We start from the raw sequence: 72,089 nt of genomic DNA on the forward strand, positions 1-72,089 counted from the left end.
GTGAAAGAGGACAGTGAAAAAGTTGGCTTAAAATTCAACATTCAGAAAACTAAGATTATGGCATCTGGTCCCATCAGTTCATGGCAAATAGATGGGGAAACAACTGAAATAGTGAGAAACTTTATTTTCTTGGGCTCAAAAATCACTGCAGATGGTGACTGCAGCCATGAAATTAAAAAATGCTTGCTCCTTGGAAGAAAAGCTATGATTACCATATTAAAAATATGACAGCATATTCAAAAGCAGAGACATTACTTTGCCAACAAAGGTCCATATAGTTAAAGCTATGGTTTTTCCAGAGTTGGACCATAAAGAAGGCTGAGTGCCAAAGAATTGATGTTTTTGAACTGTGGTGTTGGAGAAGACTCTTGAGAGTTCCTTGGACTGCAAGAAGATCCAACCAGTCCATCCTTAAGGAAATCAGTCCTGAATATTCATTGGAAGGACTGATGCTGAAGCTGGAGCACCAATACTTTGGCCACCTGATGTGAAGAGCCGACTCGTGAGAAAAGACCCTGATGATGGGAAAGAGTGAAGGCAGGAGAAGAAGGGGATGACAAAGAATAGATGGTTGGATGGCATCACCAACTCAATGGACATGCGCTTGAGCAAGCTCTGTGAGTTTGTAAAGGACAGGGAAGCCTGGTTTGCTGCAGTCCATGGGGTCACAAAGAGTTGGACGCGACTGAGAGACTGAACAACAACATAGAGGAAAATAAAGGTGTAGAGAAAATTCATCTCAAATGATGCAGATTCATTATTTATCCTCCTTATAATTTCCTGTAAAAAGTTCCTAAGCAGCAAAAGAATGAAAATAAAACCCTGATCACATTATGAAAATTTTTCTCCTACCTGTTTTTGGCTTGAGTTCAAACAACTTAAGATAATAGTAACTGGTAGTCCTATTGGGCAAGTCATTCTTCAGAATCAGTATATTCAGTGGAAAAGAAATGCACAATGAGCCAGATCTACAGAATGGCCTCTAACAGTCATAATCAGATTACCTTAATGTTGCTAATTCTGCTGAGTATTCACTTGATGAATGGGATGAACCCTTTTCCTTTTAAATATATCAAAAGGATATTTGAGAAAAAAATTTTTGGAAGAGATTTTATTCAAAGTTTTTAAGGTTTCTGAATTGAAGTATATGAAAAGAAACTGAATAGACTATATGAAAACATTAAGAGCATGTTAAATGTTAAAATAAATAGCACAAAGTTTGAAAATACTATAAAATTTAATATATTTCAAATAAATATATTTACATTTTGTAACCTTCAGTAGGATCCATTATTATTATGTAAAAAACAATGATATGTATATCTTTTAAGCATGTAAAAATTACATAGTTGTTGACTAAGGCAAGTCACTTATCACACATTAAAGAAAGCATTAAAAAATTCATTTTATAATCTTATACAAATGTTTTATATTTACCAAAGCAAACCACAATCCATAGGGCACAAATATTGGCCAACTAATTCTAACTTTTATGTTATACATAAAATTGTTGTTTTATACCACTAAGATATCTTAGAAAATCAACTTTATAGAGCTTAGCTTTTCTCAGGCACCTGACTTGTGCGAGGAGAGAGGGAAGTCCAGTGAAGTTACAAGGAATCACAATGTTAACTTTTCCAGAATGAAAAAATAAACACATCTCATTTGCTCACAATACATTTACAAGTCAAATGGCCTCTAAACCAAATGTATATGGAGAGGTTTTGAAGAATAAATTGGATATCCCAGGGGAGGATCAGCTGCTTGTACTGTAAGGTTTCTTAAAAGTAGTGGATGAGCTTGTATACTATAACGTTCCTCATCATCGTTTGTGGCATAAAGCAATTCCCATGAAAGATTGGCCCACTGACCTCTAACAGCTTCAGCATTTAACTTCCCAACATGGATCAATAATTCTTGAAGGGTAAGTACTCTCCCAGTGTAAACTCCCTGTAAAGAAGGAAGGAGGTTGAAGGGAAAGAAAAAGAAGAGAGATTATATTCAGGCCTTTATTAATAAACTTAGAGAAAAACTCCATTGTAGTTAAGCAAACTTAAACAGAAAGCAGTATATTAAAATGTACACAAGTTGCTTGTCTTCAAAATCAAGAATCACTTCTATCTGGTTGCTCTCCAACTAAGCGTGAAATAATAAAATTTCCTGACAGACATTGTACTCACTTCTTTTTACTTTCTTCTCTATTCCCTCACTCCATGTGGCCTCAGCAAAACGTAAGTCATAAATATTAGTCAGTGAACAGTCATCCAATTATTGAGATATAATTCATATTCCAAATAATTTAATGGCTTTTTAGTTATTCAGATATGTATAACTATCTCCACAATTTCTGGATATTTTTATGACCTCAAAAAGAAACTCGGTACTTTTTAGCTATCACCCTCCTATCCCTAATTCTCCCAGTCACAGGCAACCACTAATGGTTGAGTAGTATTTACGTGTGTGTGTGTGTGTGTGTACATCTTTATCCATTCAGCTGTCAGTGGATATTTAGGTTGCTTCCATATCTTGGCTATTGGTAAAGAGTGCGGCTATGAACACTAGGGTGCATGGATCTTGATTAGAGTTTTTGTCTTCTTTCAGATATTTGTCCAGGACTGGGATTACTGGATCATATGGTAACTATTTTTAGCTCTTTAAGGAACTTTTGTATTGCTCTCCATAATGGCTGTACCTATTCCTCCCCACCAACAGTATAAGAGGATTCCTTGAACTCTCCACACTCTCTCCAGCATTTACTGTTTGTGGATTTTTTTGATATTAGCTATTTGACTGGTCTGAGGTGATACTCATTGAAGTTTTGATTTCGACTGAACATACTGTTCAGTATCAGTGTTGATACTGAACATTTTTCATGTTCCTTGATACCATGAGTATGATGTTAGCTGTGGGTGTCATATGTGGCCTTTATTATGTTGAGGTATGTTCCCTCTATACCCCTACCTTCTGGAAAGTATTTATCATAAATGGGTGGTGAATTTTGTCAAAACCCTTTTCTGCATTTATTGAGATTATCATATATTTTAATTTGTTAATGTAGTGTATCACATTTATTTTTTTGTGGATATTAAAGAATCCTTGCATTCCTCAGAAAAATCCCACTTGATCACAGTATATGATCTTCTAAATGTATTGTTGGGATAAGTGGGCTAGTATTTCAATGAAAATTTTTACATCTATATTCATCATTGATACTGGCCTGTTTTATTTTTTTGGAGGCTAATTACTTTACAATACTGTGGTGGTTTTTGCCATACACTGACATGAATCAGCCATGGGTGTACATGTGTTCCCCATCCTGACCCTCCCTCCCACTTCCCTTCCCATCCCATCCCTCAGGGTCATCCCAGTGTACCAACCCTGAGCACCCTGCCTCGTGCATCAAACCTGGACTGGTGATCTATTTCATATATGATAATATTCATGTTTCAATGCTTTTCTCTCAAATCATCCCACCCTCACCTTCTCCTACAGAGTCCAACAGTCTGTTCCTTACATCTGTGTCTCGCATATAGGGTCATCGTTACCATCTTTCTAAATTCCATATATATGAGTTAATATACTGTTTTCGTGCTTTTCTTTCTGACTTACTTCACACTGTATAATAGGTTCCAGTTACATCCACCTTATTAGAACTGATTCAAATGCATTCTTTTTAACAGTTGAGTAATATTCTATTGTGTATATGTACCACAGCTTTCTTTTCTTTTGGTACTACAACTTTCTTATCCATTCATCTGCCGATGGACATTTAGGTTGCTTCCATGTCCTGGCTATTGTAAACAGAACTGCGATAAACACTGGGGTACACGTGTCTCTTTCAATTCTGGTTTCCTTGGTTTGTATGCCCAGAAGTGGGATTGGTGGGTCGTATGGCAGTTCTATTTCCAGTTTTTTAAGGAATCTCCACACTGTTCTCCATAGTGGCTGTACTAGTCTGCATTCCCACCAACAGTGTAAGAGGGTTCTTTTTCTCTGCACCTTCTCCAGCATTTATTGTTTGTAGACTTTTTGATAGCTGCCATGCTGTCTGGCATGAGATGGTACCTCATTGTGGTTTTGATTTGCATTTCTCTGATAATGAGTGATGTTGAGCATCTTCTTTTTATGTGTTTGTTAGCCATTTGTATCTCTTCTTTGGAGAAATGTCTGTTTAGTTCTTTGGCCCATTTTTGGATTGGGTCACTTATTTTTCTGGAATTGAGCTACAGGAGTTGCTTTTACATTTTCGAGATTAATTCTTTGTCAGTTGCTTCATTTGCTATTATTTTCTCCCAATCTGAAGGCTGTCTTTTCACCTTGCTTATAGTTTCCTTTGTTGTGCAAAAGCATTTAAGTTTAATTAGGTCCCATTTGTTTATTTTTGCTTTTATTTCCATTACTCTGGGAGGTGAGTCATAGAGAATCCTGCTATGATTTATGTCAGAGTGTTTTGCCTATGTTTTCCTCTAGGAGTTTTATAGTTTCTGGTCTTACGTTTAGATCTTTAATCCATTTTGAGTTTATTTTTGTGTATGCTGTTAGAAAGTGTTCTACTTTCATTCTTTTACAAGTGGTTGACCAGTTTTCCCAGCACCACTTGTTAAAAAGATTGTCTTTTCTCCACTGTATATTCTTGCCTCCTTTGCCAAAGATAAGGTGTCCACAGGTATGTGGATTTATCTCTGGGCTTTCTATTTTGTTCCATTGATCTATGTTTGTCTTTGTGCCAGTACCATACTGTCTTGATGACTGCTGCTTTGTAGCATAGCCTGAGGTCAGGCAGATTGATTCCTCCACTTCCATTCTTCTTTCTCAAGATTGCTTTGGCTATTCGAGGTTTTTTGCAATTCCATAGAAATTGTGAAATTATTTGTTCTAATTCTCTGAAAAATCCCATTGGTAGCTTGATAGGGATTGCACTGAATCTATATATTGCTTTGGTTAGTATACTCATTTTCACTATATTGATTCTTTCGATTCATGAACATGGTATATTTCTCCATCTATTTGTGTCATCTTTGATTTCTTTCAACAGTGTTTTATAGTTTTCTATAGATACGTCTTCTGTTTCTTTAGGTAGATTTATTTCTAAGTATTTTATTCTTTTCATTGCAATGGTGAACGGAACTGTTTCCTTAATTTCTCTGTTTTCTCATTGTTAGTGTATAGGAATGCAAGGGATTTCTCTGTGTTAATTTTATATCCTGCAACTTTACTGTATTCATTGATTAGCTCTAGAAATTTTCTGGTGGAGTCTTTAGGGTTTTCTATGTAGAGGATCATGTCATCTGCAAACAGTCAGAGTTTTAATTCTTCTTTTCCAATCTGGATTCCTTTTATTTCTTTTTCTGCTCTGACTGCTGTGGCCAAAACTTCCAAAACTATGTCGAATAGTAGTGGTGAGAGTGGGCATCCTTGTCTTGTCTCTTACTTTAGGGAAATGTTTGCTGCAGTATCATATATATGGCTTTTATATGTTGAGGTATGTTCCTTCTATGCCTGCTTTCTGGAGTGTTTTTATCAATGGATGTTGAATTTTGTCAAAGGCTTTCTCTGCATCTATTGAGATAATCATATGGTTTTTATCTTTTGTTAATGTGGTGTATCACATTGATTGATTTGTGAATATTGCATCCCTGGGATAAAGCCCACTTGGTTCGTGATGTATGATCTCTTTATTATGTTGTTTGATTCTGTTTGCTAGAATTTTGTTAAGGATTTTTGCATCTATGTTCATCAGTGATACTGGCCTGTAGTTTTCTTTTTTTGTGGCATCTTTGTCTGGTTTTGGTATTAGGGTGATGGTGGCCTCACAGAGTGAGTTTGGAAGTTTACCTTCCTCTGCAATTTTCTGGAGGAGTTTGAGTAGGATAGGTGTTAGCTCTTCTCTAAATTTTTGGTAGGATTCAGCTGTGAAGCCGTCTGGACCTGGACTTTTGTTTGTTGGAAGATTTCTGATTACTGTTTCAATTTCTGTCCTTGTGATGGGTCTGTTAAGATTTTGTATTTCTTCCTGGTTCAGTTTTGAAAAGTTATAGTTTTCTAAGAATTTGTCCATTTCTTGCAAGTTGTCCATTTTATTGGCATACAGTTGCTGACAGTAGTCTCTTATGATCCTTTGTATTTCTGTATTGTTGTGATTTCTCCATTTTCATTTCTAATTTTGTTGATTTGGTTCTTCTCCCTTTGTTTCTTGATGAGTCTGGCTAATGGTTTGTCTATTTTATTTATCTTCTCAAAAAACCAGCTTTTAGTTTTGTTGATTTTTGCTATGGTCTCTTTTGTTTCTTTTGCATTTATTTCTGCCCTAATTTTTGTGATTTCTTTCCTTCTACTAACCCTGGGGTTCTTCATTTCTTCCTTTTCTAGTTGCTTTAGGTGTAGAGTTAGGTTATTTGTTTTCTCTCCTATACCTTGAGGTAGGCTTGTATTGCTATGTATCTTCCCCTTAGCACTGCTTTTACTGAATCCCACAGGTTTTGGGTTTTTGTGTTTTCATTTTCATTCATTTCTATGAATATTTTGATTTTTTGATTTCTTCTGTGATTTGTTGGTTATTCAGAAGTGTGCTGTTTAGCGTCCATATGTTTGTATTTTTAATAGTTTCTTTCCTGTCAGTCAGTCAGTGCAGTCACTCAGTTGTGTCCGACTCTTTGCAACCCCATGAATCACAGCACACCAGGCCTCCCTGTCCATCACCAACTCCCGGAGTTCACTCAAACTCACATCCACAGAGTCAGTGATGCCATCCAGCCATCTCATCCTCTGTCGTCCCCTTCTCCTCCTGCCCCCAATCCCTCCCAGCATCAGAGTCTTTTCCAATGAGTCAACTCTTTGCATGAGGTAGCCAAAGTACTAGAGTTTCAGCTTTAACATCATTCCTTCCAAAGAAATCCCAGGGCTGATCTTCTTCAGAATGGACTGGTTGGATCTCCTTGCAGTCCAAGGGACTCTCAAGAGTCTTCTCCAACACCACAGTTCAAAAGCATCAATTCTTCGGTGCTCAGCCTTCTTCACAGTCCAACTCTCACATCCATACATGACTACAGGAAAAACCATAGCCTTGACTAGACGGACCTTAGTCAGCAAAGTAATGTCTCTGCTTTTGAATATGCTATCTAGGTTGGTCATAACTTTTCTTCCAAGGAGTAAGTGTCTTTTAATTTCATGGCTGCAATCACCATCTGCAGTGATTTTGGAGCCCCCAAAAATAAAGTCTGACACTGTTTCCACTGTTTCCCCATCTATTTCCCATGAAGTGATGGGACCGGATGCCATGATCTTCGTTTTCTGAATGTTGAGCTTTTTTCCTGCAGTTGACATCTAATCTTACCGCATTATGATCAGAAAAGATGTTTGAGATGATTTCAATTGTTTTGAATTTACCAAGGCTAGATTTATGGCCTAGGATGTGATCTATCCTGGAGAAGGTTCCGTGTGCACTTGAGAAAAAAGTGAAATTCATTTTTTTGGGGTGATATGTCTTAAGGATATCAATTAGGTCTAACTGGTCCATTGTATCATTTAAAGTTTGTGTTTCCTTGCTAATTTTCTGTTTAGTTGATCTATCCATAGGTGTGAGTGGGGTATTAAAGTCTCCCACTATTATTGTTTTACTGTTAATCTTCCCTTTCATATTTGTTAGCATTTGCCTTACACATTGTGGTGCTCCTATGCTGGGTGCATATATATTTGTAATTGTTATATCTTCTTCTTGGATTGATCCTTAGATCACTATGTAGTGTCCTTCTTTGTCTCTTTTCACAGCCTTTGTTTTAAAGTCTATTTTATCTGATATGAGTATTGCTACTCCTGCTTTCTTTTGGTCTCCATTTGCATGAAATATCTTTTTCTAGCCCTTCACTTTCAGTCTGTATATGTCCCTAGGTTTGAGGTAGGTCTCTTGTAGACAGCATATATAGGGGTCTTGTTTTTGTATCCATTCAGCTAGTCTTTGTCATTTGGTTGGGGCATTCAACCCATTTACATTTAAGGTAATTACTGATAAGTATGATCCTATTGTCATTTACTTTGTTGTTTTGGGTTCCAGTTTATAAACCTTTTCTGTGTTTCCTGTCTAGAGAAGATCCTTTAGCATTTGTTGAAGAGCTGGTTTGGTGGTGATGAATTCTCTGAGTTTTTGCTTGTCTGTAAAGCTTTTGATTTCTCCTTCATATTTGAATGAGATCCTTGCTGGGTACAGTAATCTGGGTTGTAAGTTTTTCTCTTTCATCACTTTAAGTATGTCCTGCCATTCCCTTCTGGCTTGAAGAGTTTCTATTGAAAGATCAGCGTTGTCCTTATGGGGATCCCCTTGTGGGTTATTTGTTGCTTTTCCCTTGCTGCTTTTAATATTTGTTGTGTTTGATCTTCATTAATTTGATTAATATGTGTCTTGGGGTGTTTTGCCTTGGGTTTATCCTCTTTGGGACTCTGGGTTTCTTGGACTTGGGTGGCTATTTCCTTCCCCACTTTAGGGAAGTTTTCAACTATTATCTCCTCAAGTATTTTCTCATGGCCTTTCTTTTTGTCGTCTTCTTCTGGGACTCCTATGATTCGAATGTTGGGGCATTTAACATTGTGCCAGAGGTCTCTGAGGTTGTCCTTATTTCTTTTAATTCTTTCTTTTTTCCTCTCTGCTTCATTTATTTCCACCATTCTATCTCCCACCTCACTTATCCTATCTTCTGCCTCAGTTATTCTACTGTTGGTTCCCTCCAGAGTGCTTTTGATCTCAGTTATTGCATTATTCATTACTGACTATTTTTTATTTCTTCTGCTGCTGCTGCTGCTAAGTCACTTCAGTCGTGTCCAACTCTGTGCGACTCCATAGATGGCAGCCTACCAGACTCCCCCATCCCTGGGATTCTCCAGGCAAGAACACTGGAATGGGTTGCCATTTCCTTCTCCAATGCATGAAAGTGAAAAGTGAAACTGAAGTCACACAGTCGTGTCTGACTCTTTGCAACCCCACGGACTGCAGCCTACCAAGCTCTTCTGCCCATGGGATTTTCCAGGCAAGAGTACTGGAGTGGGGTGCCATTGCCATCTCCATTATTTCTTCTAAGTCCTTGTTAAACTTTTCTTGCGTCTTCTTAATCCTTGTCTCCAGACTATTTATCTGTAAGTCCATTTTGTTTTCAAAATTTTGCATCATTTTTACTATCATTATTCTGAATTCTTTTTCAGTTAGACTCCCTATCTCCTCTTTTGTTTGGTTTGGTGGGATTTGATCATGTTCCTTTACCTGCTGAACATTTCTCTGCCTTTTCATCTTATTTAGGTTGCTGTGTTTGGGGTGGCCTTTCTGTATGCTTTCTGTATGTGGTTCTTCTTTACTGTGGAGGTTCATCCTTGTTAAGGTGTCCCAGTCATTAACCACCAGAAGAGGGAGAATCTTGTTAAAGACACTTGTAATTCTGGGTGAGCTCCCGGAGGTTCTGCAGAGATTCCAGCCCTCTCCTTATGGAGTCAGGGTGCCTTATCCTTCCAGTGCATTGATGAGGTCACCAACCAGGAATCTAGAGTTTTTATTCTGGCCTTTTTTTAATGGTATTTTTGTCTGGTTTGGGTATCCGGTGGTGACCTCACAGAATTAGCTTAGCAGTGTTCCTTCCTCTGCAATTTTCTGGAAGAGTTTCAGATGGATAGGTGTGACCTCTAAATGTTTGACAGAATTTACCTGTGAAGCTATCTGGTCTTAGACTTTTGTTTCTTGGGCATTTTAAAAGCACAGTTTCAATCTCAGTTCATAGTTTGTATTTCTGGTTCAGTCTTGGGAGATTGTACCTTTCTAAGAATCTACCCTTTCTTCTAGGCTGTTGATTTTTTATTCTTTTAATTTTTGGCTGTACTGTGTGGCATGTGGGATTTAAGTTCTCAAACCAGAGTCGAACCTGTGCTGCCTGCATTGGGAGCATGGAGTCTTAACCACTTGGCCACCAGGGAAGTCCCAATATAATTGATATATTTATACCCAGAATGTTATTTCCATCACTGAGGTTAAATACTTTATAACTGATTTCTATTCTTTAAGGTTTATATACAAAAATGTTTAAGAACACATTTTTAACCTTACCATATTAGGATCATATCCCAGAGAAAACAAGTATGGTTTTTCTTGTAAAACTGCTTCCTTCCACTTTTCATCAGACACCAAACCAATGTACCAGTCACTTTCATATTTTTCAAGGCAGTTAATCAACTCTTTAAAGTCTTCTATTGGACCCAAACTTGCTTTATCGACCATTAGTTTCAGAGTGTACCTTAAAAAATGGAGACACAAAGAATTTTAAGTTTGATCAATATTTTTAAGATATTAAATCACAATCATACATACTTCAGAGAAAAAGAGACATGATAAGAGTTAAAGCAAAAACATCCAGAAAGCCATACAAAACATAGATACTCCATATTAAAAAAAGAAGTAGATATTTAAGTGTATAATCATAGTACATACCAAGCATTTTTTTTTCATTTTTAGGAAAGTGATCATTTTTTAAAATTAAAAATGGAAGAGCATCTCCTTCTAAGTTATTTTTTTTTTTAAATCAACATTTTCCCACCAATATTAAAACTTGTATGTAATCAAAATAAATTACCTGAAAGCTTTCAGGGCTAGTTGAAACAGGTCTGGTTTTTCTATGAGCCAATCCAAGGCAAGAGACCAAGGCAAAACACCACTGTAAACTCTCAATATATGACCAGGACTAGGAATCATATTGTCTCCTCCCCAAAAACTAAAGTAACAAGTCATTACTGCACGAACATAAAAGTCTTTTAGAACTCTGTCCTTTGCAATTTCTTCCACTACATTTGAGGCATTTTCTTTTGAAGGAAAACATTTCAACTGCCTTAAAATAAATTGGTACCAGTCTTCTGGAAATAATGAACTCATCTCCTTCATTTTGGAATTAGGCAAACAGTTAGACATCCACTCTTCAGGTAAGCTTAATAAGTGAGAATGAGAACAACTGAATTCCATGAGAGGGATATATGCCATGGTTTCTTGTTTTCCTTTGTCACTGGCAGGGTATCCAAGTGCAACTGCTTGGTAAAGACTCTTTTCAGTAACTGTGTTTGTAAAATGACTATCAACGTTCTGTGATTCTACTGATCCGGGAATAGGCAAATTTATACCTGGCAATACTTTCAACTGATCCTTTTCATCTTTTCCTTTTTTGATAGTTGGCTCTTCACCAAAAACATCATCAGACCAGTCATCCAAATTTTCTGAATTTAAACTATCTGTATCTTCTGGAGATTCAGTTTGTGGTTCAGTATTCAAAGCAGGCAGGATTATTAGAGATGCTTTCCCTTTACTTTCAGTTTTGTGAACGTTCTCTAGCATGCTAGACCTTCTAGAACAGTACTGAACAAGTATCCACACAAGTACTTTAACAAGGTCACCTTTAAATTCCTTTAAGTTATCATGAGAATCAATTATGCCAGACAGGACATTCCTGGCATCAGAATAGAGTTTCACAGGCAAAACAGTACAGGGTGTCAAAACATTTCCGAAGTGTTCATTAATGGAACATAGTTTTACATATTCTTCTTGTTCAAAGGCACTTTCAAAAACTTCATCAACTGTTCGAGCTTCAGCAGTGTGACAAGATGTCTCTTGCAATTCTAACCCCTAAAGAGGAAATTAAAAAGTACTTGAGCTTATGATCACTTCTTACAAAAAGAAAAGTAACCAGTTTTGTAACTGTTCATGGATTGCATTCTCATAATAAAAATATGTAAAATGAAAAAAAATTATTTAACTTGATAGCTACATCTTAATTCAAACTTAATGACACATTTTATGTTGGATATGGAAATGAAAAATAATGCTGCATTTTTAAAGACATCACAGAAATTCCAATAGAAATTGGCAAAACAACTTTAATGAGTATGACCATAATTTTAAGACTGTAGCTCAAGATTGAATCACACTTATTAAAAAATTTTTAAATTATAAAAATCTGGGAAGGAGCAAAACTGGAAATATACAGTATGCACATAATTTTGTATCCTTTCCATTCTACTTTATAAAGAGCATTATTCTACTATATAGATAAGTCATAATTTATTTAGCCAGTACCCTGTTCAAGTTTTTAAAAATTATAACATAAAAATAATAATATAGATTTATGTATTTGATTATTTTCTATCTCCTCCAACTACAATATAAACTCCATGTATCAGCTCTCTTTTGGTTATTCCTAATTCCTCAGTGCCTAAAGCAGTGTCTGGCACACAGTAGGTATGCAACAAATATATATTGAAAGAATGAATACTTTGAATACATTCCTATATAAATTTTAAACACATTTTGATTACCTCCCTAAAATGAATCACCTGAAGAGGATACATCAGGTCACTGTTTACTATTATTATTATTGTAATTATTGCTTACTTATTTATACATTTTCTCAAAACTACCTGTGTTTTTAATAAAAGGCAATGCTGGTAGTTTGTACTGTGATTCAGGGAAAGAACATGGAATGTGACATTAAAAACTACTTTTAAATAATGGCTCTCTCAGATGCTAGTATACAATCCTGAGTAGGTCACTAACCTTTTGAGATTCCTTTTGCTTTTCTTTCAAAGAAAAATAGCCCTGGCACATAGGACTGTGAAGATTAAATTAAGTAATGCAAGTGCTTTGTCAAATTTTTAAAGTGTTACATGGAGCACAAAAGATTATAAAAGTACCTGCATAATTAGGTATTTTAAAACCATTTAAAAAATAGAACTAAATTAAGCAATGAAAATATCCTCCATATTTTGCATGATTTTTTGCCTTCTCTTACTTGTACGTGTTAGACTAGAACACTAGTTCTCAAACTTTAGGTGAGTCAGAAACACTGGGAGGCTTGTTAAAACAGACTGCTGGGCACTGACTCAGAATTTCTGATTCAGTAGGTCTGGGTTGAGCCTCAAAATTTCATTTCTAATAAGTTCCAAGGAGATATTAAAATCACTAATCTGAAGAACTGGATTTTGAGAACCACTGGACTAAAGGAACAGCTTTCTAATCACAGAAATTTTATCCAATCTGCGCTAAGACAAAAAAAATCATTCATTCACTATTCATTCAACAAATACTTAGTAAGGGCCTACTATGCGCCAGGCACTCTTCCAGGGGCTTAGGATATAGTCTCCAAATAAAAACAAACATCCTTGCTCTTGTGATTTTTATGTTAGAAAAGTGCGGGGACACAGGTAATCAACAATAAAATTAATAAGTAAATTACACAGTTTGTTAGAAGGTACAAGAGCTATAAAAACAGAGAAAAAGTAAAGCAAGCCAGGAGGATTGGAAGTGCAGTCAGGATGGGAGTGGGTATGCAATTTTAAACAGAACAGTCATAGTAGACCTTACTGAGGTGACATTTGAGCAAAGCCTTAAAGCTGATGAGAGAATTAGCTGTGTGGCTACCTGAAAGAAGGGTGTTCCAGGCAGAAGGAACAGCCAGTATGCTGGAGTGGAGTGAGACAGTTAAAGCAGCAGATGAGACAAAACAGAAAACAGGGAGCTTAACCATTTAGGGCCTTGGCTTTTACTCTGAACAAAAGAAGAAATCCTCTGTAGAATTTTGAGTAGAGAGGTGGCATGATCTGACTTAGATTTTAAAGATCATTCTGGGTGGTAATAGCTAGTTGTGGGACCAGAAGTAGAAGCAGAGACCAATTAGGAAGCAATTGCAGTTACCCATGAAAAGGATGAAAGGGGCTGAGGGCAGGGTGGTGAGAAGTGGTGGGATACAGGATGACAAAGGTGGAGCCAATAAGATTTCTTACTGGATTGGATGTGGGGTATAGAAGTAAACAAGGAATCATATATCACTAGACTAAAGCCCAAATGCTTTTGAGCTGAGCTACCAGAGGGATGGAATTGTCAGCAAGAACTGGGCCAGTCTGATATTAAGAAGTCAAGGAAGAGGGAAGGAACCATCAGAGGAGACTATCAAGGATTAATCTGTGAAACAAGTGAAGAGATCACTTCACTTGACAAATGCTTCACTGTGTCAAGTGCTTCTGACAGGTCAAATAAGACCAGGTGTAAGAACTGATCATTGGATTAAGCAATCGTCAGTCATTGGAGACCCTGATATTAGTGGTTTTTCAGTAGCGTAATTGAAAGGGTTAAAAACTAGGGTAATTGAAGAGAAAATGGGAGAAATGAAAATTGGAGATATGATGATAAGCAATTCTAATAAAGCATTTTGCTCTGAAAGGAGAAAAACAGAGTGTTAGCAGGCAAGGGAAGTGGGGTCAAAAAGTTTTTATTAAGTTGAGAATGCTTATATGATACAGGAGTGAAGAAAATATTACTCAGTCACCTTTTTGAGATGCTCAATCAGATAAGGATAAAAAGAGTAAGACTGGATAAAAAAGGGCAAGTGTACTTTGTTATTATGCTCTATCATATAGCCAACACTAGTCTATCAATATGTACAAACTGAAATATACTTTAAAAATCCTAGGTGTTTCACAAGTAATTAAAAGACACTGTCTTTCAAAGTGAGCTATTAAGTCTCTGATGTGTGCGTAACAAAAATTTTAACTTGTAAAAGAGAGATTTCAAATGCATAATGACCTTAATGTTAACACAGCAATACGAATAGCCACATTCTAGAATCATTATCCATATTAAACGATCCTGAAAACGGCCCAAGTAATGAGACCCAGGTAAGAGGAGACCTAAAACAAATTAGAAAAAAAAGTAAGTAATTGTTCAAGCTTGTTTTATTTTGCCATGTGAATCTTTAAAAAAATCAATAAAACACTTGGAACTAATTCATAACTCTTTCTACCCTCTTTTTATGTCAAAAATACAAATGACTATCCATTGCCTATCAGGAGAAATTAAGCTTTTTACAGGAACAGTTGGAAGAAAAAACTATAGGTGATAATTAATAAGAATTTAAGAACATATTTTCCATAAAAACAACAAATGAGAACCTCTTACATAAAATTCTAAATACATGCTAAGTATATTAGGAAAACAAATATATTTTGGACATTTTTATACATGCCTATAAAAATGATTTGTGCTGTTAAAAACTTACATAAAATGCTACCTACCAGGCTATAATACAAATACTCTTAAAACTTAGTTTTTCTCTTAACATTAAGTCTCTGAGATATTTTATTGACTACAAAGCTCATTCACTGTAACCGCACTGAGAATTCACTGTATGAATGTAGCTAAATTTAAATATTCATTTCCCTGTTAATAAACATTTCATTTTCTAATTTTTCCCTATTATAAATAATGCTGTACAAATTACTTTGTACAAATCTGTTTGTATTGCTATCAAACAAAAGGTCTGCTTACAAAGTTGGCCCTGGAAACTTGTATTTCACTACCCTAACTGATAAACAGTCTCTCTTTGGGCCTAAACTGTGCAAAGAATACAGTTTATACTGAATACTTGCTTCCCTTTTGGGAGGCTGGAATTTTGGCATGTGGTAGGCAGAGGAGCCTACACGACCAGCCTTCAATATAAGGTTTAGGCACTGAGTCTCAAATAAGCTTCCCCAGTAGTCAACATATCACACATACTGTCACAACAAGTTGCTGGGAAATTAAACACATTCTGTGTAACTCTACTGGGAGAGGATCCCTGGAAGCTTTCACCCAGTCTTCTCACCCCACGTGATTTTCCTTTGCTGTATTTGTTTTGCATCCTTTTGCTATATTAAATCTTAGCTATGAGCACAACTGAATGCTGAGTCCTATGTGTCCTAGAAAATCATCAAACCTGGGACCCCCAAAACACATGTGCAAGAGTGTCTCTAGAACTGGAATCACTGGATCATAAAATCTAAAACTGAAATCCTTAGGTCATGAGATATGTACATCATTATTACAGACTATTAAATTTACTCATCAAGGTAGCTGTATGAATTTACATTTTTACATTTTGCCAATCAGATGTGTGTGAAATGTTAGCTCACTGTTGTTTGTTTGCTTTTTCTCCAGGAAATACTTAAAACACACTTACTGGATGAATATAATTGATTTGATAATAAGTATAAGGTATTTATTATTTCAGATGTGAGTTTAACCTTCAGTTCAGTTAAGTTCAATTCAGCTGCTCAGTCGTGTCCGACTCGGAGACCCCATGAGCTACAGCATGCCAGGCCTCCCTGTCCATCACCAACTCCCAGAGTTCACTCAAACTCACATCCATCGAGTTGGTGATGCCATTCAGCTATCTCATCCTCTGTTGTCCCCTTCTCCTCCTGCCCCTAATCACTCGCAGCATCAAAGTCTTTCCCAGTGAGTCACTCTTCGCATGAGGTGGCCAAAGTACTAGAGTTTCAGCTTTAGCATCAGTCCTTCAAAAGAACACCCAGGACTGATCTCCTTTAGAATGGACTGGTTGGATCTCCTTGAAGTCCAAGGGACTCTCAAGAGTCTTCTCTAACACCACAGTTTAAAAGCATCAATTCTTTGGTGCTCAGCTTTCTTCACAGTCCAACTCTTACATCCATACATGACTACTGGAAAAACCATAGCCTTGACTAAACGGACCTTTGTTGGCAAAGTAATGTCTCTGTTTTCAATATGCTATCTAGGTTAGTCATAACCCTCCTTCACAGGAGTAAGCGTCTTTTAATTTCATGGCTGCAATCACCACCTGCTGTGATTTTGGAGCCCCCAAAAATAAAGTCTGACACGTTTCCACTGTTTCTCCATCGATTTCCCATGAAGTGATGGGACCGGATGCCATGATCTTCGTTCTCTGAATGTTGAGCTTTAAGCCAACTTTTTCGCTCTCCACTTTCACTTGCATCAAGAGGCTTTTTAGTGCCTCTTCACTTTCTGCCATAAGGGTGGTATCATCTGCATATCTGAGGTTATTGATATTTCTCCCGGCAATCTTGATTCCAGCTTGTGTTTCTTCCAGTCCAGCGTTTCTCATGATGTACTCTGCATAGAAGTTAAATAAGCATGGTGACAATATACAGCCTTGACGTATTCCTTTTCCTATTTGGAACCAGTCTGTTGTTCCATGTCCAGTTCTAACTGCTGCTTCCTGACCTGCATATAGATTTCTCAAGAGGCAGATCAGGTGGTCTGGTATTCCCATCTCTTGAAGAATTTTCCACAGTTTATTGTGATCCACACAGTCAAAGGCTTTGGCATCATCAATAAAGCAGAAATAGATGTTTTTCTGGAACTCTCTTGCTTTTTTCATGATCCAGCGGATGTTGGCAATTTGATCTCTGGTCCCTCTGCCTTTTCTAAAACCAGCTTGAACGTCAGGGAGTTCATGGTTCATGTATTGCTGAAGCCTGGCTTGGAGAATTTTGAGCATTACTTTACTAGCGTGTGAGATGAGTGCAACTGTGCGGTAGTTTGAGCATTCTTTTGCATTGCCTTTCTTTGGGATTGGAATGAAAACTGACCTTTTCCAGTCCTGTGGCCACTGCTGTTTTCCAAATTTGCTGGCATATTGAGTGCAGCACTTTCACAGCATCATCTTTCAGGATTTGAAATAGCTCAACTTATAGGTATTTTAAAAAGTGGCACTGCACTAAATAATAAAATAAATTGGAACTGGATAAAGTATTAAAAGTGTAGAATATTTCCTATAAGAAAGGAAAATGACTATTCATGAAAAATTTGTATTACAAAACGTTTTTACTAAATTATTTCACTTAATAGATAATTTTAAAAACTCAACCCAAGGAAACATTAAAATTCCAATTTTAAATTGCTATTCTCTGCCAGCAGAGTCAGTGTGCTAGGAAGTCACTGGCCATATTTAAACCAAATATGGGGCCAAAATATATGGCAGGAGACAACGAACTATTGTCATCATTTTGTACCTTCTCTAAAGCCAACCTTGAGAAATAGAAAATAGTTGAATTTACATAGTATATGATGAATTTAGAAAGCTATCACAAAATTATGATTATAATACTAGTTCATTCTCATAAAAAATCTTCCTAATATTCATACAGCACTTCATTTTGGAAGGCTATGCATCATAGACCAAAGCTTTTATGTTACCTTGCCTCTAGCCTTGTCAGACTCCTGAAGTTGGTAGATAACTAAGTAAGACACAGCACACTTCTTTAAGTTCTTCAATTTGACATGTAATACTGGTTATAGTAACTAGTAAGACACAAGCACACTTCTTTAAGTTCTTCAATTTGGTATATAAAACTGGTTTTCACTCTGTGGGCTTAAGCTGTTACTTCTAACTGACATGAACTCATCATAAATTCATGAAAATTTTGGAAAATAAGGTGTTTTCATGCTTCATGGTGGGACTATAACCTGATTTGAGTCAAGAAAATGTTTCTTAAAAATTGTCAAAATTAAGGTGTTAATGAAATTTTCACTCCATATTTTTATGACTTTATTTACCTCAAAACAAGAAGATATACTTCTTCATATTTAGTCTGTCTGCCTGCAAATCAAAGTATTAGAATCTGTATAACAGTTGGATCAAAACACTATTTTTCTGTGTGTTCATTTTCCTATACTTCAAAAAAATTACTGAGGATGTCGTAAGCACAACCCATTCACTTACCTAAACTCCCAGCTGCCATTGCAGACTGCAGCGCAGTGGTTAAACCTGGGACCATCTGGCAATAGTACACTGTATCTGCACACACACAGGCTGTGGTGCCCACCACTCCTGGCCAACTCTGAATAGGTCGAGGAAACCCCACCAAGAACAAAGGAAGGGTAAAGAGGGGGACTAAGGGAGAAGAGAGTACTGTAGATAAAACTATGAAGACCAACACGAATGGAGAGAAGACAATGTTGAGTACACCCAAAGTGGTGGCTGATTTTCTACGTTTTTTCTCTGTCCATGATGCCACAAGCACAGTCACAACAAACTGCAATTTAGCGATGAACTGAATCAGGCGATCACGCATGATACCAACCTGGAGAGACATAAAAACGACTTTTTTATTCTTAAATACTTTTCACGAATTTTCAAGATCATATAAGAAACACAATATAATTTTATCATTGCCCCAAGATTTTTGAGGAGATTGCCCTTATGTAAGATTCTCTGTTATAATTTTCTTGATTCCCACAATTAGCAAATGAGACTATATTTTTAAAAGTTTAGACTCTCTTAAAAAAAGTAGTACTAAAGAGAAATGACAGAGTGCTACATCTATCTTATGGTTGATTAAGCTCTGTGTTACATGCTTGTTAAGTCATAAGAACTAGAAGTAGTAAATAGCTAAGCAACTATACTTAATTATCCTTATTTTAGAGAACGCAGATTAAGAAATCTTAATTATACATCATGCCATAAGACAAATCTCAACTGACTGAAATCATACTAAATATATTTATACAATCATAAAAGTTTGTTCTTCAATCAAAACGGAATTAAATCAACAACAGAATGAAATGTGGAAATTAAAAGACATATTCCTAAATAACCAACAGGTCAAAGAAGAAACCGCAAGATAAATAAGAAAACATTTTCAGATGAATGAAACACAAATCAAAACTTGTGACATAGCAAAAACAATCCTCAGAGGGAAATTTATAGTTACAACTGTATATATTAAAAGAACAGAAGTATCTTAAACCAGTAACCTAATCTTCCATCTTAGGAAACTACAGAACAAAGAGCAACTAAATCTCAAGTAAGCAGAAGTAGAGAAATAATAAAGACTAGAGTAGAAATTAATAAAATAGAGGATAGAAATATAATAGATAAAATCAATGAAATCAAAAGCTGGGTTTTTTTGTTTTTGAGGAGATCAACAAAACTGACAAACTTTTAGCCAGACTGACCAAGAAAAATACACAGAAGATGTAAATTACTAAAATCAGGAATGAAACAGATAACATTACCAGCAACCTCACAGAAAAAAACATAAGAGAATATTATGAAAAACCATATGCCAACAAATTAGGTCACTTAGATGAAACTGACAACTTCTAAGAAAAAGACATAAATTACCAAACTGATTCATAAATTACCAAAACTAATTCAAGAAAAAACAGAAAATCTGAATACACATATAACAAGTAGAGAAACTGAATTAGTAATTTAAAAGTTTCCCAAAGAGAAAAGCTGATAGCTTCAATACTGCAAAATACTACATAGTACAAAATAAGATACATACTGAATACTATGAACATTTAAGAACTATTAATATAGTCAAATAATCTTGGAAAAAAACAACAAAGTCATAAGATTCGCACTTCCCAATTTTAAAACTACTACAAAGCTAGTATTGTAATCAAGACAGTGTTGTACTAGCATAAGGACAGATATATAGACGAATGGAAAAGAGAATGGGTGTCCAGAAATGAACCCTTATTTTTGTTGCTTGACTTTCGACAAGGTGCCAAGAAAAGTCACTGAGGGAAACATAATAATTTTTTGAATAAATGATACTGAAACCACTGTACATCCATATATAAAAGAATGGATTTGGAAATTTACCTCATAACATGTACAAAAATTAATTCCAAGTAGATCACAGAATCAAGTGTAAGAACTAGAAGACACAGTAAATCTTTATGATCTTGAAAGCAGTGTTTATTAGATATGACACCAAAAAATACAAGCAACAAAAGAAATAAATAGAACTTCATAAAAATTAAAACTTTTTTGCTTCAAAGGACATTATCAAGTAAGCTAAAGAAAACCCACAGAATGGGAGAAAAATTTTCCTGATCATATATTTGTCAAGGAACTTATGCAGAATATATGAAGAACTCTTATTACACTTAACAGTAAAAAGGCAAATGACCTGGGTAAAACTGGGCAAAGAATTTGAATAGACATTTCCTTCAAAAACATACCCAAATGGCCAACAAATATACATAAAGATGAACCATTAGCATTCAGAGAAATGCACTATTGAAATCACAAAAAGAGAGTTCACATTCATGAAAATCCTATAGTGAAAAAGTAAGACAACTGTTGGTGTCTTTCGCCAAATGCAAAAGACAACATACTAGATAATTTCGATCATGTGAAATGTCCAGAACTGGAAAGTCCCTGGAGACAGAAAGCAGATTAATAGTTGCTGGGGCAGGAGTAGTAGAATGGATGGAGAGTGGAATGGAAATGACTATTAATGTATATAAGATTTCTTTCTGGGATGTTGAAAATTACCTAAAATTAGATTGTGGTGATGGCTGCAAAGTTCTGAATATATACCACAGAACTTCAGACTTTAAGTGAATGATTTTACGGTACATGAAATACATCTCATTAAAGATGTTAAAAAGAGATATTCACCAGTAAGAGTTTGATTCCTGTATCCAGGCTTCTGCTCCACCATAGGTCTGTATTGGAGATCAGCAAGTGCACTGCTGATACAATGACTGTCTCCAATAAGGCATTTTCTGTATTTTGCCATACCTGCAGTACACAAATTAACCATTTTACTAGGGAGAATTTGATAATTTAAGTAAACTGCTAAATAAAATCTTAATTTGGGAACAGGTACATACTATTAAGTGCATATTAGTATTACCATTCTAAAAGCTCTTGTGAATCCAATGCAGACGGATACAGAGTGAAGCCTTTGTAAGGAACTGTCCAATGAAAGAAATGCTATCATAGCCAAAGGTGACACTAAGACAAAAATGAGACAAATTTAATGAAGGCAAAATAATCTTTTACCATATCTAATTTTGGCCTGTATTTTTATGAGCACATTCAAGCAATTAATTAAAAAAGAATAAGCAAACAAACCAAAACATAAAATAATATCTATATGCAATATAACATTATACAAATACAGGAATTCTGTGATATTTTGATATACTTCCTAGATATAATGCAAGTTTATTAAGTTTTATCTGCCTACCTAGATTTATTAAAATCCGTCTGACAACACCAATCTTCATGAGCTTTGTCTGCTTCTCTAGGAATAAAGTCACAGTTTGCACATCCTTTGGATAGAAAGGGTTCCGGAAAATTCCAAAGATATAGATACTTTGAATTTCTTTAAGTATCCACAGTATTATAAATAATATCATCAAAGTATAGCCAACAACAGCCTGAGGGCTGTTTTTGGAAATCTGTGAGAAACTAGCAAAGTGATGCAACAAACCAGTTTCTAAGAGAGCCAAGACTAATACAACGCTGTAGAAAAGGTATTCCCTCCAAGTAAACCGGATTTCTGAACCACTGGATAAAGCATTAGATTTGGTTCCAACTCTGTGTCTGGTCACACTGTGTTTGACGACAAGAACCATCTCACTTAGGTTAAGACTCAGCAAGAACCCAAGTCCAGTCATGAAAAGAACCACACCAACAGTGCTGGGAATGAAATAAGATGCTACAGCTGTTCCAGCAGAAATGATGAACATTATTAACAACCTGCAGAGGGGGGGGAAAAAAAAAGATCTGCTTGAAAAGAAAAAAAAATGTTCCTTGAGAATAAATTACACTATCGCTTTAATACTGAAAATAATTACCGTAGGTGAGTTGACATAGATGAGCCTCCAAGGCCGAACTCTAAAACCTGCTCCATTGCCCATAAGAAAAGTGCATCAGGTGGGGGTAGGGTCCCGAGTGCCCAAAAAAAGGGTAAAAATATAAACAAGATGTGTAAAATCTGATTCATCTGTTCTAGAGCTGGTATATTTATCATAAACCTACAATAAAAAGAAAGTATTTAAATCATACAAAACAACAAATAGAAGATCTTTCCAGGAAAAACAAAATATATGCATTTTCTTCTACACCCTACCTCTGCCCTGAAACAAGAAATACATTTACAAAGAGGTCCTAGTACCAAACTGCAAAAGATCAAAAACACAAATTGTGATCACTGTCCTCCTATACCAGCAAGTAGTCAATTGTATACAAGTGTAGTACTTAGAAAATATATGTATTCAAATGTGAAAAGAAGGACTAAGTAATTAACTAAATAAAACTCAGTTTAGGGATTTGTAAAACTAAACTGAGCCCATGGCAAAAATACTTCTCCCTTAAATGTGTAAACATGGCTCAAATTACATTGGCTACAATTCCACTAAAGAGTCTTTAGAGTTTAAAAATTTTTAATTTAAAATTGCAGGCAACTCTAGAAAAGCCAAGGATTTCCTAGGGTTCATAAATTAGCAGCTAACAAAGAGGGAAAGCTCTTCTTTTCCTCCTACTCTCTCCTGTACTGACTTGCTCCCAGGTCCTAGAATTTCAAGTCAGTACATTCAGTGTCAGAGGTCAGAACCGGAGGTTATGAACACATCTCTGTGGTTTAGCCTGGGAACTTAACCAGCACATACTATTTCTATTTTGAATAAACAGTGGTACAGATTTGGGAACAGAAACTTGTACAGCACAATCTCATTAATGAGTGAAGTCTATCTTAAGTGGAGAAAATGGTTTTTGGTACAGCACTTATCATCAAATTGCTTCAAATAATTTGATAAAATCTTTAAAGCACAGAAGAATAAACATTATCTATATGTTGTCAAGTTTTTTGGAATAAGGTTAACCAAACACCTTGCCTGGAAACCAACAATGCTGTAGTACTTACAGGGTTCCAAAGACAATTTTCAGAAGAGAAAACTAAATCTCAAAACTTATAGCATAGTAATTATACTTGAATATCTGAGCTGCTAGGAATCAAAGTTAAGCAGAAAGGCAACTTCAGTAATTATCCACTTTAGTGTAAATTAACAGCCCAGAAACAAATGCATAGCAACTACAATTATAATAATGGTATAAATGTGCTTCCTCACACAAATACCAGGATGATGCAAGCTAATGTACTCTGCTTCATACTCTATGTCCTTCAAATTTTTATAAGCAGAGAGAATTAATGAACACAATTAATTAACAATGTGATGCTACATTAGAGGATAATACTTGCTGTAGTGTAGTTTTAAAATAAAATTCATTTCATTCTGAGATGAAAACACTCCAGTAACAAAAAAGAAAATCAAACCACACACAATATGCCGTAGGAAAACGTATAGATTTGTATAGCTATTTTTGTTCTTTTTTAAAAAACACAACAGTTCCCTTGCTAACATATTCAAAGAAAGGATAATTTGTGTAAAAATAATGTATACTCAGGAAATATTTACCCAAGTACTATTCCTGCCCCTCCAATCTGTTTTTGTCCTTAAAGTAAATAAGAAATAGTACAAAAGGTATAAATATATCACAAATAAATAAGAACACATAATTGAAGTAACCAAACATTGTGATTACTTTCCTATGTGTATGATTCAGGATAATCAAACAGATGATTAATGTGGTTCTTTTATACAGAAAAATGTTTAAATCTTAAAGTTTCTGATAACATAACAGGAATTTTCTAGAGCAAAAAAGAAAAAAAAAAAATCCAAGCCTGCAAGAAAAAAACCTGTTTTTCTAACAACCATAAAAATATTTCAAGTTCTGTACACTAACTCACAATCCACGAACCTAGAAAAAGATGTTCTTAATACATAGTGAATAAAATGATATAAATATGCATCATTCATTCAAACAGTTCCTGACAGTCTATGAATTAAGAACTGTAGGTTTAACATTTGTCTTTAATAAAAATGTATAGAAAAAATCATTTAAAAATTATTATTATACAACTATGCTAGGTAGAATAAAGGATGAAGAAAGAAGTTTACTACACTGTATGGCTTATCTCTTAAACTTTTTCTTTGAAAGGAAATTAAGATACAACTTGACATATCTGACAACTCTCCAAATTTGAATACACATTTCATATAGTATTTATCTGCAGTTATCTCATCTACAGTGAGATAGTAACTCAATAATTTACATTCTGAAAATAATAATCTTATTAACTTAAATCTTTCAAAAAGGGTCAAATGTGTAAATATACATTTAAACTTGATTTTGTTAACTTCCCAAAATCAAGCAATTAACATATTTTATAGTTAGAAATTCTAGTGGTACTAAGAAATCAATTTTAACAGAATTTCCATAAATTCTTTTCACATATCTGATTAGCTGAATAACTATAAAGCTGTTATAGTGTCCTCTGGTCCATAAATGTAGCACAATTAGAAAAGACTAAGAGCTAAGGAACATCAGACATCTTAAGAATCAGTTTCAGTACACAAACTGGCTACACATTTTTAAATGCCTTGTTTTCTTTTAGGCTACCATAACAAAGTAGGATAGACTAGATGGCTCAAACACTAGAAACTTATTTCTCACAGTTCTGGTACATAACAAAGTATGCTAAGACAGGTAGCTCAAACAACAGAAATTTATTTCTCACAGTCTGAGATCAGAATGCCATTATGATTGGATTCTAATGAGAACTCTCTTCTGGCATCAGGAAGCCAATTTCTCACTGCATCTTCATGTGGTGGAAAGAGATGAAACTCTCTAGTGTCTCCACAGGGGCACCAATTCCATGAGGGACTAGGACTACACCAACTAATTACCTCCCAAAGACCCTCACAAAATATCCCGACACTGGAGGGTTAGGGCTTCAACATACGAGTTTTGAAGAGACATACAGTCAGTCCATAACATTCCACCCCAGTCTCCCAAATTCACATTCTTCTTATCTGAAAAATACATTCATTCCTTCTCAACAGCCACAAAATTCTTAACTCATTCCAGCATCAACTCTAAAGTCCAAGGTGAGGTGAGGTGAAGTGGCTCAGTCGTGTCTGACTCTTTGCGACCCCGTGGACTGTAACCTACTAGGCTTCTCCGTCCATGGGATTCTCCAGGCAAGAATACTGGAGTGGATTGCCATTTCCTTCTCCAGGGGATCTTCCCGACCCAGGGATTGAACCCAGGTCTCCTGCATTGGAGGCAGACGCTTTAACCTCTGAGCCACCAGGGAAGTCTAAAGTTATATCTAAATATCATCTAAATCATATACAGGTAAGACTTGAGGTATGACTTATCCTGAGGCAAAATCCTCTCCAGTGTGAATCTATGAAACCAGACAAGTCATGTTCTTCCAAAACCCAGTGGTGGGACAGGCAAAAGATGGACATTCCCATTCCCAAAGGGAGAAACAGGAAAGAAATAAAGGGGTGTTTGGTCCTAAAGAAGTCCAACATCTGGCAAGGCAAATTTCATTAGATTTAAAGGTTGGAGAATAATCCTCTTTGGTTTCATACTCTGCTCTCCAGGTACCTAGAGTGGCATGTGACCCAAAGAGCTCTAGATGTGGGTCCTACACACCACAGCTCTACAGAGCAGTACCAGACCCAACGCTTCCAGCAGAAACCTTCTAGCCTGCTGAAACCTGATAATCTCAGAATCACTTTTGAGGTCACTTTTCTCTCTTCTTAAAGAAAAACACATGTTCACAGCCAAATAACTCTAATATCCCTGTCCTGTCAAATTTAAGAAGCTGAACAGCCTTCATTCATTATATCTTTATTTCAAACTCGAAGTGTTTCTACTCATATAAACCCAGAAACTCATTAAATTCAATGAGTGACAGTCTGGCCACACCTTTGGTGTTCCCTTCAGAATATGCTTTCTCATTTTTTACAATATGGACAGGCTGACAGTTTCCTAAACCTTCAACCTCTGGTTCCATTTTGCTTAGCAATTCCTACTTCAGTTCATCTCTCTCCTTTATATTTTACTATAAGCAGTCAGGAGAAATCAAGCTGTTCATTCAACACTTTGGTTAGAAATCTCCTCAGCTATATGTCCTAATTTATTACTCTCAAGTTCTACCTTTCACAAAATTTCAGAAAATGGTTCAGCTAAGTTCTTTACCACTTTATAAGTTCTTTGCGACTTTCTAACAAGGATTGCTCTTTCCTCTAGTTTCCAATAACCTGTTCTCACTGCTGTCTTAAGAGCTCACCAGAATTGCCTTTAATGTCCATATTTCTAGCACTCACTTCAAAACTCTTCCAGCCTCTACCCATTATCCAGTTCCAAAGCTGCTTCTATACTTCTAGGTATTTGTTATGGGAGTACCCCATCTTCTAAAAGAATCTTTGGTGGCTCAAATGGTAAAGAAACTGCCCACATTCCAGGAAACCCTGGTTCAATCCCTGGGTCAGAAAGGTCGCTGGAGAAGGAAATGACAATTCACTCCAGTATTCTTGCCTGGAGGATTCCATGGACAGAGGAGTCTGTCAGGCTACAGTCCATGAGATCACAGAATCAGACATGACTGAGCAACTAACACTTTCACTTTCACCCCAGCTTCCTGCTATCAAAATCTTAGCTAGCTCCTAAACAAATACTATAGTCTGAATGGTTTAAACAACTGAAATTTATTTCTCACAGATCTGAAAGTCTGAGATCAGAATGCCACCATGATTAAGGTATGGTGAGAACTCTTTCTGGCTTGCAGGCAGCTGCCTTCTCCCTTTACCTTCATATGTTAAAGGGAGAAATCAGACTCTCTGGTGTCTCTTCCTATAAGGGTACTAATCCCATCCCACTAGGGCCGCACCCTTATTGTCCTATCAGCTCCCCAAAACTCCATCTCCAAATACCACCACAATGCAGGTTAGGGATTTAACATAGGAATGTGTGTCACCACTCAGTCACTCAGTAGTGTCCAACTCTTTGCGACCCCATGAACTGCAGCCCACAAGGCTCCTCTGTCCATGGCATTTTCCAGACAAGAATACTGGAGTCAGTTGCCATTTCCTTCTCTAACATATGAATGGAGGGGCACAAACATTCAGTGGTGCTGTAAGTGGCGCCTCTACATTTCTACTGGTGAAAGAGAAAATTGCAAACTATAGAAAGAAATGTCAGATTTAGAAAAGGCAAGCAAAAGAGGTCAAATACTTGTGTTTAAAACAGCTATTTTCTCTTTTTCTTCCACAGTAAATTGATTTTAAAAGATCAGTTATTTTCTATAGTTGCTGCTAAGTCGCTTCAGTTGTGTCCGACTCTGTGCAACCCCATAGATGGCAGCCCACCAGGCTCCTCCGTCCCTGGGATTCTCCAGGCAAGAACACTGGAGTGGGTTGCCATTTCCTTCTCCAATGCATGAAAGTGAAAAGTGAAAGTGAAGTCACTCAGTCGTGTCCGACTCTTCGCGACCCCATGGACTGCAGTCCACCAGGCTCCTCTGTCCATGGGATTTTCCAGGCAAGAGTACTGGAGTGGGGTGCCATTGCCTTCTCCAATTTTCTACAGTTACTACAACAAAATTAAGTAAGTTCTTCAATCCATTCATAATCCATTCAATCTATGTATAACATTTATCAGTATCAATTTTAAATTTGTTTTCCCCTCACAGGAAACTTCTGTCTCTTTTCACAGGTTTTAGCCAGGCTATGTTACAGATTCATGGCTCCTTATTTAAAGTAAAATACAGGAATGAAATTTTACTTATAAAAGATTTTCTTTTTATTCTTCAATAAGATTTAACTACTGCTTTAGAATGAATGTTTAACAAGATTAGTCCTAAGAGATTAATTATCAAAACAACTTATCACTCAATGGTTTGGTGACTTAATTCATAGATTCTTTTTTAATACTAAGGATATTGCTTAAAAATAAAAAAAGTTATAAAGTATTTGACAGTTTATTACCTGTGTACAAGATCTACAGAAACGAAGAAAAAAATATAAACAAGTCTCATAAGAGGAGTGATTTCATACGCATCCTGGGTTTGGAAAGTTGCAGACTCTGTAGGTGTGTTTACAATTAATGAATATTCTCCTATACACAGCGTCATCCATCCAAAGACAAAGAGTAGAACAGTGACTCCTGCACTGCCATACAGCAGGGTTATTCTATGTGGGAGCAAATACCATGTTCCAAGGCCACACAGTAATCCAGCAAGAACAGAATGAAAAACTGTGTTGGCTGTATGTTTTTTGCCAGGAATTAGAAATTTGATGGTCTCAGCACCAGCACAACCTGTAAACTCATGCTCATCTTCCTCTGCTAAGATGTCTGTGGTCAGCATTCTCTCCACTGTTACCGATTTGTTTCTGGCGTATAAACTTGTGAACTGGATGACAAATGCAGTGAAAAGCATCAGTCCACCTGAAAGTGCTGCTGTGTAATAGTCTTCCAGGATGCCTAATTGGTACAAAAGTGTTCCTATTCCACCTAAAACCCATGGCATCAAAAAAAGGACAATCTGATTAACATATATGTAAGGAGGGGCACAATAGCCCAGTCTGAGTCGAGGGCCTCCAAGAACAGTCTGTGGAAAGCGCTTCAGGAAGAAGTCTTGTTTGTAATTGTTCAGCAGAGGCACATCTGGACTCATCCTTCTCACTCAGATTATTCTGAAAGTCACTTTCTTTTCTGTAACACAGCAGTCACTAAGAAAAAGAAAAAAATCACTATTTGAAAACGTCATACTTAAAACATAAGAGAGAAAAAAATCCACATGTCCATTAGTTAGTTCCTTAGGGCAGGATTTATATCTTCACTTCTCTAGCTTCTTTCCATTGCCTGACACATACTTGGCACAAAACAAATAGTTGCTAAGTGCTTTTTAAGTGAATATGAAAAAAAAATATCCACTATTAATTTACACAGAACTTAGATAAACTTAGAATTTCTTAAGTAACTCACATTTTCAGATTCTAAGGTCAAAGGCAAGTTCAAAAAGCCAGTACTCTCAACGCAAATCTGCTAGTGGTTTAACTGATTATTTCCCTGAGTGTTTCTGTTGTTTGTTCTTTTAAACTTTTCTATTACAAGGGTGAGCAAAGTTCTTCTATAAAGGGTCAAATAGTAAATATTTTAGGCTTTGTGGACCATATGGTCTCTGTTTCAGTGACTCAACCCAGCTGTTGTTGCAGAAAAGCAACCATAGATAATATATACATAAGTGGATATTAGTAGTCACATTTCAATGTAACTTTACAGTCTTTACCCAAACAGGCTGTGGGCCAGATGAGCCTGTGGGCCACAGTTTGCCAACCTCTGCTATAAGATAAGGATATTCTCTGTAATTCCCTTGAACTGAAATGGAAATAGAGGTGGAAATTAGAGACACTAAGTGTTAGTAGTCGCATCTCTTAACAATTATAGTAAATTTAGGTTTTCCGCTAATTTAAAAAGTCAAATTCTGCTAAAATAGTAGTGTTTCAATAAGAAGCCATTGGCAACTCAACATGTAGTAGGAAGAACAACTGGAAACCAAAGACTCTAAGGGTCGCTTTACATGCTTATTATTAACTAGGTTACCACATGCAAACCACTTCATGACTCAATTCATGCACAACAATGTGACTGTACAAAGTACCACTGAACTGTACACTTAGAAATGGTAAAGATGGTAAATTTTATGTTCTATGTATTTTACCACACACAAAAAACTTAAAGCCATCTTAAAGTAACTTTTCTTCCCATCAGTTTAAGACAGTCTTTCTGAAAGTTACTCCTACCCAACCAGTATCAGCCCTGGAGAGAGCTTTTGGGTCACCATTAAGAATTACCACCTTACAGCACATCTTGGGAAGTTGGGAAGTTCTTTATCCTGTGAACACTTATCGTCTTGTATCTTCCAGCTACTGGTCTTAGTTCTACACAGAAAGTCATAGGTTTTAATCACATCACAGCCCTGCAAGTAATCACAAAATAACAGAACCAGGGGGCCAGATGGAACCTTATTTGCTGATAGTTTAACCTCAGGAAATGCAGACTGCCTTCTCGCTCTCTGAATGAGCGTATCTCCTGCATACTGATGTCAGGTCCTGTGTTCTGATATGCTTGTTCAGCAGAGCCATGGGTAGGTGGGCAAAGATTCTAATTTCAATTACCTGTGGATGATGCTCTCAGACAGGAAAACGAGCTTGGATGACCAGCTTAGGCATTTAAAAGCTGACTACTCTTTCTCCACTAAGGCAAGTCAGGAACAATGTGAGATGACTTGCTGGGAAAGGAAGCCAGAAATTGAAAATACCTTATAAACTAGATTACCTAGCTGTTACTGCCCATATTCAATTACCTTTTAGTACTTTTGAGTCTTCTGTAAATATTCTGTGATTATATTCCAAAGAATGGAATAGTCTAAAGAAGATCTATTGTTGATTTGGAAACTTGGAAAGATGCCTACAATATACTGCAAAGTAAAATAAACACATTGATGATCCCATTTGTATTAGAAAAAAAAAAAGTATGCACACTTTCAGGTATACATGGTTATTCCACGTGTGTAAGTGTATAAACACTAGGCTTCGTTTGTATTTCACATATAACATTTTGATACCTCTTCAAATTAGCAAATATCCTATAGGACTCTCAACCCATGCCCTGCAAAAACATCCTGTGGCCTCTAAGTGGCCATGCTCATACCCTCTCCTTTGCGCAGGTTATCTTCCCCTTCCTTTCATAGTAATCTTAGTCAACTTTCAAGATTCAGTCTAATCCTTTCCGAAATTTTGCTGAGCACTTAGACCAAACGGTCCTCTGTATACTCAAAAGATGGCTTATTTATAATATACTCATCTTGTAACATGTATCAACTAGGGGCATTTCTTGTATTAGTTATCTCTTTACATGGTATCTTTTCATAATTTTTTTCTCTACTAATAAATTATTTGTGGGTAAGGGCCAAATCTTGAGATACTTCTGATTCTCTATAATATTTAGTAAAATACCCTGGCACAGAAAGGCATGTAGTACATTAATGGCATAGCTTAACTAAGATTAAAGTTGAAGAAAATTAAATATTGCTGTTTGAAAGGGAAGTTGGATGTTGTTTACTGTTTCTGAAAATTTCTTCCAGCATATCCTGCCCCATTCAAAACAGTAAACCCATAAACTCTTTATTTCCGGTTTTTAAATGTTTGCAAAGTATCTTCATTTACTTCTCTTATGGACTAAATAATGGCATCTAATGATAGTACTACCAGCTCAGAGAAGATATTGCCTAGAGCAGTATAGTATCCCAGTAATACTGGAGCAGAATGAGCCTGAAGGAGAAATATGGCTGGGTTTCTTCCATGGAGAAGGGAATGGCCAGAGAATTTTAACATGTCAGAAGTCTAATTTTAATTTGCTACATGTTTAATGATATACTTTAATCTCCTTCATTATCAGGAAAGAGGAGTTAGTTCTTACTGGGAGAGAAAAGTGGAGGAAGAACAGCAGGCACAAGGGACAAAACAGGGCAGGAGTGATGCTGGAGTGAGGACAGACTAAAAAGTCTGAAGAGCACAAGTTCCCTCAAGAAGCCTTAGAAGCATGGGGAGGACACGGGGATGGTGATTTATTTTAAAAGCATATAAAAAGAAAGGCTGAAAGATACAGGACTGTTTGCCCTACAGAATGTTTCTTAAACAGATGTCTATGGTTAAAGAAGTTTGAGAAACTACTATACCAGACTGTCATCTTGAAAAGTCACAATGGATATCACCAGACCAAAGATTCTGAGACATTTTCAAGTTTAAAACAAAACAAAACACCATTTCAAATCTGCTTAAAATATATCATTTAAGTTTTCCACACTTATTTGACCTTGGAACCTATTTTCCCCTTGATATCTAATAACGGATCATGTGTGCAGTGTTTTGTGGAAATTGCTTTCAGAAATATTGGCCTGGGCTTCAGTTGGAACCTTAAATATTTAGCCAGGTGGAGTTAAAAAAGATATACCATTTAAAGAAGAATGTCATGAATGAAGGTACACAAGAAAAAATAAATAAATAGAAATTTCATAGGCAGCATGTACATCAGGTTGTTTTTTTCTCATACCGTAAGGATAAAAGAGGATTACATGACAAATGCTGTAAATTCATTTAGGCAAAAATTATGATAAATTAGTACTGTTTGGCTTTTACTTTATTACAGATCTTGGAATACTTTAAAAACATCTTCTTTGTATGAAAGGACAGTTACATTTATATAGACAGATTTTCTAAATCTTAATCTGGATTACTAACATGAAAAATAAAGTCAGATTAAAATTAACTCCCTAAATGAAAATTTGGCACACTCTGAGAGACTGCTAAAGACAGACTGATGTATTTATATGGCTGCTACTTACAACATGTTGAAATGAATAACAGCTCAAGGCTTTGGGGGAAAAAAATGTAAAAGCTGTGAAAAGAGAAGTTAAGGGATAAAGATGGTTCCCACAGCAATGATTTAAGCCGTATGCTTTCTTCATGGAGAAGGAAATGGCAACCCACTCCAGTGTTCTTGCCTGGAGAATCCCAGGGATGGGGGAGCCTGGTGGGCTGCCGTCTATGGGGTCGCACAGAGTCGGACACGACTGAAGCGACTTAGCAGCAGCAGCAGCTTTCTTCATATGCTACTCTGAAAGCAGACCGACAAAACAGTCGTAAATAGGTTGCTTTATTTGGAATTCGAGTCGCATTTTTTACCTGTTATCCAATAGGAAACAGAGATCAATTTGGCAGTGATACAGATGGGAGTACTTAGTTACCAAAATCTTAACTTTGGTAATCATGCAAGGTATTAGCCTGAAAATTCCTTAAAACAAAGAAAGAGATAAGAAAAAGTGGCACTTTGGGGGGATTATTCTGAATTCATAGTTCTCTATATTTGGCAAAAAGAATTCCTAGAAATAGAAGATTTAGCAATTGCCTGATTTTGGTTAGCAAAGATTACTTAAAAAAAAAAAATCTAGCATACTGTTTTTATTGTTGGTTTCATTCACTGAATCCACACATTTATTTTCTATTAGATTAGAATTTTTTTTTTTTTAATGAAAAAGATACTAACGTAAGATCTACCCTCTTAGATTTTTAAGTGTACAATGCAGCATTGTTAACTGGCAAGGTAATGTTGTACAGTAAGTCTCTAGAATTTATTCAGCTTGGTAACTAAAACTTGCTAAATAGTAACTTTCCATTTATTCTTCCCCCAAGTGCCTGGCACATTATTCTACTCCCTGTTTCTAGGACTTTGACGATTTTAGATACCTTTGTAAGTGGAATCATGTAGTATTTGCCTTTCTGTGACTTACTTATTTAATTTATCATGTCTTCCAGGCTCATCCATGTTGTCACATCTGGCAGGGTTTCTTTTTTAGGCCTTATTAATATTCCACTTTATGTACATACCACATGCTCTCTATCCATTCATCAGATGATGGACACTTGGTTTGCCTCCACTTTTTGGCTATTATGAATAATGCTTCTGCTTATTTAACTTCTATGCAGAGTACATCATGAGAAACGCTGGACTGGAAGAAACACAAGCTGGAATCAAGATTAGCGGGAGAAATATCAATAACCTCAGATATGCAGATGGCACCACCCTTATGGCAGAAAATGAAGAGGAGCTAAAAAGCCTCTTGATGAAAGTGAAACAGGAGAGTGAAAAAGTTGGCTTAAAGCTTAACATTCAGAAAACGAAGATCATGGCATCTGGTCCCATCACTTCATGGGAAATAGATGGGGAAACAGTAGAAACAGTGTCAGACTTTATTTTTTGGGCTCCAAAATCACTGCAGATGGTGATTGCAGCCATGAAATTAAAAGACGCTTTACTCCTTGGAAGAAAAGTTATGACCAACCTAGATAGTATATTCAAAAACAGCGACATTACTTTGCCGACTAAGGTCCGTCTAGTCAAGGCTATGGTTTTTCCTGTGGTCATGTATGGATGTGAGACTTGGACTGTGAAGAAGGCTGAGCGCTGAAGAATTGATGTGTTTGAACTGTGGTGTTGGAGAAGACTCTTGAGAGTCCCTTGGACTGCAAGGAGATCCAACCAGTCCATTCTGAAGGAGATCAACCCTGGGATTTCTTTGGAAGGAATGAAGCTAAAGCTGAAACTCCAGTACTTTGGCCACCTTATGCGAAGAGTTGACTCATTGGAAAAGACTCTGATGCTGGGAGGGATTGGGGGCAGGAGGAGAAGGGGATGACCCAGGATGAGATGGCTGGATGGCATCACGGACTCGATGGACGTGAGTCTGAGTGAACTCCGGGAGATGGTGATGGACAGGGAGGCCTGGCATGCTGCGATTCATGGGGTTGCAAAGAGTCGGACACAACTGAACGACTGAACTGAACTGAACTGAACTGAAACATGAAAGTGCAAATATATTGAAAGACTCTCCTTTCAATTAATTTGGATAAATGCCCAGAAATGGAATTACTGGATCACATGGCAGTTCCATTTTTAATTTTTTGAGGACTCTTCATAATGTTTCCAGTAGCACTGTACTACTTTTGTGCAATGTGCCATTTTGTATTCCCACTAACAGTGGGAAGGTTCCAATTTCTCCACATCCTCCCCAAAACTTGCAATCTTTTTTTTTTAACAGCTATCCTAACAGGTATGAGGTGATATCCAAGGAGTACTTGTGCACTGTACCTCTACTAAAGTTTTGTTGTACTTTGAGGAACATCAAGTTTCAGTAAATCTTTGCTCTCCCTATTTTTAACTTCTAAAAGCACTTTTTCATCCCTAAATATTGCTTTTTATATAATACTATTATTATTTTGTGAATATGCTCTATCTCTCTGAGAATATTCATTACATATATGCATATGTGTTGTGTGTGTAGATAAATGTCACGTATTTTTTGTAATTGCCTCATGTCCTTGGCCTCTTTTCTACTGAAGTATTCACTTTTCTTATTTCAAAAAACTTTTTATATATGAAGGATATCAATTGTGACTTATGTTACAACCCTTTCCCCCCACTATGTTAACTTGCTCTTGAAGCACTGTTAGAAGATGCTGGCAAGGATTAACCATTACATTTTAATAGTTGTTAAAACAGACTAAATTCTTCCTTTCACAGAGAAACAGCTAAATGATAAATTAGTACTTTCCACAAATGTAAACACTGGAATAACTTTTGATGATATACAATGTGTTAGGTGATAGTACAAAGATTGCTGTCTGACTCAAAGGAGTTTATAACCAAGTAGAAGAGAGATAATTTTCCTCCCAAATAATTGTTACTGTTAAAAGCAACTCTGGAATTATTTTAATCTTCATTATGAAGAACACAGAGTAAGCAAGGAACAGAAAGTTAGTTTACAAGTTAAAAATATTAAAAAAAAATTAAATTTGACAAGAAGAAGAAATTCTTGCTATATTTAAAAATGCCAACACAAACTTTGTCAATAATGAATAGAATGTGCTCATCCATGTTCCAAAAAAGTATTTTTTTTGAAATTTGAAAGGGGGGGCTTCCCTGGTGCCTCAGTGGTGAAGGAGACACAGGTTCAATCCCTGGTCTGGAAAGATCCCATATGCTGCGAAGCAACTAAACCTGTATGCCTCAACCATTCAGTCTGTGTTCCAGAGTCCAGAAGCCACAACTACTAAGCCCATATGTGGCAACTACTAAAACCTGGGCACCCTAGAGCTTGCGCTCCACAACAAGAAAAGTCACTGCATGAGAAGCCTGTGCACCACAACTTGAGAGTTGCCCCAGCTCTCTGCAACTAGAGAAAAGCCTGCACAGTAAGAAAGACCCAGCACAGCCAAAATAAATACATTATTTTTAAAATATGAAAGGAAATATACAAAAGTTCTACTTTGCTAAGCATAATCACCTTTACTAATTCGGAAAACCAAAAACTTCATGTTAGGAAAAAGAACTGTACACAGAAAACTATAAGACACTAATGAAAAAAATCAAAGAAAACATAAACAGATGGAGAGGTATTTCACGTTCCTAGGTACGAAGAATCAATTTTGTGAAAACGACTATACTACCAAACACAATCTACTGATTCAATGTGATCCCTACCAAATTACCAATGGCATTTTTCACAGAACTAGAACAAAAAATTTCACAATTCACATGGAAACACAAAAGACCCTGGATAGCCAAAGAAGTCTTGAGAAAGAAGAATGCAGCTGGAGGAATCCACCTTCCTGACTTCAGATTATACTACAAAGCTACAGTCATCAAGACAGTACGGTACTGGCACAAAAACAGAAATATAGACCAATGGAACAAGATAGAAAGCCCAGAAATAAACCCATGCACCTATGGGTACCTTATTTTTGACAAAGGAGGCAAGAAGATACAACGGGGCAAAGACAGCCTCTTAAATAAATGGTGCTGGGAAAACTGGACAGCTACATGTAAAAGAATGAAATTAAAACACTTCCTAACACCATACACAAAGATAACTCAAAATGGATTAATGACCTAAAGGTAAGGGCAGAAACTATAAAACTCCTAGAGGAAAACATAGGCAGAACACTTGATGACATAAATCAAAGCAAGATCCTCTATAACCCACCTCCTAGAGTAATGGAAATAAAAACAAAAGTAAACAAGTGGGACCTGATTAAACATAAAAAGCTTTTGCACAGTAAAGGAAACTATAAGCAAGGTGAAAAGACAACCCTTGGAATGGGAGACAATAACAGCAAATGAAACAACTGACAAAGGATTAATTTCCAAAATATACAAGCAGCTCATACAACTCAATACCAGAAAAAGAAACAACCCAATCAAAAAGTGAGAAAAAGACCTAAACAGACATTTCTCCAAAGGAGACATACAGATGGCTAACAAACACAGGAAAAGATGCTCAGCACTGCTCACTATTAGAGAAATGCAAATCAAAACCACAATGAGGTATCACCTCAAACTGGTCAGAATGGCCATCACCAAAGAGTCTACAAACAATAAATGCTGGAGAGGGTGTGGAGAAAAGGGAATACTCTTGCACTGTTGGTTGAAATGTAAACTGATACAGCCACTATGGAAGACGGTATGGAGATTCCTTAAAAACTAGGAATAAAATCACCATATGACCCAGCAATCCCACTCCTAGGCATATACCCTGAGGAAACCAGGATTAAAAAAGACACATGTATCCCATTGTTCACTACAGCACTATTTACAATAGCTAGAACATGGAAGCAACCTAGATGCCCATCGACAGATGAATGAAGAAGTTGTGGTACATATACACAATGGAATATTACTCAGCCATAAAAAGGAATGCATTTGAGTCAGTTCTAATGAGGTGGATGAACCTAGAACCTATTATACAGAGTGAAGTGAGTCAGAAAGAGAAAGATAAATATTGTATTCTAACGTACATATACAGAATCTAGAAAAATGGTTCTGAAGAATTTATTTTCAGGACAGCAATGGAGAAACAGAGAATAGGCTTATGGACATGAGGAGAGAGGAGAGGGTGAGATGTATGGAAACAGTAAGATGGAAACTTACATTACCATATGTAAAATAGATAGCCAACGGGAATTTGCTATATGGCTCAGGAAACTCAAACAGAAGCTCAGGGGCTCTGTATCAACCTAGAGGGGTGGGATGGGGAGGGAGATGGGAGGGAGGTTGAAAAGGGAGGGGATATATGTATACCTATGGCTGATTCATGTTGAGATTTGAATTCTGTAAAGCAATTATCCTTCAATTAAAAAAACAAACAAACTTCATGTTAGGAAAAGAAACAAAATGGCCTACATTGAAGAGTTCTTCAATCACACCAAGCTACTGACATATGAAATGGAAGTTCTGGGGGTTTTTTGTGTGTGAATTGAGAAACAGAAGGATAAATTTGGAAAAGGGGTTTTCAGAGAAGGGTGGGCCTGAGAGAAATCTACAAATGTCAATATAGGAAGCTTTTGTTACCTAAGCCAGCATGGCAATGGCAGGTAGGACTACTTGATAAGACAAACACACATAAGAGGGGAAAGTGTCTAAAAGGAAACGTGCTCTCCATCAAGAAAGTGAAAACAAGGCAGGGGTGGGTGGGGGCAGGATGAATTGGGAGACTGGGATTCATCTATATACACTACTATATATAAAATAGATAACAAATGAGAACCTACTGTATGGCCCAGGGAACTCTGCTCTGTGCTCTGTGGTGACCTAAATAGGAAGGAAATCTGAAAAAGAGGAGACATATGTATATGTATGGATGATGCACTATGCTATACAGCAGAAACTGACACAGCAGTATAAATCAACTATAACCCAATTTATAAAAAGGAAAATAAAATAAAAAGTAAAAGGTAATGGAAAAAATGCAAAAATCATTCACAGAATGGGAGAAAATTTCTGCAAATTATATATTCGTTATGGGACTTGTAATGACAATCTAGAAAAATGTCTTACAACTTAATGAAAATACAAATTTAAAACTGGCCAAAAGATCTGAACAGACATTTCTCCACAGATAATACACAAATGGCCAACATAAGCATACGAAATGATGTTCAACAACACTACTCTTTGGAGAAGTGCAAACCAAAACCACAATATCTTCAAATCCACTTGACTGGCTATATAAAAGACAAACAATAACAAGTACTGCCAAAGTTATAGAGAAATCAGAACACTCAAATGATAATGTAAAATGGTCCAGCTGCTTTGGAAACAGTCTGGCAGTTCCTTAAAAGGCTAAACGTAGAGTTATCATATTCCACTCCAGTATTCTTGCCTGGAGAATTCCATGGACAGAGAAGCCTGGCAGGCCACAGTCCATGGGGTCTCACGGAGTTGGACACAACTGCGTGACTAACACACACGCACACACACCATATAACCTAGCAGTTTCATTCCTAGGTACTTACCCATGAGAAAAGAAAACATTAGCCTACACAAGTATTTGTACATGAACATTCATAGAAGAAATATTATTAATAGCCCCCAATGGAAACAACATAAATGGCCATCAACAGATGAAATAAAACGTGATATATCCATAGGTGCATGCCCAGTTGCTTCAGTTGTATCCGACTCCTTGCGACCCCATGGACTGCAGCCTGCCAAGCTCCTCTGTCCATGGGATTCTCCAGGCAAGAACATTGGAGTGGGTTGCCATTTCCTTCTCCAGATATAGCCATACATTGGAATATTAACAAGACTACAAACAACAGTGAAATACTGATGCACGCTATTAATACAACATGAATGAACCCTGAAAACAGAATGCTAAGTGGAAGAAGCCAATCACAAAAGGCCACATACTGTACAATTCCATTTATCTGAAACGTCCAGAGCAAATCTATAAGGACAGAAAACAGATTAGGGTTTGCCTAGGGCTGGTGGGGACAGTGAAGACTGGAGGGCAGGGAGAATGGCTGCTAAAGGGTACAGAGCTTTTTGGGGGCGTGATGAAAATGTTTTAAATTTGAATTGTATGGAATGTGAATTTTAATCTCAATAAAGTTCTTACAAATGAAAAAGAAACAGAAAAGGTCACCCCCCTCCTTTCTGTGGCAGCTAATAACTAGTGGGCAGTTCTTTAAGTCGGAAATTAAATAAAGTGATGGTCAGGTGTCTAAACAATTAAACGACTAAAATGGCAACATCTTAACTGGCTTTGGATGCTATGATAAAGATGTGGAGATTTGGCATGGGTGATGATAGACATCCAATAATATAAAGGATGGGCTCTGCCCTAATTGCGGGAATGAGAAAAAAATCCACCTAAGATTATACAGCTGAATAAGAGAAAAAAATAATTCAGAGGCCTGATAAGTAACTTCTGGTGGAGTAGACTTCACAGAAGTCAATGTTGGTCCTTGATAAACACAGGATTGTGGAGAGACAGTGCAGATCGGTGGGGAAAGAGTTGTTCCTGTTCAGGAGTCCGTGATTTGACTGATTCAGGGCAAAAGTGGAGAAAAGGAGAAAATTAATACAGTAGCAAGGGCCATAGTTCGTAATCTTTATTTGGATAACAAGCCCATTCCTAAACCAAGACTGAAAGGGCCATTTTCCATTTCACAAGTGTCTCTCAGAAACAAAATACTAAAATTCAACAGTCTAAAGAAGCCTTACGAACGAAAGTTAAAAGCACACCAGATAGATGAACTCTAGAGACAGAGCTCATCTCATGTCTTAAAAAATGCAATCATCACTCTGCACAGGCTTGGAAATTAAGGCGGCCAAGAACTGCCCAGGTGGGTATCAGGGATCTAACGTACCTGGAGTCACCTGAGGGAAGAGGCGAAGCGAAGGCATTCCGGTGACGGCACTTTTGCAGGTATACCCGGGCTGCGCGCTCCCGCCGGAAGGCTGCCTGCGGTCCGAACGCCGAGGCAGAGGAACTGTGGCGGCCACGGCAACCAGCTCACCGCGGCGGCGTCGCGACCGGCACCTCGTTTCCATGGCTAACGTCAACTCCAGCAGGCGCCCCCGGGCGTGGAACGGACCTCGGGGGCGGGCCGCGCGCTTGGCTCGTCCCGCCCCTCGGCCTGCGGTTACATCTGGGCCTCAGCCCGACCAGGCAAGGCCGAGTGCGGGGAGAGGCGCGCTCGGATCGTTCCAGCTCTCAACGCTCGCCTGACCCGGGACTGTGGGACTTGCGTGGGCTCGGGCCTCGCCTAGGGCCCAGAAGCGGCGGTAGGGGATCGTCACTCTAGCTCTGAACTTTCACCCGCGTCGCGCTTCCACGCAAGAGCGTCGTTGCCCTGGTGACGCGACGTTCCTCCGGAAAGTAGAGCGCTGGGGCTGATAGAGAGATTTTAAGAGCCGGCGCCATTTTGAGAGCGTGTAGCACTCAGTGGTCTGACTGACGAGTCTGGGTGTAGTGAGCCTCCAACCGCTCAGGGTCCCGCGACCTACGTTAACCACAGCCGCACGTTGGCTGTCGCCACCCAATACATTGACGGTAATAAATGCGTTTAAGTGATACTTCATACATATACGTGTTCGCTGTCGCCCCTTTATTGCATTTTTCGCCCAGGAGTGGATTTGTGACTGCATTTTAAATACTATGAACCAAAATACCCATAAGTGAAACATGCCACCATGGTGTTTATTAATAAAGTCAGCCAGAGTTACCGTCTTCCATCTTTTTAAAAAAGCTATTGTTTAAATAATGGCGGACAATTATTAGTGGTAGTAAGTTTTGGTCTGGGAGTCTTTACAGGGTGGCCTTGAAGTCCCCAGTTTTGGTAGTTTGAAAGTTAAAACATGCCCATCACGACTGCCTACATATTCCACCAAGTTTCATTGCTTACCTAAGTTTTGGACACCTTCCAAAATGCAAGTTAAGAGCTCTTTAAATTGGTCTCTTAAGGATTTAGAGGTGAACTTAAAGCCAATTTGTAGGTATCTAGGTAGCCTTGTCTCCTTCCTCCCCCTCCCGCATTGATCATCAGTTTTGCATACACAGAGACTCTTGATTGGCTTAAGGACTGTCTGTTTGGATCTCCTTATCTCAGAACTATGAATGCATCCTTTTTAGTTTCTTTCTTGGTTTTACTGAAAGTAATGGCTTAGTTCTTAAGTACTTAGGATTTCGGACCATAATGGGGGAAACCTTTTGGTGTTAATTTAAAGAAAGCAACCTGACTCATTGGAAAACACCCTGATGCTGGGAAAGATTGATTGAAGGCAAGAGGAGGAGAGGACAGAAGACGAGATGTTTGGATGGTATCACCAGCTCCATGGACATGAGTTTGAACAAGCTCGGGAGTTGGTGATGGATGGGAAAGCCTGGTGTGCCTGCAGTCCATGGAGTGGCAAAGTCGGACAGACTGACCGACTGAACTGAAAAGAAACCCAAGGCTAATAAAAAAGAAGATACAAATCTATCCAGAGGAATAGTGTAGTTTATTGAAACCATGTGGAAGAAAACCCTTTGCACCATCCATGGTGATAATGAGGTAGAAATTACTAGGCAGTCAGTGTAGAACTCTGAGACCTCTGGACTTTTTTTCAGTAAACGTCTTGCTCCATTTTCCTGAATTTCTGGAATGTGTCTTTGGTCTGATCAATTATCAGCACCCAGATCCAGGGAAAGTGAAAGTAAAAGTCACTCAGTTGTGTTGGGCTCTGCAACCCCATGGACTATACCATCCATGGAATTCTCCAGGCCAGAATACTGGAGTGGGTAGCCAGTTTCCTTCTCCAGGGAACCTTCCCAACCCAGGGATTGGAACCCAGGTCTCCCACATTGCAGGCAGATTCTGTAGTAGCTGAGTCACAAGGGAGCGCAGTAATTAGCTTCTGTTCCATATGTCTGAGGGAAAAACAACTGGTGATCCTTAATCTTAAACCCATACATCTGGCCCATTGTAAAATGGCCAGGGGGCGTGAAAAAGAGAGGTGACTTAATCCAAGGATCAGTTAAGTTGCTCAGTCCTGTATGACTCTTTGCCACTCCATGGATTGAAGCACAACAGGCTTCCTTGTCTCTCACAAACTTCCAGAGCTTGCCCAAACTCACGTCTGTTGACTCTGTGATGTCGTCCAACCATCTCATCCTCTGTTTTATCTTTCTCATCCTGCCTTAAATCTTTCCCAGCATTAGGGTCTTTTCCAGTGAGTCAGTTCTTCTCATCAGGTAGCCAAAGTATTGGAGTTTCAGCTTCAGCATCAGTGCTTCCAATGATTATTCAGGACTGATTTCCATTAGGACTAACTGGTTGGATCTCCTTGCAGTCCAAGCAACTCTCAGGAGTCTTCTCCAGCACCACAGCTCAAAAACATCAATTCTTTGGTGCTTAGCTTTCTTTATGGTACAACTCTTACATCCATACATGACTACTGGAAAAACCATAGCTTTGACTATAGGACCTTTGTAAATAAAGTAATGTCTCTGCTTTTTAATATGCTGCCTAGGTCGGTCACAGCTTTTCTTCCAAGGAGTAAGCGTCTTTTAATTTCATGGCTGCGGTCATCATCTGCAGTGATTTTGGAGCCCCCACCCCCACCCCCCCCCAAAAAAAATCTGTCACTGTTTCCATTGTTTCCCCATTGGAGGATAAAGAAAAGTCACAAACTTGTTAAGTATCTTGACCTTTAACTTGATTGGTTAGAAATAACATGATTTAAGGAAGGATATAAAAACTACTGTAAGTCTGGCCTTGTGGGGAACTCTTTACCCCCTCTCAATGTCTATGCTGAGAGCTTTGTACTTTCTTTCTCTTTAAAAAATCCTATTCACTTGCTACTGTGAGTGTTTGTGGATTTCCTTCTTCAGATCTGAGGGCAAGAACTCGGTTCCCATTTGAATAACATACATACATACTTGCTTTCAAGGATATAATTTGAAAATAGAACTTTTCCTAGTTTGTTGTGAAGAGGAAGCATGTATTTGTTTCATCCCTAATCTTTTCCAGTCTTTTGGGGAAGATATAACTTCAGTCATCATGGGTCATGGTACCACATTAAGCATTTTTGAAGCATATCAGCTACTCCTAGGAAGTCAGTATAGAGTGGTAAAGAGTAGATGCTCTGTGATCCAGAAACCTGAGTTAAAACTACTTGGACCTTGGGCAAGCCACCTCAAAATATGCCTCAATAATAATATTGATTATTTTGAATTAAAGTTACTAAAGGAATGGTGGGTGCCAGAGGGACCTTTGAACCTCCTCTCAGTGTCCCTGAAACCAGGAACTAAAGGTCCCATGTAAAAGGTACCCTACCTGTACTAGAAAGTAGAAAGACATCCTTATCACTAAAGACAGGCAGAGAAATCTATATAAACAAAACTTGTTATTTAACTTACTACCTACCTTGAACTCAGAGCTGACTGTGGCTAAGATCATGAACTCCTTATGCCAAATTCAGACTTAAATTGAAGAAAGTAGGGAAAACCACTAGACCATTCAGGTATGACCTAAATCAAATCCCTTATGATTATACAGTGGAAGTGACAAATAGATTCAAGGGATTAGATCTGATAGAGTGCCTGAAGAACTATGGATACAATACGTGACATTGTACAGAAGGCAGTGATTGAGACCATCCCCCAAGAAAAAGAAATGCAAAAACAGAAAATGGTTGTCTGAGGAGCCTTACAAATAGCTGAGAAAAGAAGAGAAGGGGAAGGCAAAGGAGAAAGGGAAAGATACACTTCATGCAAAGATGGGCTTGATAAAACACAGAAATGGTATGGACCTAACAGAAGCAGAAGATATTAAGAAGAGGGGCAAGAATACATGGAAGAACTGTACAAAAAAGATCTTCACAACCAAGATAATCACGATGGTATAATCACTCACCGAGAGTCAGACATCCTGGAATGTGAAGTCAAGTGGGCCTTAGAAAGCATCACTACGAACAAAGCTAGTGGAGGTGATGGAATTCCAGTTGAGCTGTTTCAAATCCTGAAAGATGATGCTGTGAAAGTGCTGCCCTCAATATGCCAGCAAATTTGGAAAACTCAGCAGTGGCCACAGGACTGGAAAAGGTCAGTTTTCATTCCAATCCCAAAGAAAGGCAATGCCAAAGAATGCTCAAACTACCACACAATTGCACTCATCTCACATGCTAGTAAAGTAATGCTCAAAATTCTCCAAGCCAGGCTTCAGCAATACGTGAACCATGAACTCCCTGATGTTCAAGCTGGTTTTAGAAAAGGTAGAGGAACCAGAGATCAAATTGCCAACATCTACTGGATCATGGAAAAAGCAAGAGCGTTCCAGAGAAACATCTATTTCTGCTTTATGGACTATGCCAAAGCCTTTAACTGTGTGGATCACAATAAAGTGTGGAAAATTCTGAAAGAGATGGGAATACCAGACCACCTGACCTGCCTCTTGAGAAATCTGTATGCAAGTCAGGAAGCAACTGTTAGAACTGGACATGGAACAACAGACTGGTTCCAAATAGGAGAAGGAGTACGTCAAGGCTGTATATTGTCACCCTGCTTATTTAACTTCTATGCAGAATACATCATGAGAAACGCTGGACTGGAAGAAACACAAGCTGGAATCAAGATTGCCAGAAATATCAATAACCTCAGATATGCAGATAACACCACCCTTATGGCAGAAAGTGAAGAGGAGCTAAAAAGCCTCTTGATGAAAGTGAAAGAGGAGAGTGAAAAAGTTGGCTTAAAACTCAACATTCAGAAAATGAAGATCATGGCATCCGGTCCCATCACTTCATGGCAGATAGATGGTAAGAGACTTTATTTTGGGGGGATCCACAATTACTGCAGATGGTAACTGGAGCCATGAAATTAAAAGACATTTGCTCCCTGGAAGAAAAGCTATGACCACCCTAGACAGCATCTTAAAAAGCAGAGACATTACTTTGCCGACTAAGGTCCATCTAGTCAAGGCTATGGATTTTCCTGTGGTCATGTATGCATGTGAGAGTTGGACTGTGAAGAAGGCTGAGCGCCGAAGAATTGATGCTTTTGAACTGTGGTGTTGGAGAAGACTCTTGAGAGTCCCGTGGACTGCAAGGAGATCCAACCAGTCCATTCTGAAGGAGATCAACCCTGGGATTTCTTTGGAAGGAATGATGCTGAAGCTCCAGTACTTTGGCCACCTCATGCGAAGAGTTGACTCATTGGAAAAGACTCTGATGCTGGGAGGGATTGGGGGCAGGAGGAGAAGGGGACGACAGAGGATGAGATGGCTGGATGGCATCACGGACTCGATGGACGTGAGTCTGAGAGAACTCCAGGAGATTGTGATGGACAGGGAGGCCTGGCGTGCTGCGATTCATGGGGTCGCAAAGAATCTGACACGTCTCAGTGACTGAAATGAACTGAACTGAACTGACCGAAACTTCCTTTGTTATAGAAAAAAGTCTCAGACCACATAAGTATTTATAAGTAGAATCATCAAGTAGTATGTAATCATAGCTTTGCCATTAATTGGTTTTATGCTTTGTTAATAAAGACAATGCATTTTAAATTATAGTTCTGAAAATCTTACAGTAACTCCTGTGAGAAATGTAGAGTGAATAGATAGTTTCTCAGGTTTTGATTTTGGTGAAGAATTTTGAATTTTATTATGCAGTTTTTAAATTTAATTATTTCAATCAGTAACTCAGCTTAGATTTTTAAAATTTTAGAACTTTTCAATTAATATTATTTTTTAAAGTTATCGCCACTGGAACTTACTTTCAGTTCAGTTCAGTCGCTCAGTCGTGTCCAACTCTCTGCAACCCCATGAACCGCAGCATGCCAGGCCTCCCTGTCCATCACCAGCTCCCGGAGTTCACTCAGGCTCACCTCCATTGAGTCAGTGATGCCATCCAGCCATCTCATCCTCTATTGTCCCCTTCTCCTCCTGCCCCCAATCCCTCCCAGCATCAAAGTCTTTTCCAATGAGTCAACTCTTCCCATGAGGTGGCCACAGTACTAGAGTTTCAGCTTTAACATCATTCCTTCCAAAGAAATCCCAGGGCTGATCTCCTTCAGAATGGACTGTTTGGATCTCCTTGCAGTCCAAGGGACTCTCAGGAGTCTTCTCCAACACCACAGTTCAAAAGCATCAATTCTTCAGTGCTCAGCTTTTTTCACAGTCCATTTCTCACATCCATATATGACCACAGGAAAAACCATAGCCTTGACTAGACCGACCTTTGTTGGCAAAGTAGTGTCTCTTCTTTTCAACATGCTATCTAGGTTGGTGGTAACTTTTCTTCCAAAGAGTAAGCGTCTTTTAATTTCATGGCTGCAGTCACCATCTGCAGTGACTTTGGAGCCCCAAAAATAAAGTCTGACACTGTTTCCACTGTTTCCCCATCTATTTCCCCTGTTTCCCCATCTATTTCCCACGAAGTGATGGGACCAGATGCCATGATCTTCATTTTCTCAATGTTGAGCTTTAAGCCAACTGTTTCATTCTCCACTTTCACTTTCATCAAGAGGCTTTTTAGTTCCTCTTCACCATCTGCCATAAGGGTGATGTCATCTGCATATCTGAGGTTATTGATATTTCTCCCAGCAGTCTTGATGCCAGCTTGTGCTTCTTCCTGCCCAGCGTTTCTCATGATGTACTCTGCATAGAAGTTAAATAAGCATGGTGACAATATACAGCCTTGACGTACTCCTTTTCCTATTTGGAACCAGTCTGTTGTTCCATGTCCAGTTCTAACTGTTGCTTCCTGACCTGCATACAGATTTCTCAAGAGGCAGGTCAGGTGGTCTGGTATTCCCATCTCTTTCAGAATTTTCCACACTTTATTGTGATCCACACAGTCAAAGGCTTTGGCATAGTCCATAAAGCAGAAATAGATGTTTTTCTGGAACTCTCTTGCTTTTTCCATGATCCCGCCGATGTTGGCAATTTGATCTCTGGTTCCTCTGCCTTTTCTAAAACCAGCTTGAACATCAGGAAGTTCACAGTTCACGTATTGCTGAAGCCTGGCTTGGAGAATTTTGAGCAGTACTTTACTAGCATGTGAGATGAGTGCAGTAGTTTGAGCATTCTTTGGCATTGCCTTTCTTTGGGACTGGAATGAGAACTGACCTTTTCCAGTCCTGTGGCCACTGCTGAGTTTTCCAAATTTGCGGGCATATTGAGGGCAGCACTTTCACAGCATCATCTTTCAGAATTTGAAATAGCTCAACTGGTACCTTAGAGTCATTTAAAAAGAAAACAATTTTTGGTAGCCTGAAAAGTCACTAAATTGAAGTATATAAAAGTGTTTTCAAGTTGTTAGTTTTTGTAAAATTTGTGAATATAACTTCACTGAAAGATCAAATTTTAAGAGTAACCAAACTCTGTTTAAATGTTGACTGGCATATTTATGATTTTACTCTTTATGAGAATTAAATTACATGCCACATGAATTAATAATGATTTTCCTTTAGTTTGACATATATAATTAAGAGTTGACTGTGCAGATTTCAAAATCTTTATCCCTGGTCTCCTGTATTAAATTTGGAATGTTAGTTAACCTCTTCTATTGACAGTTTTACCAGCAATTACAGTGTCTTATTAGTAATATTAATATCTAAAGCTAGAACTGAAGTTGGTAGCCTTGAACAAGTGTCGTTTTCCTGGGATTTGCCTGCTAACTTTTTTGCTTATAAGTGAACCAATTGTTTAGAATTTTGTGAACATTATTTTCAGTTTCCTAGAATGAATATTGGAGAGGGCAATGGCACCCCACTCCAGTACTCTTGCCTGGAAAATCCCATGGATGGAGGAGCGTGGTGGGCTGCAGTCCATGGGGTCGCTAAGAATTGGACACAACTGAGCGACTTCACTCTCGCTTTTCACTTTTACGCATTGGAGAAGGAAATGGCAACCCACTCGTGTTCTTGCCTGGAGAATCCCAGCGATGGGGGAGCCTGGTGGGCTGCTGTCTATGGGTCGCATAGAGTTGGACACGACTGAAGCAACTTAGCAGCAGCAGCAGCAGCAGCAGCAGCAGAATGAATATAGTATAAGGAAATGCAGTAAATAAATTCTCTGATAAAATTTCCATTTGAAGTTGTAATTAAGTAAGAATGTGACAGTGGGGGAGAGTTGGGTATAATTTGTGTAAAGGTAATATACTCTGTCATAGTGTCTCCAGACTCATGATACTATTGGTGTTGAATGGAAATGTCCACTGGTTAGAATTACTTCCTAGAGCTTGCATTGTGATGACCTCTTCAGGTTTAAAATATGCCCTCTTAATATTGAAAACATGAAAATTGGAGGTTACTCACAGATAAATAATTTAGGGGAAATAACAATATCAGCAATAATCAACTTTGGTGGGATGGCATTTAGAGGTACATATGAGACTTTGCTCCATCAAGCAAAATTTTAAATGCAATTCCCTTTGATAGAAGTTTTATCTATAGGAATACCTTACAGATATCTTCCTTTACAGACATCTCACCTAAGTATGTAATGATATTTGTACAAAGATATCCTTAGAACATTTGCAATAGCAAAATGCAAAACATTCTTAAGTAGGAGATAATTTTAAATAAATTTAAAAGAATGTACATTTTTGGCATGTCCAACTTCTACTAAGTAAAAATTTTTTAAATTATTGTGATCTTATATAAAAACTAAATGTATGCATGAGCATGCTTTGTATATACTTACCTTTAATAGACACATAGGAAACTGATAGGATTCAACCTCTAAAGAGGCTAACTGGTGTTTGATAGGAAAGGGACTTTTGCTTTTTACTATTACTCTTGTGCTGGTAATATATTTTTTATCAATATGTGTAGCTTTGATAATCTTAAAATAATAAAATAGCCAGCAAACAAAAATAAATTGACAATCAAAAATACCCACTCTACCCTCCCTCAAATCCATCAACCTGCTATAAACTAGAAAACTGGCACAGTGGATTTTTGTTTTTATAATAATACTTTTATCCAGATAATAATTTAAAAATATAGTTACTAGTTTCTGTGAATAAATTACAACAATGATGCTTTCATAGGGAGAAAAGCTATATTAGTTTTTAGTGTTATATTACAGTTAAAAGTTACAATAAGTCATTTGGTATACTGGTAAATTTTGAGCTCTGATAACCAGAGACAGCCTAGAATATTGACCATTTTGGTGTTATATCAATAGGAATCCTTAAAGTTAATTCATTTTATGCTAAATGAGAACATTTACTGAATTTAGAATACATGCTCAAGATTATTAGGATTTCTTTCTAATGTTAGATATAAAATCCTAATTTTAGTATATACATGAAATATACACATATTAATTAGTGTATACATACAGATATAGATATAAAATACTTATATATCAAAAGTATATGTTGTATATAACTTATAAAATACATGGAAATCCTATTTTATTGAACCAGCAATGACTAGGTATTAATGGAAGAAAATTTCATATGGGTTGTCTTTAGCAATATTATTTTAAACATAACAATTTTTAATAAAATTTATGTTAATCATTAATATATTATTTGATCTGCTTTTTAGGTTCTTGGTTTAAATGAAAACCAAGTGTATAGAAATGAATATCAAAACAATTATTAAAAAATTCTGTCTATAATTTTCAAGCCAAATACTAGATTCATGTTTTTACATAGAAATTTTTCTCCTAAAAGACTTGGTAATTAGTGAGAAATGTCTACATTAGTAAAGAGCAGCATGCAAGAAAGAGATGCATTTACTTGTGGAAATAACCATTTATTAAGGAAAAATCATTTTTATTTGTGGTTTTTATATAAAGCTAGATCATGGATTTTTTTCCTTATAAATTTTTCTCCAGGCAACAATAATGAATAAAATTTTAGAGATAAGCTTTCTGTTAAATGCATATATGGGCTTCCCTGGTGGCTCAGAGGTTAAAGCGTCTGCCTCCAATGCAGGAGACCCGGGTTCGATCCTTGGGGCGGAAAGATTCCCTGGAGAAGGAAATGGCAACCCACTCCAGTATTCTTGCCTGGAGAATCCCATGGACGGAGAAGCCTAGTAGGTTACAGTCCACAGGGTTGCAAAGAGTCGGACACAACTGAGCAACTTCACCTTCACCTTCACCATGCCCTTCCTAACACATGTAGTAAAACCAAGCAAATACTCATACTCTCTATTAAAAAAAATTAAATGAAACTTTTTTTTCCCCTAAATGACCCAGTTAGTGTAGAGGCATCCACTCTGAATTCCACAGTCCAGGATCCCTTGGCCACTTGTTTCTGTATGTTGATATGCCCAAAGTTACATTTACTCTATAAAGACTTCCTTTGTTCATATATGTCTCTTTTGTCCAGTATACATTTTCTTTAAAATTATAGTACATACAAAATACAAACCTGAAGGTAATATGGATTCTTTTGGAAGGAGAATTTATTCCTGTTTCTCCTGATGCATGCAGTGAATAGGTTTGCCTTATTAGACTGAACAGTCTTTAAGAACAATGAGGAGGGTCTTGAGCTGGTTTTCTCCTCCTTTCAATTATAGCACCAATATTCCATCCATTCCTGCCTACTACCAGAGTATGACTCCTATTCAGAAATAAAAGCAGCTCTACCTGACAACATTCTGAAATATTTTGCCCTCTTTTCATAACCTCCATTTACTAAAGCAATATTTTCCTTGCTCCTTACCAAAGCATGAACTCAATATCTGCTTTCTTCTTCCATGCTGGATAAATGGATGTGGGAACTGTATTACAGATTAAAATAGTGGAAAATTAAGAAAACAGTGCTCTTAGTGTGAAGGGCAAGGCCAGTGATTTTCATGAACTATAGAAAGCATATTTAATCAGAAATAATGAGATCTGAATTATAATTCACTCTCTGCGAGAAACTCAATAACTTGACATTGAACAAGTCATGTAAACTCTCCAGACTTCACTTTCTTCCTTTTAAGAGATTGGGCTGCATCTCTTAAATTTCCATTTAATTCTGTATTTCTGCTTTTGTGTTATTTATGTGTTAAAAGTCTCATGGTATGGGTGGAAATAAAGACAGGCGATGATAATTTTGTGTGTGCATTTTGTTTTAAGCTATATGAGTTTTGTAGGTAACAATGCTTTAACAAAAGAGCAAGTTTTATTTACTGTTAAGCAGACCTAAGCAAACATAGTTATCATTGGAAAACTAAACTAAATTATCATTGGAAAACTTCATTATTGACCACTTTTCCTAAAAGAGAGATACATGTCACCTTTATCAGAGTTCATTAAGTGCCAACAATTTACTTTCTGAGGAATATCTCTTTAAGGTCAATTAAATAAAAATGTGAAAGCCAGTGTTGTTAGGATTTTTGCCACATAATAGTCCAATTATTTTATGTTTAGCCTTTTTGATTAAAAGCAGTGGTCAAAAGATTTGAAATCCTCAGAGGTGATTTTCAAGAAGGAGAAGTGCTGGAGCTACCCAGGCAGCAATCAGAGACAATTAGGAAAAATTTACCAAATGTTTCATTCTTTCTCTAGGTTGTATTGCAAATTACATTAAATATTTCAGGCTTATTGCATTTAAAAATAAAGTCTCCAACTAAGCAATTTTCAAGATAGTCAAAAGATATTGCTTAACATTTTCTTATTGCTATAGAAATGAAAAGGGTGATTGTCTATGTTGATTAGCTTGAAGATTGCTTTGGGAAGAATTTGACAGTTCTAGTAACATTCCCATTATAATTTACAGTCTATGAAGAAGAATTGAATACTACCTTGAGCGTCAGGAGAGTTTAAAGCTTCCTTTTCATCTGATAATTTTATTCTACTACTTTAACATAAAGAGGGGATCTTTGTCATGTATTTCTTAATGCATATATAATTTATTTTTATCTTGATTCTTTAAAGCTATTTTCAGTTAGATCAAGTAGAAAATATATAGCATAATAAATATACCAGAATATTTATTGATACTTACTATGTGCAGATCCTTTTTTGCGCTAGTCAGTTTTGCAAATAGAAAGATAGAAAGAAGCATCATTTAATGTCAAAGGACTCAACCGTTTACTCAATAGAAAATTCACAAGGCAAAAGAACAAACAAAACTTAGCGCCAATTACATTTTGGTCATGATAAGTTGAGTGTGGCTGATACTATTTCATTTTCTTATACATAAATGCTGAAATAGAATCTATTTCTACCTAACACCATAAACTGTGGGAAGTTAGGAAAGTGGTCCCACAATAATATTTTATGTTTAGAAAAGAAAGGTTATAATTGAGTGGAATTATATTACATTTAGAAATGTATAGGAAAATGTTTAAATACCAAGAAGACTTACATATTGGAAATGCATAGAAAAATGTTTAAATGCCAAGAAGGCCTACATATTGTCATTTTTTTATGGACCTCCTGACTTGAAGGCCGAATTTTTAATTGTGTTGCTGCTGCTGCTGCTGCTGCTAAGTCGCTTCAGTCGTGTCCGACTCTCTGCGACCCCACAGACGGCAGCCCACCAGGCTCCCCCGTCCCTGGGATTCTCCAGGCAAGAACACTGGAGTGGGTTGCCATTTCCCTCTCCAATGCATGAAAGTGAAAAGTGAAAGTGAAGTCACTAAATCGTGTCCAACTCTCAGCGACCCCATGGACTGCAGCCTACCAGGCTCCTCCGTCCATGGGATTATCCAGGCAAGAGTACTGGAGTGGGGTGCCATTGTTAAAATACTTTAAACCAGTCCAAAATGTACTAGTGTAAAGTGAAAGTCGCTCAGTCGTGTCCAACTCTTTGCGAGCCCGTGGACTATATAGTCCATGGAATTCTCCAGGCCAGAACACTGGAATGGGTAGCCTTTCCCTTCTCCAGGGTATCTTCCCAACCCAGGGAGGGAACCCAGGTTTCCCACATTGCAGCCAGATTCTTTACCAGCTGAGCCACAAGGGGTTTCTCTTAAATTACCAAACAAAATAAGATTCAGTGATAGGATTCAATTAAATGGCATTTTCATTTATTTATTCATGAAAGCCATTAGTAAACATGTATTATGTGTTTATAAGGTGATAAATCTTAGAGAATTAGTGATACAAAGAAGGATAACAATACCATCCATCACAGCTCCTTCTGTTGAGAGTGCTGGGGTAATGAAAAAGTATATAATCCCCTTGTAAAAAAAAATTAGTGATATTTATCAACACTTCTATAAAAAGTACATAACTTTTAGCTGATTAATACCTTCCTATGGAAAATATTCCAGAGAAGGCAATGGCACCCCACTCCAGTACTCTTGCCTGGAAAATCCCATGGACGGGGGAGCCTGGTGGGGTCGCACAGAGTCAGACACAACTGAGTGACTTCACTTTCACTTTTCACCTTCATGTATTGGAGAAGGCGATGGCAACCTACTCCAGTGTTCTTGCCTGGAGAATACCAGGGACGGGGGGAGCCTGGTGGTCTGCCATCTATGGGGTCGCACAGAGTTGGACATGACTGAAGCGACTTAGCAGCAGCAGCAGCAGCAGCATGGAAAATATTCAACAGAAGAAAAAGGACTTATATCTGTATGTGTTTATTGCATATTTCTTGTGATATAAAATTGGAAACAATTTGAATATTCAAAGGTATGATTAAGAAAATATTTCTCTTTAATATAATTCAAACATTAAAATGCTAATTGTGCTCTAATATGGAAAATGCTTAGATTTATAATGTGAAAACAAAAGTTATGTAAAGTGTAATTCTGTACAAATATACAAGTGAGAAAACACTTGGATTTTTAAAAATGATAGTTATATTAATATGGTGGTGTTTTAGATGATCATTTCAATGTTTGTTTTGGAAGCACTGTATATTATTTTAAAAATAATTAATATTTTACTGTATAAAAGTATTCCCAAGCTGGAGCCCTTGTGCATTGATGATTGGAATATAAAACGGTACAGCTGCTGTGAAAAACAATATGGTGGTTCCTCAGAAAAATTAAATTTGGAATTACCATATGATTCAGAAATTCTGTTTCTGGGTATAGTCCCAAAATAATTGAAGACAGGGACTTGAACGGATACTTTTACAATAGTGTTCATAACAGCATTATTTCACAATAGCCAGAAGGTAGAAACAAACCAAATGTCCATCAATAGATGAATGGATAGGCAAAATATGTTCTATAAGTAAAATGGAATATTATTACAATGGAATATCAGTTTTGCAAGGTGAAAAGAGTTCTAGATAGATGGTTGTGCAACACTGTAAGTGTACTTAATGCCACTGGCACTGTACAATTAAATATGGTTCAGATGGTAAATTTTATGTATTTTTCACCACAATTAAAAAATTAAAATGGTTAAAATGGTAAATTTAATGTTGTATATTTTGCTACAATGAAAACTTTTTAAAAAGTGGTCCCAAGTTATGAATGGATTCTTAGATATGTATCTGAAGTTGAAAAGAGAGTTAGTTTGTAGAGTTAGTAGATTTAAGACTACATGACAATAAAAAAATGAAGTGCATAATGTAGTTGGAAAAATAATTTTTAAAATGAACATCCCCAAATTCTACTCAGTATTATTCTCGAATTAATGATTTGAAATCTATCCTGCTTATTTGTCATACTTTTCTAAGTGCATGTATGTTGGTAGTTTATAAAAATGTAATTGTGAGACCAAAATGAGCTTTGAATGCTCAGTCCTATTTTAGAGGTGAAAGAGATGCTTGTGTTAGAGGTGAAAAACCAGGGGTACAGAGAACTTAAGATCCTGTAGATAGATAATGGCTGACATGACTAGAATGGATGCGTTTACTTTTTGTGGTGTGCTAAGTCGCTTCAGTTGCGTCTGATTCTTTACTTTTATGACAGTGTTACTTAAACTTTATACTATGTCAAGCAAGCCAGATTCTAATCTTTTTTTAAAAAGTTAATTTTATGAAACATTCAGTTATTTATTTTCTACTAGGAAATTCTTATATAAAACATGAATTTCCTATGTGCTGTGTGCTAAGTCGCTCCAGTCATGTTTGACGCTTTGCAACTCTATGGACTGTAGCCCACCAGGCTCCTCTGTCCATGGGATTCTCTAGGCAAGAATACTGGAATGGATTGCCATGCCCTCCTCCAGTGGATCTTCCCAACCCAGGGATTGAACCTGAGTCCCTTTTGTCTCCTGCATTGGCAGATGGGTTCTTTACCACTAGTGCCACATGGGAGGCCCAGGAAATTCTTATATCAGACATGAATTTCCTATGGTATAGCTTAAATCTAAGTCTTTACTTCTGCTTTTGACTTATTCAAGCAATTGTTAACTTCACAACTTTTCGCAAGCCTAGTTCCTTTGATGCTTAGAGGAGATGCATTTCCTTTACTTTTAAAACTAATCTACTTTTTGAACTTTTTTTTAGTGCTTCATATTTTATGAATTGATGCCCAAATATCCTTTCTACTTCCCTGATAGGAAGAGAGGGAATTACATTTTTCCAAATTACTCTTTCTTTGTAGGACTCAAAATAGAGACAATATTATCTTCTAGATCTTTTGTCCTATGCTTGGGACACTTCTGGTTGCAAATGAGAGAAACTGAACCCCTAAAAGGATTTATTGGACTTCCCTGATGGTTTAGAAGGTAAAGAATCTGACTTCAATGCAGGAGACCCAGGTTTGATCCCTGGCTTGGGAAGATCCCCTGGAGAAGAGAATGGCTACCCACTCCAGTATTCTTGCCAGGAGAATTCCATGGTGAGAGGAGCCTGGTGGACTGCGGTCCATGGAGTCACAAAGAATCATACATAACTGAGTGACTTTCACTTTCACTTATTCACTTTCAAAAAGATTTATTGCCTTATATAATTGAGAAGTCCCAGGGTAGATCTTAAGGAAAGACTGTAACCAGAGACTCAAATACCATTGTCAAGACTTTATCCATCTCTTGGTTTGCTTAATTTTATTCTTCAAATAGATTTTCTCCTAGTGGCAAACAAATACCTTCAGAGGCTTCAGACTCACATCCTCGTGGTTAAGCAATTGATGTTGAGGAAATAAAGAGCTCTCTCTTATTGTCTGTATCTCAATTTCAGGTCCTGTGTACCCACCTCTATGATCAGCAGCCCGAGTAGTAACAGATAGAGTCAAGGAGCAGTTCCCAAAGGAATCTGAAGAAAGGGGTGGGGGGAAGTAATTATCTGGGTAGACAAAAGGAATAATGCTTAGTCTACTATACCCACTTTAAAGTATGTTCAGTTAGTTCAGTTGCTCATTCATGTCCTACTCTTTGCAACCCATGGATTGAAGCACGCCAGGCTTCCCTGTCCATCACCAACTCCCAGAGCTTGCTCAAAATCATGTCTATCCAACCATCTCATTCTCCGTCACTCCCTTCTTCTCCTGCCTTCAATCTTTCGCAGCATCGGGGTCTTTTCCAATGAGTAAGTTCTTCACAACAGGTGGCCAAATTATTGGAGCTTCAGCTTCAGCATCAGTCCTTCCAATGAATGTTCAGAACTGATTTCCTTTAAGGTTGACTGGTTTGATCTCCTTGCAGTCCAAGGGACTCTCAAGAGTCTTCTCCAACACCACAGTTCAAAAGCATCAATTCTTCAATTCTTCGGTGCTCAGCTTTCTTTATGGTCCACCTCTCATATCCATACATATGCTGTGCTTAGTTGCTCCGCCATGTCAGACTCTTTGTAACCCCCTGGACTGTAGAAAATTTAAAGTGGTGAATTTAAGTATGGTTCCTTTTTCATCTTAATGTATTTAATAGATTGAAATTCTAGAGATTATTATTCTATGCCCTCTCCTCCGTTATACTGATACTAAAGGACTTTGCCGTGACCTTCTAATATAACTCATTCAAAACCAGTTCCTGCCTTCATTTTTTATCCTCCATTTTATGCTATTCCCTAAGATCTACATTTCTTCTTTGCTTTCTTTCTCAATTATCACTGAGTCATATTTGTCTGCTAAAATTTGAATATAAAAGTCCTTCGCATCTCTTTTCTGGTAATGTTCCTGAATCAGTTAGGAATAGGTTGAACTTCATATAACAGATAAATCATAGTGACAATTGTTTAATAAGGTATAAATTTATTTCTCTGCCATATAGAATAGATCTGGGTTTAGGTGTTCCAGGATTAGTATGGCAGACATTACTTTGCCGACAAATGTCTGTCTAGTCAAAGCTATGGTTTTTCCAGTAGAAATGTGTGGATGTGAAAGTTGGACCATAAAGAAAGCTGAATGCTGAAGAATTGGTGCTTTTGAACTGTGGTGTTGGGAGAAGACCCTTGAAAATCCCTTGGACAGCAAGGAGATCATACCAGTCAATCCTAAAGGAAATCAGTCCTGAATATTCATTGGAAGGACTGATGCTGAAGCTGAAGCTCCAATACTTTGGCCACTTGATGCAAAGACCTGACTCATTGGAAAAGACCCTGATGCTGGGAAAGATTGAAGCGGGGAGGAAAAGGGGATGACAGAGGATGAGAAGGTTGGATGACATTACTGACTCAATGGACATGATTTTGAGCAAGTTCTGGGAGTTGGTGATGGACAAGGAAGCCTGGTGTGGTGCAGTCCATGGGATCACAGAGTCAGACATGGCTGAGCAATCGAACTGAGCTGCACTGAACATGGGCTGGTGGGTCCATCCATTTTATTATGCCATCCTCCCTATAGTCTTTTCTCTCCTTATCCAACTAGAGCTCTTCCATCATATTCTTATTATATACCACAGGATGGATGAAAGGGATATTGTTTTCCTTTTTAAGGAGACTTTCAGGAAATTTTGATACAATGCTAGCCCATGTATGTCACTGGCCAAAACAAGTGGTCATACTTAGCTGCAGGGGAAGCACTATGCCTATCTAATAATGAGTTCTTCTACTAAAGAAGAATGACAGAACAGATGCTGGGTGGTAACCAGCTGTCTCCTCCACAATGACCACTTCTTCTAAGCTATGTCACTAACTAATTTCTCATCTTTGTAGCTAAGACATAGTTTGGTTTTTGTTCTAGTACTACTTTGTACATTTTTAGTTCAATTAATTAGTAGAGTAAAACCTTGAAACAGAAAAACCCCCAAATAGTGCTTCTTTTGTAATAAAAAATTTTTTTTGGTAATTATAAAGGTTTTAATTGCATAATTTTATTTATTTCAGTTCCCTGAATAGAGTGGTTAAATTTCCTTATCAAAAATTGCTAATCAATTTTTTTCAAAATATCATGACTTCATGAGTTAAGTTTTCATGAAAGGAAGGCATATTTTTAAATAAACTGTATTACTTCTTGATTCTGATATGAAAATAAAATTCAGAAGATCCCTAAGACCTTCCTGAACCCCCAAATTCATGAAGAATGTGTGAAATACAGTGGTAATTTGGCTTAATTATAGTTTTACTCCTACACATAAGCGTCAATAAAATGATAATTAAGCATTAGTAACATTGTCCAAATTTACATTTCAAATTTCTAATAATTTTTTAAGGAATAATTTTAAAAATACAGTAAAGTTGCAGAAATAATGTACTTATTTTCATTCAGCTTCCCCTAATGTTAACATTTTACATAACATTTTATACAACAGAATTGAAACTGAGCAGTCAATAATGATACTGTTAACTAACCTACAGACTTTATCAGATTTCACCAGTTTTCCCATTAACGTCGTTTTTCTCGTTCAACACCCAGTCCAGAACCCACATATTACCCTTAGTTGTGTCTCCTTAGTTTCCTTCAATCTGTGACAGTTCTCCAGTTTTTGTCATTCCACACCCTTGACCTTTTTGAAGAGTTATTGATATAGACTGTTTCTTAGTTTGGGTTCTTCTGATATTTTCTCATGATCAGGTTATGTATTTTTAGCAAGAATATCACAGAACTGATGTACCCTTATTAGTGTACCATATCAGGATATTGACATATCTTATTATTGGTGATGTTAACTCTGACCACTTAAAGTGGCGTTTACGAGGTTTTTCTACAATAAAGGTTCTATTTTTCTATTTGTAATGAAAAAGTATCGTGGGGAAATTCTTAGAGACCATTCAAATATACAAATTTTTTCTGCTATCTACTAATTTTAGTATCCATAGATGATTTTTACCTAGAATAATTATTACTGTGGTATTTGGATAGTCTTCAGTATTCTTCACACATTTCAATATGTTTTTTCCCCCATATCACCAAGCATTTCTGTCTGGAGACACTGACTAGATGTCCTACAAATTGAAATCAATTCTGACACTCTCTCTCTGGAGATAGTACCAGGTGCCACAGGGTAAGGGCTCAGTCTCACAAGACTGGCCCCACTTTAAACACCAATTGTTATTTCAGGTTGTTACCTGTGCTTCTGACCCACTGCCTATAAACTGGAGGTTCCTACAACCCTCTTGTCGGGCCTGATCAATTTCCAAGAGTGGCTCACAAAACTCAGAAACATTTATGTTTGCCTGTTTATTATGAGAGACATTATAAAGGATACAGATGAAGAGGTACATGGAGTGGGGTCCAGAAGGGTCCCAAACACAGGAGATTCTGTCCCATGGATCTGGGTGGCATCACCCTCCCACCACATGGAAGAGTTTACTAACCTGGAAGCTCATCAAACCCTCATTGTTAAAGCATTCTTGTAGATGTTTAATCTCCAACCCTCACTTCTCTTTCTCTCCCAGAAGTTGGAGATGGGGTTGAAAGTTCCAACTCTAACTAATTACTTGGTCTTTCTGGTGACCAGTTCCTAGGTCATCACCTTAAGTCATCTCATTAGCATAAACTATCTAGGACTCAGCCCCAAGTAATCTTTTAGTATAAACTCTGGTGTGCTCTAAAGGGGCTCTTTATAAATGACAAAAGACACTCCTATCACTCAGGAAGTTCCAAAGGTTTTAGGAGCTTTATGACAGGAACCAGAGAGAAAGACTAAATATATTTCTTATTATGTCACACAGTCTTTTGAATGCAGGGGAAAATTATATACTCTGATTAGAAACAAACATCTGTAAATATGAACCTGATTGGAAATTCTTTTCATCAGTAGGTTGAAAAACTGATTGAGATGCTTGTTTCTCAAGATACAGGAAAAATTGTGTGCAAATGTTAAATTGTGGCATTTTCTACTTCAGCTGAGAAAAAACAGATATATGATTTAGTTATCTCTATCTGGGGAGTCAGTATGATTCTTGATGGGAGCCAGGGACTTCTGTGTTAACTCTTAGTTCTAATCTCACTTTTCTTTTTGTGCAGAATAAAACTTCTTGGTCCATAGCAATGTAAGAAACAAGGAATTAGAATTCCTTGAATTTCCATATCTTTTTTTCCATCCATCTGTTGATGGGTACTTAGGTTGTGAAAGCATATTAGCTATTATATGCTAATTAGCTATTTATAATAATAATAATTAGCTATTTATAATAGCTAATTAGAACATATTAGGTATTATAAATAATGCTGCCTTGAACATTGGGGTGAATATATCCTTTCAAATTAATATTTTTGTTTTCTTCAGATATATACCCAGTAGTGAAGCTTCTATTTTTAATTCTTTGAGGAAACTCCATACCATTTTCCATAGTGAGTACAATTTACAGTCCCAACAACTGTGTACTAGGGTTTCATTTTCTCCATGTCCTCATCTCATTTTTTATTTGTAGACTTCCTGATAATAGCCATTTTGACAGGTATGAGGTGATATCTTACTGTGATTTTGATCACAAAGAGTCAGACATGACTGAGTGAACTGAACTGATGATTAGTGATATTGAACATTTTTTCATATGTCTTTTGGCCATCCATATATCTTCTTTGGAAAAATGTCTACCTAGGTCTTTGGCCATATTTTAATTATGTTAGTTTTTTTTTTAATATTGGAGCTGTTCATATATTTTGTATATTAACCCCTTATTGGTCATATCATTTGCAAATTCTTTCTCTAATTTCACAAATTTTTAATTTTGTTGTTTCCTGTGCTGTGCAAATCTTTAATTAGGTCCCATTTGTTTATTTTTACCTTTATTTCTTTTGCATTAGGAAACAGTCAAAAAATATTGCTACAATATACATCAGAGTGTTCCACCTTTATTCTCTTCTAGGAGTTTTATGTTTTCACGTCTTACATTTATGTCTCTAATCAATTTTGAGGTTTTTTTTTAATGTGAGGAAATGCCCTAATTTCATTGTTTTACATGTAGCTGTCCAATTGTACCTGGGCTTCCATCATAGCTTAGTTGGTAAAGAATCTGCCTGCAGTACAGGAGACCTGGGTTTGATCCCTGGGTTGGGAAGATCCCCTGGAGAAGGAAACGGGAACCCACCCAAGTATTCTTGCCTGGAGAATCCCATGATAGAGGAGCCTGGTCAGCTATAGTCCATGGGGTTGCAAGAGTCAGACATGACTTAGCAACTAAAGAGAGTCCAGTTGTCCCAGCACCGTTTACTGAAATGACTGTCTTTTCTCCATTGTATATTCTTACCTCTTTTGTTGTAGATTAGTTGACCATTGTGTGTGGGTTTATTTCTGGGCTTCTTGTTCTGTTCCACTGATTTATGTGTCTGTCTTTATGTCAGTACCATACTGTTTTGATTACTATAGCTTTATAGCATAGTGTGATCATCTGAAAATTTGATAAGAGATTGTATGTAACTGGTTGGTTTCCAAAATGATGATGTGTCCATCTTTTATAAATATAAAAGAATAATAAAACTATGATGTTATGAAATAGAAGTGATCCAATGTAGTCAGTTTTTTTATTTATATCATTTTTTTCTTAGTGTATATCCTCTATTCTCTGCTATAACATTACTCATGTGTTTAATTCTTTAATACATGGGCCATTTAGCTATAGTAAGCTCAATCACATACCCAAACATATAAACGGATTTTTTGGGTTGGCCAGAAAATTAGCTTTTTTATGTAAGATGGCTCTAGTACTGCTTAGCTGTATAATTTCATTCAAAATAATTTTGTTACATTGTACTGCGATAACTGTCATATCATTGTGCATTTAAAAAGGATCTTATCAAAAATTGGTGAATTTTTGTGTAACTATTTTATTATTGAAGATAGAAGAAAAAAACTAAATTTTTTGGCCTATTATGCTTCATTATTTCACAAAAGGTAAACACACAATTGAAACCCTAAAAAAGATTTGTGCAGTGTATGGAGAAAGTACTGTGACTGATCAAATGTGTCAAAAACAAACTTTCATGCCAGAGATTTCTCAGTGGATGATGCTTCATGGTCAGGTAGAACAGCTGAAGTTGATAGTTATCAAGTCAAGATATTAATTGAGAACAGTCAATGTTATACAACTCAGGAGATAGCCAACACACTCAAAAGAGCCAAAGCAAGCACTGAAAATCATTTGTGCCAGGTTGGTTATGGGTTTGGGTTTGATGTTTGATGTTTGGGTTCCACATCAGTTCAGTTCAGTTCAATCGCTCAGTCGTGTCCGACTCTTTGCGACCCCATGAATCACAGCACGCCAGGCCTCCCTGTCCATCACCAACTCCAGGAGTTCACTCAGACTCGCATCCATCGAGTCAGTGACCACATAAGTTAAATAAAGTAAAACCTCTTGACCACATTTCCACAGTGCAATTCTCTACTTAAATGTAATGAAAACATTCTATTTTTAAAACCTATGTGACAGGTGATTAAAAGTGGATACTGTACAATAATGTGAAACAAAAAAATTGTGGGGCATGCAAAATGAACCACTAACAACCACACCAAAGGCTGGTCTTCATCCACAGAAGTTGATATTGTGTATATGGTAGGATTGAAAGGGAGTCCTGATCATGAGCTCCTTCCAGAAAACCAAACGATTAATTCTAAAAAGTACTGCTCCCAATTAGACTAACTGAAAGCAGCACTGAGTGAAAAGCATCCAGAATTAGTCAACAGAAAATGAATAATCTTCCATCAGGATAACTCAAGACCACATGTTTCTTTGATGACCAGGCAAAAACTGTTACAACTTGCCGGAGAAGTTCTGATTTCTCTGCTGTGTTCACCAGATATTGCACCTTCAGATTTCTGTTTATTTTGGTCTTTACAGAATATCCTTAATGGAAAAAATTTCAATTCCCTGGAAGACTATAAAAGACACCTGGAACAGCTCTTTGCTCAAAAATATAAAGTTTTGGAAAGATGGAATTATGAAGTTGCCTGAAATATGGCAGAAGGTAGTCAAATAAAATGGTGAATATGTTGTTCAATAGGTTCTTGGTGAAAATGAAAAATATGTCTTTTATTTTTACCTAAAAACTTAAGGAAGTTTTTGGCCAACCCAATATATCAGAGGAATTACATCAATGTTTTAAAACTTTTAAGTTTTTAATATTTTTACATAATTTATACCTTCATATAAACTAGTGAGTAGATTGATTTTGTTATTTTTTAAAAAGTCATTTTTGTTCTTTCCCCCACAAATATCATGAAAAGACTCATAAACATAATGAATGAAATTATAAAATTCAGTGGGAACTAAAACAGTATGTAACTATCAATAACTGATCTCAAGACAAAATAACTTAAACATTTATGATGTAGTAAGGGAATTCAAGCTTCTTTATAACCAACTGGGCTTCACTGGTGGCTCAGATGGTAAAGAATCTGCCTGCAGTGCGGAGACCTGGGTTTGATCCCTGGGTCGGGAAGATCCCGAGAAGGGAATGGCAACCCACTCCAGGATTGCTGCCTGGAGAATTCCATGGATAGAGGTTCCTGGGGGGCTATAGTCCATGTGTTCCCAAAAAGTTGTACACAACTAAGCCACACCCACACCCACCCACACACACACATACATAAATAACATTACTTTGGATACCAATAATATGTTTTGTTTTCATTTGATTTTTCCCATCTAGGCTCACAATAGCATTCTTTATTGATTTTTTAATATAATAGAAAATAACTGATCAAAAATATATAGGATTGAATAGTAGAAACAAATCCCTCACTTTTTAAAGGTGTTTTTGAGTTTTGAAACTTCTAACCACAACCTAATTTTTTATTATGTTTCCTGCATGAAAATACTACTACTCTTTAAAAAGTAAACTTGACATTTATTATCTTTAATAGCTTATGATGGTGTCTCTCCTAAGTATTGAAGTGACTGAAATATTCATGTGATATGTACATATTTCCACTCTTCTTACAATGTATTAGAAAAAAGTCTGGAAATAATAGCACTGTATTAAAACAGTTCCATGATACTAGGAAGTCTTCACTCCTTCTGAAGTCTGTTGCAGCTGTTGTCTAAATTCTTGATAATGTCCATATTCAGTTCAGTTCAGTTCAATCGCTCAGTCGTGTCCACTCTTTGCGACCCCAAGAATCGCAGCACGCCAGCCTCCCTGTCCATCACCACTCCCGGAGTTCATTCAGACTCAAGTCTATCGAGTCAGTGATGCCATCTAGCCATCTCATCCTCCGTCGTTCCCTTCTCCTCCTGCCCCCAATCTCTCCCAGTATCAGAGTCTTTTCCAATGAGTCAACTCTTCACATGAGGTGGCCAAAGTACTGGAGTTTCAGCTTTAGCTTCATTCCTTCCAAAGAACAGCCAGGACTGATCTCCTTCAGAATGGACTGGTTGGATCTCCTTGCAGTCCAAGGGACTCTCAAGAGTCTTCTCCAACACCACAGTTCAAAAGCATCAGTTCTTTGGTGCTCAGCCTTCTTCACAGTCCAACTCTCACATCCATACATGACCGCAGGAAAAACCATAGCCTTGACTAGACGGACCTTAGTCGGCAAAGTAATGTCTCTGCTTTTGAATATGCTATCTAGGTTGGTCATAACTTTTCTCCAAGGACTAAGTGTCTTTTAATTTCATGGCTGCAGTCACCATCTGCAGTGATTTTGGAGCCCCCAAAAATAAAGTCTAACACTGTTTCCACTGTTTCCCCATCTATTTGCCATGAAGTGATGGGACCGGATGCCATGATCTTCATTTTCTGAATGTTGAGCTTTAAGCCAACTTTTTCACTCTCCTCTTTTACTTTCATCAAGAGGCTTTTTAGTTCCTCTTCACTTTCTGCCATAAGGGTGGTGTCATCTGCATATCTGAGGTTATTGATATTTCTCCCAACAATCTTGATTCCAGCTTGCATTTCTTCCAGTCCAGCGTTTCTCATGATGTACTCTGCATATAAGTTAAATAAGCAGGGTGACAGTATACAGCCTTGACGTACTCCTTCTCCTATTTGGAACCAGTCTGTTGTTCCATGTCCAGTTCTAACTATTGCTTCCTGGCCTGCATACAGATTTCTCAAGAGGCAGGTCAGGTGGTCTGGTATTCCCATCTCTTTCAGAATTTTCCACACTTTATTGTGATCCACACAGTCAAAGGCTTTGGCATAGTCAATAAAGCAGAAACAGATGTTTTTCTGGAACTCTCTTGCTTTTTCCATGATCCAGCGGATGTTGGCAATTTGATCTCTGGTTCCTCTGCTTTTTCTAAAACCAGCTTGAACATCAGGAAGTTCACGGTTCACGTATTGCTGAAGCCTGACTTGGAGAATTTTGAGCGTTACTTTACTAGCATGTGAGATGAGTGCAATTGTGTGGCAGTTTGAACATTCTTTGACATTGCCTTTCTTTGGGATTGGAATGAAAACTGACCTTTTCCAGTCCTGTGGCCACTGCTGAGTTTTCCAAATTTCCTGGCATATTGAGGGCAGCACTTTCACAGCATCATCTTTCAGGATTTGAAATAGCTCTACTGGAATTCCATCACCTCCACTAGCTTTGTTCGTAGTGATGCTTTCTAAGGCCCACTGACTTCACATTCCAGGATGTCTGGCTCTAGATGAGTGATAACACCATCGTGATTATCCGGGTCATGAAGATCCTTTTGGTACAGTTCTTCTGTGTATTCTTGCCATCTCTTCTTGATATCTTCTGCTTCTGTTAGGTCCATACCATCTCTGTCCTTTATCGAGCCCATCTTTGCATGAAATATTCCCTTGTTATCTCTAATTTTCTTGAAGAGATCTCTAGTCTTTCCCATTCTGTTCTTTTCCTCTATTTCTTTGCATTGATTGCTGAAGAAGGCTTTCTTATCTCTTCTTGCTATTCTTTGAAACTCTGCATTTAGATGCTTATATCTTTCCTTTTCTCCTTGGCTCCTGAAAGATGATGCTGTGAAAGTGCTGCCCTCAATATGCCAGCAAATTTGGAAAACTCAGCAGTGGACACAGGAGTGGAAAAAGTCAGTTATCATTCCAATCCCAAAGAAAGGCAATGCCAAAGAATGCTCAAACTACTGCACAATTGCACTCATCTCACATGCTAGTAAAGTAATGCTCAAAATTCTCCAAGCCAGGCTTCAGCAATACGTGAACCGTGAACTTCCTGATGTTCAAGCTGGTTTTAGAAAAAGCAGAGGAACCAGAGATCAAATTTCCAGCATCCGCTGGATCATGGAAAAAGCAAGAGAGTTCCAGAAAAACATCTGTTTCTGCTTTATTGACTATGCCAAAGCCTTTGACTGTGTGGATCACAATAAAGTGTGGAAAATTCTGAAAGAGATGGGAATACCAGACCACCTGACCTGCCTCTTGAGAAATCTGTATGCAGGCCAGGAAGCAATAGTTAGAACTGGACATGGAACAACAGACTGGTTCCAAATAGAAAAAGGAGCACGTCAAGGCTGTATATTGTCACTCTGCTTATTTAATTTATATGCAGAGTACATCATGAGAAATGGTGGGCTGGATGAAGCGCAAGCTAGAATCAAGATTGCTGGGAGAAATATCAATAACCTTAGATATGCAGGTGACACCACCTTTATGGCAGAAAGTGAAGAAGAACTAAAGAGCGTCTTGATGAAAGTGAAAGGAGAGTGAAAAAGTTGGCTTAAAGCTCAACATTCAGAAAATGAAGATCATGGCATCTGGTCCCATCACTTCATGGGAAGTACATGGGGAAACAGTGGAAACAGTGTCAGACTTTATTTTTTGGGGCTCCAAAATCACTGCAGATGGTGACTGCAGCCCTGAAATTAAAAGACACTTACTCCTTGGAAGGAAAGTTATGACCAAGCTAGACATCATGTTAAAAGCAGAGACATTACTTGGTCAACAAAGGTCCGTCTAATCAAGCTATGGTTTTTCCAGTGGTCATGTATGGGTGTGAGAATTGAACTATAAAGAAAGCTGAGTGCCAAAGAATTGAAGCTTTTGAACTGTGGTGTTGGAGAAGACTCTTGAGAGTCCCTTGGACTGCAAGGAGATCCAACCAGTCCAGCCTAAAGGAAATGAGTCCTAGGTGTTCATAAGGACTGATATTGAAGCTGAAACTCCAATACTTTGACCACCTGATGGGAAGAGCTGACTCATTTGAAAAGACCCTGATATTGGGAAAGATTGAAGGCAGGAGGAGAAGGGGACGACAGAGGATGAGATGGTTAGATGGCATCACTGACTCAATGGACATGGGTTTGGGTAAACTCTGGGAGTTGGTGATGGACAGGGAGGCCTGGCATGCTGTGGTTCATTGGGTTGCAGAGTCAGACACGACTGAGTGACTGAACTGAACTATACAATTCTCTTGGCTATATTTCTCTAAAATTGTAAATCATGTATAACTATCACCTCAGACACTATAAATCATTGAAAATAAAAATTTTCATTTACTCTGATCACTAAAACAGGAAAGTATGTCAATACATTTAATAATAGTTTTCTCAAAATATAGAAAACAAATCTGATTGTCCTCCAGCTAACTAAAAAAATATATTCCCAAGTATCGTATCCTATGAGTTCTATATTATCTAGATTAGCTTTCTTTTTCAAGTTTTTGTAATTGTACACTTGCACCTTTGCCACTAACTTTAAGTTCAGTTCAGTTCAGTCGCTCAGTCGTGTCCGACTCTTCACGACCCCATGAATCGCAGCCCGCCAGGCCTCCCTGTCCATCACCATCTCCCGGAGTTCACTCAGACTCACGTCTATCGAGTCCGTGATGCCATCCAGCCATCTCATCCTCTGTCGTCCCCTTCTCCTCCTGCCCCTCCCAGCATCAGAGTCTTTTCCAATGAGTCAACTCTTCACATGAGGTGTCCAAAGTACTGGAGTTTCAGCTTTAGCTTCATTCCTTCCAAAGAAATCCCAGGGTTGATCTCCTTCAGAATGGACTGGTTGGATCTCCTTGCAGTCCAAGGGACTCTGAGGAGTCTTCTCCAACACCACAGTTCAAACACATCAATTCTTCAGTGCTCAGCTTTTTTCACAGTCCATTTCTCACATCCATACATGACCACAGGAAAAACCATAGCCCTGACTAGATGGACCTAGTCGGCAAAGTAATGTCTCTGCTTTTGAATATACTATCTAGGTTGGTCGTAACTTTTCTTCCAAGGAGTAAGCGTCTTTTAATTTCATGGCTGCAGTCACCATCTGCAGTGATTTTGGAGCCCCCCAAAATAGGCTTTTTGTTTTTGGAGGATAGGAAGTTTGACATAGATAGTGTCCTGAATGCTACAGACCACAGTATTAAATTGCTACAATTATATGAGACCTATATGTTGTAGTTTTACTTGTATGTATCTATGTATGTTTATCTGGTGTTGGGGCCATCCCAAAATATGCTTCAGTGGCATATATACTATTTTGAATTAAAGTTACTTAAAAAAAATGAGCCATGCAAGAGGGACACATTTACCTCTCCTCTGTTTCTCTGAAGGTAGGAAATAAATTTCCCATGTTAAATGTGCCCTCCCTGTACCAGAAGGTAGAAAGACAGGGAGTTCAGGGCCTAGAGCTTTTATAAAGAAGCCTTGTTACTTCTTTACTAACTTACTACCCAAGTCTAAACTTTGCTTAAATTCCTTACTAATTAAGAACCTAAGCCTGAGTTTGTCCTGTCAAATCCTCAAATTTTCTTCATGTAAAAGACATAGAAAAACTACCTGCTTTTGGTTACTCTGAGCATCATTTTATGATCTGTGTGCATGAAATTAAGTTGCTTTTTCTACTGTTATCTGTCGTGTGTAAATTTTATTATTAGTCCAGCCATAAGAACTCAGGAGGCGTAGTAGGGGAAATTTTGCCCTTGTCCCCAAAGACAGTTGTATGTATACATTAAATTCACTGATGTACACTATGCTGTTGCTTAAAACACCAATGTTGGCAATTTAAAGACTATTTTGTTACTAATAATGGCTTAATATCTAAAACTGAACAGAGTTTGTCACAAGGTAAATTAACCAGGGAAATATGCCAATTTTGACTTCATTTCCATCCTATTGAATGACTGCATTCATTCTCTTTAGATTTCAAGCTCTTCATTCTACTGTTCCTCAACACTCTTTATAGAATTCCAGCTTGCTTTCTACCTATCTTTTAACAGTTTAACATAGATGGCTGGATCAAGTCCATTGTTCCAATTGTATGTAGCATAAAAAGCTCTGCAGTATTTACTCTTTCCATTGTATCTGGCTTCCCTGAGTGCTCTGCTCACTGCATTTTACTCCTGTTCTCTCTGTTTTCTAAACCCATTTATGCCTATTCTTTCTGAAGACATTTGTTCGTCTGGGCACTCAAATTGACTTCTCCCCATTTTGTTTTCTTAACTAAAAATGTACCATTAAGGTTGATTGAAATCATTTAAGGAACTTCATAAAAAAGTGAAAGGCCATAGGAAAGTAGGCTACCAGTATTTGTAAATATGTTTTCAGCCACACTGATAGGATGAAATAATAAATAATTGGAAACTTTAAAATGTTATTGATATATTTTTTTTACAGATTAGTTTTTTTTTGGTTATTCTTTGAGAAACATATTTGTAAAACATTTGAGGGCAGGGATGGAATGGGGGGCATTATGTTATAATTAAAGATAAGACAAATAGTAGAGCCAAACTACTAAAATTATTTAAAACATTTTAATGTTTTACAGTAAGCTAGATGTAAAACATACAGGTCCATAATTAAAATCCATAGTTTTAAACCACATGATCTTAATTATTTTCTATTTAAAGGACAGATATTGTTATTTAAAAATAAATGTAACCATAATGGTTTGCAAATCTATAATCTATAAATGATTCATTTAAGATCATCACTGACCTTTTTTCCTATTTGCAATGTTCAAAAATGGAACTCTGTTGGTAAGACATACTTTAAACATTTGGAAATTCATTAGAATCATAAAATTAAAAACTGGAAGAAAATCTACAATATTATTTGTGAAAAATACTTCACATCCATTTTCATTTTGTTTGATCAAAATGAAATTAATCTTTGAAAATTATCAAAATGTCATTCCAATGGATTTTTATTCAGAGCATTTTAGAAATAAATACTCTTATTTTTAGTGATACAATATAAGGAAAATTATTCTAATTTTAAAATTAGCATTTCAGAATCACTAGCATTTTATATGGAAATGATGCTAATGATTTGCTTTTGTTTGTTTTTGAATTTGCTTTTTTACTTACCTAATAATAGATTACATGTGAATAATAAATAATTTGATTTCAGGCAATTAACACTTTCAAAGCGACTTTTAATTTCCTTTGAATGTATTATTCTATTTTTAGGTTACAGGATTTTATGTTTTTGCTATAAAATCATTTATTTTACTTTAAGGAAAAATTATCACTAAAACAAAATTTTGAGTTAAAAAATGCACAAATTGGGCCAGAGAAATATCTTTTCTGTAGTTAACAAAATAATTTTATCCATAAATCAAAGAAAAAGAGGAATAATATTTAAATTCATATTTTTATAAGATTAAAAACTTCAGAAATAAAATAGTAATAAAATAACTATGTACTTTTGCTGCCCTAGTTCCAAAAGGCAACTGAAAACTAAAACTGCAATTTGGTATAGTTTTTTTCTTTAAAATACTTCAATAATGTGGGTGTATCTAGAGGGTATTATGCTAAGTGAAATAAGTCAGGTAGAAACAGAAAAATGCCATATAATCTCATTTATATGTAGAATCTAAAAAAAACCAAAATGAAAACAGATTCATAGATACAAATAATGGGTAGTTGCTAGAGGGGGAGGCAGATAGGAGAAAAGGGTGAAAAAGGTGAAATAGATTTAAAGGTACAAGCTTCTAGCTGTAAATTAAATAAGCCAAGTGATGTACTATACAGCATAAGGAATATGGTCAGTAATATTGTTAATAATTTTGTATGGGGACAAATGGTCACAAATCTTAAGTGGCAAACATTTCATAGTATATGTCAATGTCAAATTGCTATGTAGTACACCCAAAACTAAACATAATATTGTATATCACCT

General features: G+C 37.1%; 1 protein-coding gene across 1 annotated transcript; it reads right to left on the reverse strand.

Annotated features, from left to right (window-relative positions):
• PCNX4 (pecanex homolog 4 (Drosophila)) lies at positions 1,219–40,865 on the reverse strand. Its single transcript, XM_005685924.3, has 11 exons — positions 40,760–40,865; positions 28,475–29,218; positions 22,430–22,609; positions 21,817–22,331; positions 21,481–21,581; positions 21,243–21,365; positions 18,546–18,906; positions 14,591–14,694; positions 10,602–11,638; positions 10,079–10,265; positions 1,219–1,950 (listed from the first exon to the last, which is right to left on the reverse strand). Exons 2-11 carry the CDS (start codon positions 29,161–29,163, stop codon positions 1,699–1,701), a joined length of 3,549 nt encoding a protein of 1,182 aa, XP_005685981.1. The 5' UTR covers positions 29,164–29,218; positions 40,760–40,865; the 3' UTR covers positions 1,219–1,698.

Source organism: Capra hircus, chromosome 10, assembly GCF_001704415.2.
Source record: "Capra hircus breed San Clemente chromosome 10, ASM170441v1, whole genome shotgun sequence".
In the NCBI taxonomy this organism is placed as follows: Eukaryota; Metazoa; Chordata; class Mammalia; order Artiodactyla; family Bovidae; genus Capra; species Capra hircus.

Coding starts and splice junctions, on each gene's coding strand:
- PCNX4 (XM_005685924.3), bottom strand. CDS start 29,163: ATGAGTCCAGATGTGCCTCTGCTGAACAATTACAAACAAGACTTCTTC. Junction 21,582..21,816: donor ACGGATTTTAATAAATCTAG/GTAGGCAGATAA, acceptor TTTTTGTCTTAG/TGTCACCTTTGGCTATGATA. Junction 10,266..10,601: donor CTAGCCCTGAAAGCTTTCAG/GTAATTTATTTT, acceptor CCATTTTTTAAG/GTACACTCTGAAACTAATGG.